The sequence below is a fragment of the Scyliorhinus canicula genome, chromosome 6, assembly GCF_902713615.1.
Source record: "Scyliorhinus canicula chromosome 6, sScyCan1.1, whole genome shotgun sequence".
NCBI lineage: Eukaryota > Metazoa > Chordata > Chondrichthyes > Carcharhiniformes > Scyliorhinidae > Scyliorhinus > Scyliorhinus canicula.
In genome coordinates this window covers 21806450-21878538 of record NC_052151.1, presented here as the reverse complement: position 1 = coordinate 21878538, position 72089 = coordinate 21806450, and the positions used below count along the sequence as shown (strand labels likewise).

General features: G+C 45.5%; 1 protein-coding gene across 6 annotated transcripts; it reads left to right on the top strand.

Annotated features, from left to right (window-relative positions):
* Positions 1-25447: 25447 nt before the first annotated feature.
* Positions 25448-63469, top strand: kcnk5a (potassium channel, subfamily K, member 5a). Of its 6 annotated transcripts, XM_038799037.1 has the most exons (8): positions 26151-26303; positions 28944-28980; positions 33548-33588; positions 33981-34098; positions 56390-56501; positions 56632-56798; positions 57852-58020; positions 59852-63469. In XM_038799037.1, the coding sequence occupies exons 4-8, from the start codon at positions 34036-34038 to the stop codon at positions 60691-60693; spliced, it is 1353 nt and encodes a 450-aa protein (XP_038654965.1). In that variant the 5' UTR covers positions 26151-26303; positions 28944-28980; positions 33548-33588; positions 33981-34035; the 3' UTR covers positions 60694-63469. The 6 variants fall into 6 exon arrangements, with proteins under 6 accessions (XP_038654963.1, XP_038654964.1, XP_038654965.1 ...); XM_038799035.1 differs by lacking the exon at positions 33548-33588 and having other exon boundaries at positions 25448-26303; XM_038799039.1 differs by lacking the exon at positions 28944-28980 and having other exon boundaries at positions 26215-26303.
* The last annotated feature ends 8620 nt before the right edge of the window (positions 63470-72089 follow it).

Genomic DNA, 72089 nt, shown 5'->3' with positions numbered 1-72089 from the left:
AAAACGACCCGGCGGACGACACAGAGGTGACAGACCCAGACATGAGGAGCAGGAAGAAGCTCAGAGGAATGCCAGTTGGCAGGAATTCCTCGGACCTTGGGGGGGAGGGGTGTAATGAACTCCAATTGGCTTTATTGGTTGGCCAATTGGAGTATGAGCTCCCTCAATGATAGCTTATTGAGGGGGCCCATATAATCACCTGTGTAGCCTTTGTGAGCAGTCTTAAGTTGACTGGACTGCTAGCACCACTGTTTGTAGCTGCTCCTGTAATATCGTTATTGTAAATAAATATTGGTGTGGTGACGGAACTCCTGCCTCCCGTGGATTACTACAAATAGAGAGCCTCAGAGACTTCCCTAATGCAGTTGATGACAAATTACGACATGTGACCCTACCTCGGCCCACTTCCCCACCCTATCTCTTTAACCCTAGCTAATCTTTGTCACTCAGGGGCAATTTAGCCTGGCCAATCTACCTAAACTGCACATCGTTGGATGGACTTTGGGAGGAAACTCACGCAGACACAGGGAGAACATTCCAAACTCTACACAGTCATCCGAGGCCGGAATTGAACCCGGGTGCCTTGCACTGCGAGGTAGCAGTGCTAACCACTGAGTCACCGTGCCCTCCATGGCATTGCTCACATTCTGTTCTTTTTCTGTTCTTTTTCCAGGAAGTAAACTTAATATTATTTTGGAATGGAATCAGTGTAAAAGAATGAATCATAATTGATTTGGAAAGAAACAAAGTGAAGCAACAAGGACCAGGAATTTAAATGTCAGTTTGGGCATGACTTTGCAGGTTTGAACAAGGTGAAGATGAGGAGAAGGTGGACACTAAATGGAGAATGGAATAGATGGAAGAAATTAAAGGGGAGGACTGAAGGCAATGTTTGAGAGCGGGTTTGACATGCTGTGTCAGGTGAAAGATGAACCGAAGCTTCCTCCATTAAACGTTGGGAAGGCCTTAGCCATTCTCTACAATCCCTGCCACCAGCTCCTTTTCCCAGTCACTGAACCCATCCTTCTCTTTGACGAACACCGTAGGTTGAACTAGGACCTTCACAGCCACGGTGTCCAATTCACCAGGAGCTGTGCCTGTGACTTCCATTTGTGCCACATTGCTTCCCAGTCTGAAAACGCCTCGATTTTGAAAAACTCATCCTGGCTTTCCAACCCTTCTGTGATTTTGCTCTTTTCCACTTAGGACGGCATGGTAGCACAGTGGTTAGCACAGTTGCTTCACAGCTCCGGGTTCGATTCCTGGCTTGGGTCACTGCACGTTCTACCCATATCTGCGTGGGTTTCCTCCGGGTGATCCGGTTTCCTCCCACAGTCCAAAGATGTGTGGGTAGTTGGATTGGCCATGCTAAATTGCCCTTAGTGCCCAAAAAGGTTTGGTATGGTTACTGGGTTACGGAGATAGGGTGGAGGTGTGGGCGTAAGTAGGGTGCTCTTTCCAAGGGCCAGTATCTTCCCAGGTCTCCTCATTCCTTCAATTCAAACCTATTGGTGGCTGTTCCGTCAGAGGCCAATGGCAATGGGACAAAGCTTGCACGTGTATAGGCCCGAGGCTCTGAAGCTCCCAGCACAATTGTACCTTTAGGACACTCCTGAAAGGCTTGACCAAGCTTTTGATTACTTTCATTAATAGCTCATCCATCGTTTGGCATCAGATTTTGTTGGGATAATGTTGCTACAAAGCATTGGGGGCGTTTTAGTACATTAAATATGCTATATGGTTACAGGTTATTATTGTGGGGTGGGGGGCAGGGGGGTTGGCTAAGACGCACAACAAATCTGTTTCCGTATGAAATACATTTATGCTACACTTTAGAAAGTGTTGCCTGATTTACAGATATGTATCTGCCTTAACAGCAATCATTGTGCTGTGCACTCAGTAGTATAGAACGGATATGCCAGTATATAGACAGCTCAGGGTGGTCTGAACCAAAAGTGACTGAATGCATTGCAATGGTTGATAACATCCTTTGTTATTTTGCACTGAGCATGTGGGTGGTGTAGATGGACAAAGCAGTAACGAAAGTCACAGAACCGCCGCAGAGGTGTTGCATGCAGGTCCTGAGATACTTGCCACTTATTTTTAAAAGAAATGAGCCATCAGACTGAGCAGCCATGACCTGCCCCAGATGTGATGTAAGATTTCAGGCTCTGGCTGAAAACTGGCATGAGATGATGAATGCACTTATAATAATCTTTATTAGTGTCACAAGTCGGCTTACATTAACACTGCAATGAAGTTACTGTGAAAATCCCCTAGTCGCCCCATTCCGGTGCCTGTTCGTGTACACTGAGGGAGAATTCAGAATGTCCGAATCATCAAACAAGCACATCTTTTGGGACTTGTGGGAGGAAACAGGAGCATCCGGAGGGAACCCACGCAGACATGGGAAAAACGTGCAGACTCTGCACAGACAGTGACCCAAGTCGGGAACCAACCTGTAAAGCACCAGTGCTAATCACTGTGCTACCTTGCTGCACTTTATGGTAGGGCTCTGGACTACATATATTTTGACCTGGACCTGGCTTTGGGAAGATATCTGGTCTGCCACAGGTGCAGGAGGTGATTGACTGCACCCGTATTGCTCTCTGCACCCCATGGCACCAGTGAATCCCCTTCGCAAATTGGAAAGGGTCATTTCACTCATCCACTCAGATGTGCTTCATGTACGTGTGTGCCCGTTTTCCAAGGAATGTGCATGATAGCTACATCCTCGGCCAGTCGCAGATCCCTGGAATCTTCGAGGGACATCCCAGGCTGCAGGGTTTGCTTGTGGAGAACAAGGGACGTCCCCTCAGGTCATGGCTGATGACATCAATGTGGAGGCTACAGACCACAGTGGAAGGCCCTTACAATGAGCGCGACCCAATCAGTCATCGAGCAGTCCTTTTTCCTGTTAAAGATACGGTTCCCCTCCCTTGAAAGGTCCGGTGGAACCATTCAATTCAGATCCCAGAGGGTCTCCTGCATTGTTGGTTCTGCTGTGCTCTACACAACCTGGCTCTGCTGCGGGGTGAGGATCTTCCTGAGGACGACTTTGTGGAGCGGCACGTGCCCCCGGACGAGGTTCAGGAGAAAGAGCCCACTGAGGATCCAAAGGATAGAGGCCAGGCAGGGGAGAGGGTGCGTATGGGCAGGAGGGCTAGAGATGCCCCCATCACCACCCACTTCATGGAGGAGGCTGTCTGACAGCGCAACCTCCTCAAGACATTGTGACCCTTCTGCGACCAGAAGATGAAGTTGATGCATCAGGGTGCTGGGACAGGAGAGTCACCGAGTGTCTGCTGCCCAGTCGATGCAGGAAGGTGAGGATGACTCTCAGTGAGGAACGCTCTGCGATGCTCCTCAGCCATTGCTTATGTCTGTCACACTGTCTGCCCGGCTCATGTCTGAATAAGGTTCTGCGCTATATTCCTTTAACCCTTTGCTCCAGAGGTGAATGAGGGATGAGAGTCGAAGATTCACTACATCATGCCTGAATCCTATCGTTGTGAATGAAACATTTGCACTGAGAGGGCCTAACAGCCTGGCGGGCATGGAAGGCCAATCAGAACAACTGTGCCCCGATGGGGAGAAGCGCAATGCCATTGGAAAGAGGGTTAAAGATTCCGAAGTGTTAACGTGGTGATGACCAATAATATTTAATGAAGTTACATTTCCAAATTTAACAAGTGACAATGCCCCTCAACTATCTGTGCCTAGCTTCACCTGTGCCCACGCTGTGCCCACGCTGTGCCCATGCTGTGCCCACGCTGTGCCCACGCTGTGCCCGTACAATTCCTTTGACTTGCGTACCCTCCCTCTAGGTATGTTCCAAGGATGAACGTCAGAGCTGGAGGTAGCCTGCTACCTTCCACGCCCTGTTGCCTGAGATGCTCTTGGCGGTGGTCCTCTGGGGGACTGGGACCTGGAGGACACTGGCCTACATTCGAGTGGCATTGGTGTTGCCGCTTCATCCTGTTCTGCCTGCTGTGCCTGAGTTGTACCGGTCTCTGGAAGAGGGGACCAACTTGACTGGCCACTCCCAGGGTCTCCTGTGTGAAAGGCCGTGTGCTCCAGCACATCCTCCTCCCTCCGGGTGTTTGTGAGCCCCTGGGATATGCAACTGGATGGAGAGGCAGCTGGGGTGAGCTGCAGAAGCCTCAACATCATCTGGGGCAGCCCATCCTGAAGGCCTGCCATTGCCTGCAACATGCAGTTGAAGCTCTCAGCCATGGTCCTCAGGGACTGAGCCATGCTTCGGAGTTCTCCTGTCATAGATTTGGCCTCTTGCTCCAGGCTTTCCATTGCTGATGCTACCCTTGAAGTGGGTGCCCACCTAACAGTGGCCCAGAAACCTGCGGGCTAATGTTGCCCACTGAGGTGTGTCTCTGCGCTGGTGGATGGTGCCATGATATTTCTTTGGTGTCCTCCTCCAAGATGGTGTCGCGGGTGAACGGTGGGACACTGCTGGTAGATGGGCCAAGCTCTTTGGTCGATGTTTCTGCAAGGGACATGCTTTTAGTACAGAACCCACTTGCGTTTGGTCATCTATACGAAGGTGTAGTGACTCCTCACGTTTCTCTTGCAGGCCCCCTTCTCTCCCAGCGCAGGCCGGCTCCTGCTCCTCTCCTGAGAACTCCAGGGCTCTCTCCTCGAAAGGAGTCAGGGTCCCCAGCTGGGGCATCCCACCGCCTGTCTTCCCTCACTCACGGCGGTTATAGGCAATCTTCTCCTGCAGGAACACAATAGGAATGATGTCAGCTGGCCGCCTGGCTGGTCAGATGTCGATGTTACCTGACATGTGTGGGCAGTGCACGTAAGAAAGGAGGGGTTTTGTTGAGGAGTGCCATGGGGCATGAGGAAGCTTGTAGGAGGTCGGGTGCTGGGGCCCTGCGAGGTGGCAGTATGTGGGCTCGAGGTGACATCCCCAGGGGTGATGGTGGCGCAGTGCTGAGAGCACTTACCCTGGCAGAACAGAGTAAGTCAGTCATCTTTTTGTGACACTGCGCCCCAGTCCTCTTGGTCAGGCTGCCGGCAATGACAGTACTGCGGCCATCTCCTATACACCTTGCTGGAGGGTTTCCTGCTAGGCTGAGGGTATATTGTTACCCGCCTCTTCTCCACGACATCCAGCATAAGAGTGAGGGCACCCTCCTTGAATCGAGGAGCAAATTCCCTCGCTGCCATCCTCCTGGCTTGAACGACAGGAGGTGCGGTGGAGATGTTGAAAGGAGGTCTCCCTTTCACTGAAGTACTCAGATCACCCCTGGGGCGGACGAAACGGACATTTTGCGCCCCATTTGGGGGAAAAAATATAATTTCAAAGTGTCTGAAAATTGGGGTCCACATCACGCAACTGGGGCCGATGAGAATCACACCGATTTTTACCACGAAAATGACACCTTGTCATTAATTCGGAAATTTCCGCCCACTGCACCTGAGGTTAAACTGACGGCAAAGGCTTAGCGGCGAATGACATCTGAGAGAATATTAATTAATTATGAAGTACTGTTTGTATATATCAAGACCCAGGAGTCTTTTGGTCATTGGATGTGCCTAACCAAAACCAAAATGGGACTGGAGTCATGAGGTAATGGAGCAGACACAGTACAAGGCTCGGCCAAATCAGGGGACAGCAACTTTGCTGGCATGGACTCAATGGGCTGAATAACCCTACACTGAATGTCTCTGTAACTCCTGAGATAATTGACAGTATCCTGAAAACAATTAACGCAAATCAGAGGCCCAAAGGACAATTGGGGTATGGTAATTGGGCTAAACTAAAAAGAGGAACGGGAACCCCAAAGTAAAAGTAGGGCCTTGCCTGAAGGGAAACCAAGGCAGAGTGAAGGAATATTCGGATTTGCTGGGCTGGGCTGGGCTAGAACATGGCCTGAACCACTGGAAGGATAATACACCCTGGGTGTTTGAAAGGAGGTGGGCGTTGAATTATGTTATCAAAAGGAGAACATGATCAGTCAGAGAGTAGGAATAAAGTTATAATTCATCTCTTTCTAAACGACCTGCTTGTGTCTCCACCCCCTCTTCCTGTTTTTAAAGTCTTGAATCAAAAAGCAGAGCATTGGCTAAGCTGAGTGTGTTTCTCTGAAATTGAGCAAGAAGTGGTAAAGATATAACAGGAAACCAAAATGAGAACACTTGTTTCCTCTTTCTCGTGGGGTAGCAGATGATAGCTTGCTGGTTGCTGATTCCATAAGCTGATAACACCCCTGCATAAACAGTCAAACTTGGCCTTTCTCTTTCTTCCCCTTTTTGCTGATGGTAAACATGTTCCAGTTCATCGCTTTTGCTTTGCCGGTGTGGAAATTAAAGGTTTTACATGCTGAGTATCTTATTCTGCCATGCCTACATCTGTGCCAACCCCACTATTTGGCAACACAGCACTGGTAAGCCAGCATGCTCTGCCAACTTTATGGACATACCATCAATCTTTCAGTGCAATGTTAAAGGGGGACTGGGGGCCATCGATCCACTTCATTGTATTTTGTACTGATTAATGGAGGTCCCAATGGATTCTCATTGAGTCCCTGCTATGGGTGAATCTTCAGAGTTGTATCCTCGTTTGCTGCTGCAAAACAGAAATGCTCACCTTAGACGTTCCCTCCTTGACTTTACTTCATTGCACAATTCCATCTTCTCCTTCTAACATCCCAGCGCACACACACTGCTCCTCCACCTCCGCTCTGCTGTGTGCCCCCACGCTCTCCTTCCACTCCATTGCTTCCTGTGGACTTTGGAATGTCTTTGTGAACCTCTTCATCTTCAACTGATCTATTTTGACTACAGTGTCAGTCACTTCACTCCTTCCCTACTCTAACTCAGCATCCATCCCTCACTCTGTGAAGCACCTCAAGATTTCTTGTTACATAGATACATAGAATTTACAATGCAGAAGGAGGCCATTCGGCCCATCGAGCCTGCACCGGCTCTTGGAAAGAGCACCCTACCCAAGGTCAACACCTCCACCCTATCCCCATAACTCAGTAACCCCACCCAACACTAAGGGCAATTTTGTACACTAAGGGCAATTTATCATGGCCAATCCACCTAACCCGCACATCTTTGGACTGTGGGAGGAAACCGGAGCACCCGGAGGAAACCCACGCAGACACGGGGAGGACGTGCAGACTCCGCACAGACAGTGACCCAAGCCGGAATCGAACCTGGGACCCTGGAGCTGTGAAGCGATTGTGCTATCCACAATGCTACCGTGTTGCAGAAGTAGAATTCAAACGAGGGCTAACCATTCAGGCACAACGTGTTCCCTGGTACCAGACCCCACAACCAGGGGAAACATCCTTCCTGCCTCTACCATGTTGACGCCTGTAAGAATTTTGCACATTTCAATGAGATCACTTCTCGTTCCTCTAAACACTGGAGGATACAGGCCCAGTCTTCTCAATCTAATTATTTCCCTATTGTTTCCAAAAACTCCCCACCAGTGCTAAACTAACCAGCTGGGAAAATCTTATACACGTCCATCAGATCTTTCTTTAATTTTCTTTGCTCCAGGGGCAACAATCCCAAGTTCTCCAGCCTAACCTTGCAGCTAATTTCTCTCAACCCTGGAAACATTTTGATCAGTCTCCTCTGCATCCGCTCAAGAGCGTTCACATCCTTCTCAATGTGCGGTGACCAGAACTGGATGTAGTTTACTGGGTGCAGCATAACTGCAGCTTCATAAAGGTTCAGCGTGACTTCTCTGCTTTTGTATCCAATACTGTTCAATATGTCTTGCCACCTTCAAGTATCTGTGCACATAAGACCATAAGACATAGGACCAGAATTAGGCCACTCGGCCCATCGAGTCTGCTCCCCCATTCAATCGTGGCTGATATTTTCTCATCTCCATTCTCCTGCCTTCTCCCCATAACCCCTGATCCCCTTATTAATCAAGAACCTATCTATCTCTGTCTTAAAGACACTCAGTGCTTTGGCCTCCACAGCCTTCTGTGGCAAAAAGTTCCACAGATTCACCACCTCTGGCTGAAGAAATTCCTCCTCATCTCTGTTTTAAAGGATCATCCCTTTAGTCTGAGATTGTGTCCTCTGGTTCTAGTTTTTGCTACAAGTGGAAACATCCTCTCCACGTCCACTCTATCCAGGCCTCGCAGGATCCTGTAAGTTTCAATAAGATCCCCTCTCATCCTTCTAAACTCCAACAAATGCAGACCCAGAGTCCTCAAACGTTCCTCATACGATAAGTTCTTCATTCCAGGGATCATTCTTGTGAACCTCCTGTGGATCCTTTCCAAGGCCAGCACATCCTTCCTTAGATATGGGGCCCAAAACTGCTCCCAATACTCCAAATGGGGTCTGACCAGAGCCTTATACAGCCTCAGAAGTACATCCCAGGTCTTGTATTCTAGCCCTCTCGACATGAATGCTAACATTGCATTTGCCTTCCTAACTGCCGATCACCAATTCCTGTGTCCCTGCACACTCGTTTGACTGTGCCATTAGGTGTAGGCTATCTCACTCCATCTATTTGCCAAAATGCATCACTTCATTCTTCTCTGTACTAAATCCACCTACCACAGGTTTGTCCATTTTGCTAGCCCATCCATGTCCTTTTAATGAAGCAGTCCATGTCCAAATGCAGCAAGATCTGGACAATATCCAGGCTTGGGCTGACAAGTGGCAAGTTACATTTGCACCACACAAGTACCAGGCAATGACCATCTCTTCCAACAGAGGATCTAACCATGGCCCCTTGTCATTCAATGACAATACCATCGCTGAATTCCGCACAATCAACATCCTGGGGTTACCATTGATCGGAAACTGAACTGGACCAGCCACAATACTACTATGACAACCAGGGCAGATCAAAGGCTAGGAATCCTCCAGCGAGTAACTCACCTCCTGAACAACCCCCACCCCCCACAGCCTGTTCACAGCTACTGCAGTGCATCTTGTAGATGGTACACAAGGTTACCACTATTCGTCGGATAGTTTGAATGCTTGTGGAAGAGGGTGCAATCAAACGGGCTGCTTTGTCCTGGATGGTGTTGAGCTTTTTGAGTGTTGTTGAAGCTGCACTTATCCAGGCACGTGGAGAGTGTTCCATCACATTCTTGACTTGTGCCTTGCAGATAGTGGACAGGCTTTGGGGTGGGTCAGGAGGTGAGTTACTTGCAGTAGAATTCCTCGTCTTTGACCTGCCCTGGTAGCCACAGTATTATTGTGACTAGTCCAGTTCAGTTTCTGATCAATGGTAATCCCCAGGATGTGAATTGTGGGGGATTCAGCGATGGTAATGCCATTGAATGTCAAGAGGAGATGGTTAGATCCTCTCTTCACCCAATCTCAGAATAATACAGTACAAATAAGTCCCTTCAGCCCAACGAGTCTGCACCGACGCATGTAAAATACCTGACCTGTCTACTTAATCCCACTTCCCAGCACTTGGCCCATAGCCTTGAATGTTATAACTTGCCGAGTGCTCATCCAGGTACTTTTTAAAGGACATGAGGCATCCCGCCTCTACCACCCTTCCAGGCAGTACATTGCAGACCGTCACCATCTTCTGGGTAAAACGTTTTTCCTCAAATCCTCCTTAAACCCCCTGCCCCTCACATTGAACTTGTGTCCCTCGTAACTGAACCTTCAACTAAGGGGAACAATGTTCCCTATCCACCCTGTCCATGCTCCTCATAATCTTGTACACTTCGATCAGGTCATCCCTCAGTCTTCTCTGCTCCAGCGAAAACAACCCAAGCCTATCCAACATCTCTTCATAACTTAAATGTTCCATCCCAGGCAACATTCTGGTGAATCGCCTCTGTAGATCCTCCAGTGCAACCACATCCTTCGTATAATGTGGTGACCAGAATTACACACAGTACTCCAGCTGTGGCCTCAATAAAGCTCTACACAACTCCAACATGACCTCCCTGCATTTGTAATCTATGCCTCGATTGATAAAGGCAAGTGCCTTTTTCACTGCTCTATTAATCTGCCCTTCTGCCTTCAGAGATCTATCGACAAACCAAGGTCCCTTTGTTCCTCGGAGCTTCCTAGTGTCATGCGTTCATTGAATACTTCCTTGTCACATTACTCCTTCCAAAGTGTATCATCTTACACTTTTCAGGGTTAAATACCATCTGCCACTTTTCTGCCCATTTGACCATCCCGTCTATATCTTCCTGGAACCCAAAATACTCAGCCTCACTGTTAACCACCCGGCCAATCTTTATGTCATCTGCAAACTTGCTGATCCTACCCCCGACATAGTCATCTTATAATAATAATAATCTTAACACATTAACACTGCAATGAAGCTACTGTGAAAAGCTCCTTGTTGCCACATTACGGCGCCTGTTCAGGTACACGGAAGGGGAATTCAGAATATCCAAATTACCTAATAGCATGTCTTTCGGGACTTGTGGGAGGAAACCGGAGCACCCGGAGGAAACCCATACAGACACGGGGCGAACGTGCAGACTCTGCACAGACAGTGACCCAAGCCGGGAATCGAACCTGGGACCATGGCGCTGTAAAGCCATAGTGAACCCACTATGTTACCATGCTTTGTTGTTTATACAAATGACAATCAATAGGGGACCAGCACAGGTCCCTATGGTACACCACTGGACACTGGCTTCCAGTCACTAAAGCAGCCACCTGTCATCACACTCTGTCTCCGACAGATAAGCCAATTTTGTATCCACCTTATCAAGTTACCATGTGCATTTGACTTCTCTATAAGTCTCCAATCTGGGACCTCGTCGAAGGCTATGCTAAAATCCATGTCAACTACATTAACTCCACTACGCTCATCTACACACCTGGTCACACGCTCAAAAAAATCAATCAAATTTATTAGGCATGACCTCCCTCTGAAAAAGCCATGCCGAATATTCCTGTTCAAACCTTGCCTCGCCAAGTGAGATAGATTCTCGCCTTCAAAATTTTCCCCATTAGTTTCCCCACCACAGAAATTCACTTGTCTCTAGTTCCCTGGCTTTTCTCTCCAGCCTTTCTTAAATAGTGGGACCTGCCATGTGAGAGTACCTTTAAGAAATGGATGTTTAAGCAATGTACTTTTAAGAAAATAGTGATGTCAGAGAGTGGGTGGAGCTGAGCTGGCTTTTGGGAGTTTTAGTTTCAGTTTGAAGAAAGCTTGGGTGTGGCTGTGAGCTGCATTGTTGGTGACCTCTGCCATGAAAGACTATCTCTTAATCCTTTGGTGAAATCAGAATTGTAAAAAGGTCTCAGTATTGAATATAAATCTAATGTGCTTCTGTTTGAAGGGTTTGTTACGTCTTTTGGATGTGTAAAGGAACAGTTTGCAGGATTGGGTAGTGTTGTATTATTTTCGGGGTTATCTTTGAAGTAAGGGGTGTTAAGAGATCCAATGTTAAAAGGTTAATTTGAGTTCATGGAATAAACATTGTTCTGTTTTAAAAATAACGTGTCCATAATTGTAATACTACACTGGGGAACAAGCCATGTGCTTCAAAAGCAACAATCCATTAAAGGGGGGGGGGGGGGGGGTGTTTGAACTGCACGATATATTTTGAGGTTCTGAAAACACCTTTCCCATAACAATTGGGGGCTCCTCCGGGATAAAAGCCTATCTATTGGATTGGCTTTTGTGAACTTAAAGACAGTGAAGGATTGTTGCTTTTCGGATGTGGTATTTTAGTTTATGTGTGTTTTGGACAATGGCTCTTTCGATGGCTCAGATGTTTTTGGGGGTGGAGACTGTCACACGCAGTACCTTACGGACAGAGACTAAAAGCAGACTGTTAGATTTGGCAAAAACATTGCAGTTAACATTACCTGACAGAAAGCGAAAAGATGAGGTAATTACGGCGGTGGCTAAGCATTTAAAGTTGCCTGAGATACAGTTTGACTCATTGGAAATGGCAAAAATTCAGTTGCAAATTAAACAAATGGAACATGAGAAAATATTAAAGCGGCTTGAATATGAAAGAGAGAGCGCGGAAAAAGAAAGAGAGAGAGAGGAAAAAGAAAAGGAGAGAGAAGAAAGGAGAAAAGAAAGAATAGCCCTAGCAGAACAAAAAGAAAGAGAAAGGGAGATACAGATCAGGGAAAAAGATAAAGAGAGAGAGTCGGAACTTCAGAAAATGGCCATGACACATGACAGTCAGTTAAAATTGGCTGGCGTAAAGGGAAATGTACAGTTGGATGATAGTGATGAGGATGGTGAGAAAGAGCATCAAAGTCGAAGGCATGGTGGGGATCTATTTAAATATGTCCAAGCATTTCCAAGGTTTGACGAGAAGGAAGTGGAAGCCTTTTTCATTTCATCTGAGAAGGTAGCTAAACAAATGAAATGGACACAGGACATGTGGGTGTTACTAATTCAAACAAAGCTGGTAGGTAGAGCTTGTGAAGTGTTTGCATCACTACCGGAAGAGGCATCTGGAACATATGAGGAGGTGAAGAAATCCATCTTAAGTGCATATGAGCTAGTGCCTGAAGCTTACAGACAAAGGTTTAGAAATTTAAGGAAAGAATTTGGTCAAACATACATGGAGTTTGAAAGGCTCAAACAGAGTAATTTTGATAGGTGGTTAAGGGCTTTGAAAATAGACCAAATGTATGAAGCTCTCAGAGAAATTATACTTTTGGAGGAGTTTAAAAATTCAATTCCTGATGTAGTGAGAACTCATGTAGGAGAACAGAGGGTTAAAACTGTGAGATTAGCAGCAGAAATGGCAGATGATTATGAATTAGTTCATAAGTCAAAGATTGGTTTCTGACATCAGTTTCAGCCGGTGAGGGATAGAAACTGGGGACATGAGAAATACTCAAGTGGTAAAGGTAAAGGTGATCTGATGGGAGACAATAAAGAGAGTGTACCTCAGATTAAAAAAGAAATCCAGGAGGGTGGAAAAGAAATGAAAAGGTTCAAATGTTTTCACTGTAATAAACTAGGCCACGTAAAGTCACAGTTTTGGTGGTTGAAGAAAAACACTGGAAAGGCCAATGTGGTAAAACAGGATAAGACAGTGGGATTTGTTAGAGTGGTAAAGGAAAGACCAAGGGAAGCGAAGGCAATGCAAACGATTGTACAGCCTGTTAAAGAAAATAATTGTTAAGAAGGTGCCAGATGTCTTTAAAGAATTTACTTGTGTGGGTAAAGTTTACTCATGTGTATCAGGAGGAACAGGTAAAGAAGTCACAATTTTAAGACATACAGGGGTTAGTCAATCTTTAATGGTAAGAGATGAGGAATTATGTAGTTTGGGAAGAATGTTGCCAGAAAAGATGGTGATGGTGAATTCAGGGTGAGAGGAGTCGCGTTTCATTATATAAGGTAAGGTTGGAAAGTCCAGTGAAGGGTAGTGAAGTGGTAGTAGGAGTTATCGATAAATTATCTTGTCCAGGAATACAGTTTATCTTGGGTAATGATATAGCTGGATCGCAGGTGGGAGTGATGCCTATTGTGGTTAATAAGCCAGTGGAAAATCAGACAACTGAAGTGTTGAAGGACGAATATCCTGGGATTTTTCTGGATTGTGTAGTAACAAGGTCACAAAGTCACAGATTAAGCCAAGAGGAATCAAAGAGTGAAGATGAAGTGCAATTATCAGAAACAATTTTTGATCAGATGGTTGAAAAAGAATAAGAACAGGTGGAGGATGAGGCGGATATTTTTAGTTCAGAAATTTGGCGGAGTTACAACAGAAAGATGGAGAAATAAAACGGATTTAACAGAAAGCGCATACGGAAGAGGAATCTGAGTGTATACCAGAGCGTTATTACCGTAAAAGTGATGTCTTGATGTGAAAATGGAGACCTGTACATATGCAGGCGGATGAAAAGTGGGCAAAAGTTCATCAAGTAGTATTGCCGGTAGGGTATAGAAAGGAGATGTTGCAAGTTGAAGTACATGAGGTACCAGTGGGAGGTCATTTGGGAATAAGGAAAATTCAAGCTAAAATCCAGAAACATTTTTATTGGCCTGGACTACATAAAGATGTAGTTAAATTTTGTCAATCATGTCACACATGTCAAGTGATAGGGAAACCTCAAGCAGTGATAAAACCAGCGCCCTTAATACCCATTCCAGCATTTGAGGAACCTTTTACGAGGGTCCTAATTGATTGTGTAGGACCGCTTCCTAAAACCAAAAGTGGGAATCAATATCTTTTGACTATAATGGATGTGTCTACTAGGTTTCCAGAGGCCATTCCAGTACGTAATATTACAGCTAAAAAGATTGTAGAGGAGTTACTTAAATTCTTTACTAGATATGGAGTACCCACAGAAATATAATCGGATCAAGGATCAAATTTTACCTCAAAGTTATTCAAAGAAGTTATGGATAGCTTAGGAATAAAACAATTTAAATCAACTGCGTACCATCCAGAATCGCAGGGAGCGTTAGACAGGTGGCATCAGACATTACAGACAATGTTGAGGGCTTATTGTCAAGATTATCCAGAGGATTGGGGTAAAGGAATTCCATTCGTACTGTTTGCAATTAGGGATGCACCTAATGAGTCTACCAAATTTAGTCCTTTTGACTAATTTTTGGTCACGAGGTAAGAGGACCACTTAAAATTGGTCAAAGAAAAATTGGTGGGTGAGAAATCGGAAATTACACTATTGGATTACGTGTCAAATTTTAGGGAACGATTAACTAGATCAGGTGAATTGGCTAGACAACATTTGAAAGTTGCACAAAATGTGATGAAACGGGTAGCGGACAAGAAATCCACTGTTCATAGTTTTGCAAGTGGAGATTTTTAGTGTTGTTACCAGTGGTAGGGAAGCCTTTAAAAGCAAGGTTTTGCGGACCGTATCAGATTGAAAGGAAATTAAGTGAGGTAAATTATGTGGTTAAAAACATCAGATAGAAGGAAGACTCACCGAGTGTGTCATGGGAATATGCTTAAAAGGTACTTTGAAAGGGAAGGAGAGAAAAATGAGGTTTTAATAATTCTAACTCAAAGTGACAAACCAAATCCAGATGACTGTGAATTTGACATACCTCAAATTAAATTGGAAAATGAGGATGTTCTTAAAAATTGGGATGAATTGTTAAGTTACCTTCCAGAGGAAAAACGAACTGACCTGAAAGAGTTATTGATATCACATGGGCAAGTTTGTAGAGATAAATTGGGAAGTACTAAAATGGCTATGCATGATGTAGATGTGGGTAATGCTGTTCCGATCAAACAACATCCATATAGACTTAACCCTTTAAAATTGGCACAGGTTAACAAAGAGATTGAGAGTATGCTTAAAAATGGCATAATTGAAGTGGGTTGAAGCCAATGGAGCTCACCCATAGTGATGGTACCTAAACCAGATGGTACCCAACGGTTGTGTGTGGACTATTGAAAGGTGAATGCAGTTACAAGGACGGACTCTTACCCTATCCCACGTTTGAAGGATTGCATTGAGAAAGTTGGACAATCTGCTTTTATTTCCAACTTCCGGACATGGAGAGAACATTTAAAACATCGTATGGCGTTCTTCGATTGACTTCAGGATGCGGGTTTGGTGATGAACCTAGCCGAAAGTGAATTTGGAGAAGCCAGAATCACTTTCCTTGAGGAGTTTCCGATACCCTCAAGACAAAGGGAAATAATGCGATCTCTTAGCATGAATGAATTTGATCGAACCTTTGTGCAAAAGATTTGTAGCATGGTTGCTCCACTGATGGAATTGCTGAAGAAACGTAAAAAGTTTCAATGGACAGGGGACTTTCAACAGGCATTTGACCGCCTGAAAGCTGTGATAACCAATGCTCCTGTATTGGAGAATTGCAAGGGGGCTCTGTGGTCAGATTAAACTAAAGTATCTGATTCTGAAGAGAAATGCCGAGGAGTAGAGGAATAGATGGATCGTGCAGAGACTTTCTTGTTCATAGAGACTGCCAATCGAGAAGGTTTTCGGTTGGAGGAAGAAGAACGGGAAAAATTGACTATATTATTTTGCCTGTTTGCGAGTGTTGTTTTTTTAAACGAAAACGTATATTTACTGTGTGCATTTCTTAGTGGATGGTGCAAAAATGAAAAATGAAACCATCTTCAAGTTGATGGTTTATTTTTTTTCTTGGGGGGAAGTGTCATGTGAGAGTACCTTTAAGAAATGGATGTTTAAGCAATGTACCTTTAAGAAAATAGTGATGTCAGAAAGTGGGTGGAGCTGAGCTCACTTCGGCTTTTTGGGAATTTTAGTTTCAGTTTGAAGAAAGTTTGGCTGTGGCTGTGATCTGCATTGCTGGTGATCTCTGCCATGAAGGACTATGTCTTAATCCTTTGGTGAAATCGGAATTGTAAAAAGGTCTCAGTATTGAATATAAGTCTAATATACTTCTGTTTGATGTATTTGTTAAGTCTTTTGGATGTATAAAGGAACAATTTGCAGGATTGGGTAGTGTATTATTTTCGGGGTTATCTTTGAAGTAAGGGGTGTTAAGAGATCCAATGTTTATTTAAAAGGTTAATTTGAGTTCATGGAATAAACATTGTTTTGTTTTAAAAACCACGTGTCCATAATTGTAATACTATACCTGGGGAACAAGCCATGTGCTTCAAAAGCAACAATCCACTAAAGGTGGGTGTTGGTTGAACTCCATTATACATTTTGGGGTTCTGAAAACACTTCTCCCATAACAGACCACAGTAGTTGATCTCCAGTAGCACTTCCCCCAAGGTCGGAGAGGAATTACAAATTTGTGTCAGAGCCCCTGCACTCTCCTCCCTCGCTTCCCACAGCATTCTAGGGCACAATTCATCTGGACTTGGATATTTGTCCACTTTCAAGTCTGTCAATACCTCCAATACCTTGTCACACCCTATGAAAATTTGCTCAAGAACCTTAAATCTATCTCCCCGAGTTCTATATCTACCTCCTCACTCTCTTGGGTGAAGACAGATATGAAATATTCGTTCAACATCCTACCTATGCCCTCTGGCTCCATCCACAGATACCCCCCTTGGTCCTTAATGAGTCCTACTCTTCCTATGATTATACCCTTCATTGATATACTTGTAGAATATCTTGGGATTTTCGCTACTTTTATCAGCCAGAGCTTTCTCATATCCCCTCTTTGCTCTCCTAATTACTTTCTCAAACTCCATCCTGCACTTTCTGTACTCCACTAATGTCTTGTTGATTTGATCCCGTTGTACTTGCTAAAAGCCTCTCTTTTCCTTCTCATCGTATCCTGAACGTCTCTGGTCATCCATGGTCCTCTGGGATTGTTACTCCTTCCTATTATCCGAGAGGAAACATGGTGGGCCGGTACTCTCCCCACTTTCTTTTTAACACCCTCACTGCGCTCCTGTAAATTTCCCCACAAATAACTCTTTCCAATCTGCCTTAGCCAAATCCTGCCTTACTTTACTAAAATCTGTTCTCCCCAAATCCAAACCTTTTTTTTGCAACTTGTCCATTTCTTTGTCCATAACAAATTTACACTGTACTATATTGTGGTGCTATCACCAAAATGCTCCCCCACCAACACATCAACCACAGAATTAGGTACAGCACTACACTGTCCTTGTTGGACCCTCTACATATTGAGCTAAAGGGGCTCCTGTATATATTTTAAGAAATCCACTCTATCTAAGCCCTTAACACAGTGCTATCCCAATTAATGTTGGAAAAGTTGAAATCACCTAATATAATTATCCTATTATTATGTTTACACGCCTCTGCCAATTGCGTACATATTTGCTCCTCAATTTCTCGCTATCTAGGGTCTGTAATAAATAGCGAGCAATGTGCCTGTCCCTTTTTTATTCCTGAGCTCTACCCACAAAGCTTTATTTGATGTCCCCTTCGAGATATTGTCTCTCCTTACCCCAATAACTGACTCTTTAACTAATAATGCAATGCTTCCTCCTCTTTTGCCCTCTCCCCTGTCTCTCCTGAAAATTATGTATCCTGGGATGTTCAACTGCCAATCCAGCCCCTTCCTCAACTACATCTCCTTGATGGCTACTATATCACAATTCCACATGTCAATCCTCACCCTTAATTCATCCGTCTTACCCGTAATACTCTTGGCATTAAAGTAGCGGCCATCCAGCCTTGTCTTACTCCCTTGAAACTTACTATCGCTGAATTCCCTCTGACTTGATTTTGCTTTTCTGTGTTATGCTGTGTCCCTAATCTGCTAATAGTCTGCATCCCTCCTTCTCCAAATTAGTTTAAACTTCTCCCAGCAGCACTTGTAAACCCACCTACAAGACCCTCTCTTGTAGGAGATGGTCATTGCCTGGCATTTGTGTGGCAGGAATGTAACTTGCCACTTTTCAGCCCAAGTTTGGATATTGCCCAGGTCTTGCTGCATTTGTACTTGGACTGCTTCAGTACCGAGGAGTCGGGAATGATGTTGAACATTGTGCAGTCATCCGCGAACATCCCCACTTCTGACCTTATAATGGAAGGGAGGCCACCCTTGATTATTTGGAAGTCATGGTTTATGCCATCGTTTTACTATGGGACAGATAGTATAGTGGTCTTGTAATGGACTTGTAATTCAGACACCCAGGATAATGCTCTGGGTTCCAGGGTTCAAATCCTAACAGGCAGATGGTGAAATTTGAATCTCAAATTCTTGAAACCATTGCAAATTGTTGTACAAACCCTTCTGGTTTCATGAATGCTCTTTAGGGAAGGAAATCTGCCATCCTTACCTGGTCTGGCCTAGATGTAATTCCAGAACCAATGCCCTCTGAAATTGGTTCACGGATGATTTGGGATGGGTGATAAATGCTGGCCTATTCAGCGACACCCACAGCCAATGAACAGAAAAAAAAGTCAGCCCCAGGTCTACAGCAGTCTCATGAGGCAACTGCTCTACTTGGAACTTGGCCATGACAGGACACTCCCAGGAGGACAGTGAAAATGCTTTAGGGTGTTCTCAAAGGATCCCTGAAGAGGTATCATACCCTGCCCAAACATGTGAGTCCATGGCAGACCACCCAAAATGGAGAGCATTCATTCGTCAAAACAATGAGCACATCAAGAAACTTCTTGGGAACATGCAGAGGTCAAGTCAACATAGAACATAGAACAGTACAGCACAGAACAGGCCCTTCGGCCCTCGATGTTGTGCCGAGCAATGATCACCCTACTCAAACCCACATATCCACCCTATACCCGTAACCCAACAACCCCCCCTTAACCTTACTTTTTAGGACACTACGGGCAATTTATCATGGCCAATCCACCTAACCCGCACATCTTTGGACTGTGGGAGGAAACCGGAGCACCCGGAGGAAACCCACGCACACACGGGGAGGACGTGCAGACTCCGCACAGACAGTGACCCAGCCGGGAATCGAACCTGGGACCCTAGAGCTGTGAAGCATTTATGCTAACCACCATGCTACCGTGCTGCCCCGGGGGCTGAATTTTACAATTTTTTGCACCACCAGGATCTCCCAGTCCCACCAAGGGATCTTCCAGTCCCACCTCTGTCACGGGTTCCCTGAAGGCACGGCTTGTGAGCAACGCAAGTGGCCATTGACTTCAGCGGGGCAGGCCAATGTCGAGCCACCTCAAAAAGCAGCCGCAGCAAGCAGAGGACAACTATAAAAGCAGTAAGGGGAGAGAAGGTAGTATATGAGTGCAAGCTAGCTAGCAATATAAAGGAAGATAGGAAGAGCTTTTTTTCAACATATAAAAAGTAAGAGAAAAGCAAAAAAAGACATTGGACCACTGGAAAATGTGGCTGGAGAATTAATAATAGGAAATAGAGAAATGGCAGAGGAACTGAATAGTTACTTTACATCAGTCTTCACGGTGGAAGACACCAGTGGGATGCCAGAGCTCCAGGAGAAACAGGGGGCAGAGGTGAGTGCAGTGGCCATTACTAAGGAGAAGGTTCTGGGGAAACTGAAAGGTCTGATAAATCAGCCGGACCGGACGGGCCATACCCCAGGGTTCTAAAAGAGCCAGCTGAGGAGATTGTGGAGACATTGGTGGTGATCTTTCAGGAATCACTGGAGGCAGGAAGGGTCCCAGAGGACTGGAAAGTGGCTAATGTAACACCGCTGTTTAAGAAGGGAGGGAGGCAGAAGACAGGATATTATAGGCCGGTTGCCTGACTTCAGTAATTGGTAAGATTTTAGAGTCTGTTATTAAAGATGAGATTGCAGAGTGCTTGGAAGTGCATGGTAAAATAGGACTGAGTCAGCACGGCTTCTTCAAGGGGAGGTCATGTCTGACAAAGCTGTTAGAGTTCTTTGAGAAAATAACAAGGAAATTAGACAAAGGAGAACCAGTGGACGTGATTTATTTAGTTTTCCAGAAGGCCTTTAACAAGGTGCCGCATAGGGGACTGTTAACTAAATTAAGAGCCCATGGTATTAATGGTAAGATCCTGGCATGAATAGAGGATTGGCTGACTGGCAGAAGGCAGAGAGTGGGGATAAAGGGTTCTTTTTCAGGATGGCAGCCGGTGACTAGTGGTGTGCCTCAAGGGTCGGTGCTGGGACCACAATTTTTCACAATATACATTAATGATCTGGAAGAAGGAACTCAAGGCACTGTTGTTAAGTTTGGAGATGATACAAAGATCTGTAGAGGGACAGGTAGTATTGAGGAAGCAGACGGGCTGCAGAAGGACTTGGACAGGCTAGGAGAGTGGGCAATGAAGTGGCAGATGGAATACAATGTGGAAATGTGTGAGGTTATGTACTTTGGAAGAAGAAATGGAGGCATAGACTATTTTCTAAATGGGGAGATGCTTAGGAAATCAGAAGAACAAAGGGACTTGGAAGCCCTTGTTCACGATTCTCTTCATGTTTAAGTGAAGGTTCAGTTGGCAGTGAAGAAGGCAAATGCAATGTTAGCATTCATGTTGAGAGGGCTAGAATACAAGAGCAGTGATGTACTTCTAAGGCTAGATAATGCTCCGGTCAGACCCATTTGGTGTATTGTGAGCAGCTTAGCTAGGGATACGGCAAGTTCTGGAGCAAAAGTCTTCAGTACTATGGTCAGGCTATTGTCAAAAGGCCCATAGCCTTTTGCAATATTCAGTACCTTCAGCCAATTCTCGATATCACGTGGAGTGAATCATATTGGCTGAAAACTGACATTGGTGATGTTGGGGACCTCCGAAGGAGACCAAGATGGATCATGCACTCGGCACTTCTGGCTGAAGATTGTTGCGAATGCCTCAGACCTGCCTTCTGAACATATGTGCTGGACTCCTCCATCATCCAGGATGGGGATATTTGTGGAGCCTCCACCTCCAGTGAGTTGTTTAATTGTCCACCATTAACGGCTGGATGTGGCAGGACTACCGAGCTTAGATCTGATGCGTTTGTTGTGGAATCGCTTAGCTCTGTCTATTACTTGCTGCTTATGCTGTTTGGCACACAAGTAGTCCTATGTTGTAGCTTCACCAGGTTGACACCTCATCTTTTGGTATGCTTGATGTTGCTCCTGGCATGCTCTCCTGCACTCTTCATTGAACCATAAGAACATAATAACTAGGAGCACGAGTAGGAGTAGGCCATCTGGCCCCTCGTGCCTGCTCTGCCAGTCAATTAGAACATGGCTGATCGTTTTGTAGACTCAACTCCACTGACCTGCCTGCTCATCATAACCCTTAATTCCTGTACTGTTCAAAAATCTATCTACTTTTGCCTTAAAAACATCCAACAAAGTAGTCTTAGCTGATTCACTGGGCAGGGAATTCCACAGCTTCACAACTCTTTGGGTGGAGAAGTTTCTCCTCAACTCCAAGTCCCCAAGTTCTAGTTTCACCCGCCAGTGGAAAATACCTTCCTGCTTCTATCTTATCTATTCCTTTCATAAGGTTGTATGTTTCTATGAGATTCCGACCTTATTCTTCTAAATTCCAGTGAGTATAGCCCCAGTCTGCTTAGTCTCTCCTCATAAACCTATCCTCCCAACTCTGGGATTAACCTAGTGTATCTCATGTGCACCCCCTCCAGTGCCAGTACATCCTTTCTCAAGTAAGAAGACAAAAACTGTGCAGAGTTTGTGCACACCTGTACTCCAAGTGACACAATTACATATTTTGTCTTTGTATTATGGAAATATCCAGCTTTTCTCACTTGTTGGCACTAAACCCTTGCTAGCTAAGATTCTACACATTTTGAATGCTGCCTGACCAAGTTTCTTGACCAAGTGGCCAAACTTCAGGTGTGCCCCAGACAGCGAGCATCCATTGTGTATTCAACCACAGGAAGAAATGGTCTCACCCCTCACTATCTTTGGAACCTCCAGCCTTGCTACCTTCTGAGATCTCTGTGCTCCTCCAATTCAGGCTTCTTGTCCATCTCTTACTTTCTTTATTCCACCATGAGGGGTTCTGACTTCAATCATCGAGGCTCCAAGTTCTGGAATGCCCTCCCTTAACCTCTTTTCATCTCCCCCTAAATCTCTCTGTCCTATTTAAAACCTACCTCTCTGACCAAACTTTTCTCCACTTTCTCATGCTTTGGGTCAGTGCATTTGTTTTTGTCTGATTAATCTCCTGAACAGCACCTTGGGATGTTTAACTACTTTGAGATTGATATAATAATAATAATCATTACTACTGTCACAAGTAGGCTTACATAGCACCGCAATGAAGTTACTGTGGCGACAGAGGGAGAATTCAGAATGTCCAACTCACCTAACAAGCATGCCTTTCGGGACTTGTAGGAGGAAACCAGAGCACCCCGAGGAAACCCACGCAGACACGGGGAGAACGTGCTAACTCCGCAGTGACCCAAGCCGGGAATCGAACTTGGGACCCTTGCGCTGTGAAGCAACAGTACTAACCACTGCGCTGCCGTATATAAATGCAAGATGTTGTTGCTGAATACCTTCTGACCCCTTGCCCAAGTGGTTATAATTTCCAGGCGAGCATAAGCAACTGACTGTTCACTGTCTGTTCAACCAGGGGAGGGTATCAGAGCTGAGTTCAATTCTGTCTCCGTGTGAGAGCCTTATCCTTTTCTAGGGGAGGCATGGTCATTAGACCATGTGAATGGGAAAGGTTAGGTACTTTACCAGTGTTTTGAACGTGCAGTACAATGTTGAGTTAAGAGGCTATGACTGTAGCTTGGCCCAACCACCACTCCATCCATTTGGATCTGAGGACTTGACTTTCTCACATCTATTGTTCCTAAGTCGACCTTTATTAAAGGTAAGCTAATTAATGCCATTAGAAAGGGCCAGAACAGCCTCAATTTATTACTTTATCACATGAAAACAAATTGACTGAACTTTGCAGTCTACCGTGCTCTTATTATCTGCTCAGAAACAGTTAGAAAACAGGAACTTGGGCAGCACGGTGGCGCAGTGGTTAGCATTGCTGCCTCGCGGCACTGAGGTCCCAGGTTCGATCCCGGCTCTGGGTCACTGTCCGCGTGGAGTTTGCACATTCTTTCCGTGTTTGCGTGGGTTTCGCCCCCACAAACCAAAGATATGCAGGGTAGGAGGATTGGCCATGCTAAGTTGCCCCTTAATTAGAAAAAATAAATTGGATACACTAAATTTAACAAAAAATAAAACTGGAACTTAACCTCCATTGTCCAAGGGCAGCACGGTAGCATTGTGAATAGCACAATCGCTTCACAGCTCCAGCGTCCCAGGTTCAATTCCGGCTTGGGTCACTGTCTGTGCGGAGTCTGCACATCCTCCCCATGTGTGCGTGGGTTTCCTTCGGGTGCTCCGGTTTCCTCCCACAGTCCAAAGATGTGCAGGTTAGGTGGATTGGCCATGCTAAATTTCCCTTAGTGTCCAAAATTACCCTTAGTGTTGGGTGGGGTTGCTGGGTTATGGGGATAGGGTGGAGGTGTTGGCCTTGGGTGGGGTGCTCTTTCCAGGAGCCGGTGCAGACTCGATGGGCCGATTAGCCTCCTTCTGCACTGTAAATTCTATGTCCACACTCCAGTTAACTACTGTATATTGTTTTGCAGGGTGAGCCCTCGCATGCCGAGTTGCCTCATTGCACTGCCTGCCATCACCAAGTTCCTCCCTCTGGGGATAACCAGTTGCACCAGGATGGCCCATCGTATATTAAAACAGGAAATTAAAGCAGGAGGAAACAATTTGGCCCTTCAAGCCTGCTCCGCCATTCAATATGATCGTGGCTGATCCTCATTAACAATGCCATATTCCTGCTTTCTCCGCATACCCATTGATACCAATAAAATATGTTTTTAAAAATCTATCTCTTTCTTGAATACACTCAGTGACTTGGCCTCCACAGCCAACATACGTACAGAGGAACATCTTATCTCATTGTGGCACAAACTAATCTCACAGCCGAAGAAAGATCACATTCACGTTATGTACTGTATTCCGCTTATTATTGGCCCAAGTTGTTTGCCACTTTCTATCTCAAGGAGACTCAAAGGGCAGCACAGTAGCACAGTGGTTAGCACAGTAGCTTCACAGCGCCAAGGTCCCAGGTTCGATTCCTGGCTTGGGTCACTGTCTGTGCGGAGTCTGCATGTTCTCCCTGTGCCTGCGTGGGTTTCCTCCGGGTGCTCCGGTTTCCTCCCACAGTCCAAAGATGTGCAGGTTAGGTGGATTGGCCATGTTAAATTGTTCTTAGTGTCCATAAAGGTCAGATGGCGTTTCTGGGTTACGGGGCTAGGGTAGAGGCATGGGCTTAAGTAGGGTGCTCTTTCCAAGAGCTGGTGCAGACTCGATGGGCAGAATGGCCTCCTTCCGCACTGTAAATTTTACGCTCCATTTCTATGATCTAATTGGATTGGACTGCAAGCGAGCGAGGGTTGTTGGAGAAGCTTCCTTGACGGCAAACAAATCGAGCTCTTCCAAAGTGTGCCAGTGACTGCTTTCCAGGCGTGACCATCCCCCTTTTGAGTGACCAGGGGGCTGTGTTCCGTGGGGGGGGGGGGGGAATGCTGAGTCCCATTGCACTTGTATCGGGCTCAGGCTTACAATGGCCCAATTGTGGGACAGAGAGAGCGAGAGAAAGAACAAGGAGTTGCTTGATTGAATTCATAATAATAATAATCTTTATTATTGTCACATTAGCACTGCAAGGAAGTTACTGTGGAAAAGCTCCTAGTCGTCACACTCCACTTTTTAACACCGAAAGAAAGATTTGTGGGTGGGGGGATTGCATGAATGAAGCATTTCAATCTTCAAACGTGTGTACATCAGGAATGTTCCCAAATCGTCCCGACGCTGGCTTGGGCTCTTTGGGATCAGGTGCCAGCTTTCAAAGCTCACTGGCAACAAATTGCAAAAGGAGTTCTAACTTCGACTTGCAAACAAGAACGGGCATTTCGGGAGCGAAAATGAACGCTTCTCCACCCCCTCTCATTTTAAATGTTTTTATTTTAAATTTCCACCCTCTTATTATCTTCCAGCCCTGACCTCGTTCAGAAGCTGTGCATTTTACCCACTTCGGATGTTATCTGTGTACTCATGTAGATTGCATTTATACGTTTAGGATTTTTTAAAAAAACCTTGTTGCGCCGGGCAGAGGGCGGGAAGTAACTCCACCTCCCGGACGATGATAAATTCCTCAGAGCCACAGCTCCAGATATGAAGTGTTGCACTGGTGCTGTAGACTTTTAAACTGGGTCCGCACCGAGCCACCGACACGTGTCCTAAACACCAGCAAGGAGGGGGAAAAAAAACCCCCAAAATCCGGCTTCCCACAACAGACAACTTTGTCTCTATTTATTTATTATTATTTTATTTTTAGAAAAAGCATTCAAAAAAGTTTCCAGAAACTATTTACTTTTTTTTCTGAGGAGAAGAAACCCCCCCCCCCCCCCCCACCAATTTTATCCCCCTCCCCTCTTTACGGTGACTGTTTCTGAGAGTGTTTATTTTTTATATTAGGGCAGGGGGGATTTTTTTCTTCTACCCCCCCAAAAAAAAGTTTAATTTTTGGGAGGAGGTGGAGAAAGGGTGAAGAAAACTTGAGGAAAGTTTTTTTTTGTGCCGCTGGGGAAGACAGCGCGCAAGCGCCGGGCAAAGAGCGCCACAAATTCAAACGCGGATCTCGCCAACAAAAGTGCTGTTTTATCTATTTATTTATATGCATATCGGAAGGGAGGACGGGGGTTTGCTCCTTTGCTTTTCTCCTCTCGCGGGGTTTTGCCGGCCGTCCACTTTTTTTTCCTCTAAATTAAGGGAAAAGTATGGTAGACAGGGGCCCCTTGCTGACTTCAGCCATCATCTTCTACTTGTCAATCGGCGCTGCCATCTTCCAAGTGCTGGAAGAACCGAATTGGACCGAGGCGGCGAAACATTACAAGCTGCAGAAGTCGGAGATCCTCAAGGAACACCCCTGCCTCACCCAAGCGGCTCTAGAAAGGATCTTGGAGGTAAGGACTGCACCCTGGCTTCATTCCTTTCCCACCACTCACACTCACACGATGCAAATGCCATTGCTTTTACTAATCCTGCCTAGAAATTAGTGTTTCTTTTTTGTGCAACTTCGGTCCTCCCTCACTTCACCCCGACACCGGCCTCTCTCCCTTCTTTCACAGGAGTTCAAGTCCCCCAAAAGGTAAGTCAAAAGTTCCCCCAAATTAAAAGTTTTAAAAGCTCCCGCGAATAATATGTGGTTTCAAAGTCTCTCTCTCCCCCACCCCCCCTCCTCCTCCTCCTCAAATCGCCTTTTATGATTTTAAAGTCGTTCTTCCCCATCCTCTTTACGATTTTGATCACATTTGATCAAATTTATAATGCTATAATCTTAATAAATGCTGAGAGCAGACCCCCTTCTCATTCCACAGACGATGTCAAACCTGCTGAGATTGCCCAGCATTTTCTGCTTTTGTTTAATGATTTTAAAGTCCCCCCGCCCGGGTTATCATTCATGTATGACTTTAAAATATCCCAAATTTAAGTTTCGCGTGTGACTTTAAAAAAAAACTCCCTAAATTACCGAGCGAGTCACTTTCGAGAGCGTTTCTGGTGAAGGGTCTTGAGTTAAGTCGTAATGGAAATGAAAATATATATAGATATATTTTTGACGGATCATCCAATTTTTGTTTTACATGTCGAGATCTCGCGTCCCAAGTTATGCGCTGGAACGGTTTTATTTGGAGCATTCCCAAACTTCGGCATAACAGAAGCTGTGTAATATTTTTTTAATATATTTTTTTTCTTCTAAACGTGCCGGCAATGGGTTTACTCACACTACATTCACCACACGACTAAACACCAAAATATCTGGTCAAAGATGTCTCTGAGGGGGAGAGGGTGGTCAACACTTGACTGACCCTCTGCGGGGGTGGGCGGGATAAATTCCTTGCCTTGGCTTCCCATTTATCAGTGTCACAAGCGGCCTGACGCTGGCAATGAAGTTACTATTTTCAGCAGAGGACCTTCTGGTGGTCCCGGCTCTTCCCGTGTCCCTCAGCCCGACAGGCACCACTTAAACGATTTTTCACTGGAGAAGCAGAAAGGAAAACGCGCCAGACGACCCCCACAGTGAAGTTCGTCCGCCACCGCCCCTCACGCTGGGACCTCAGTGTTGTCGGGGGTTTATCCAGAGGGACTGCCGCCTGTGTGGGTCTCAGTCCATTTCCTCACAAACCCCTCGATCCACTGACTTGCCAACGCAGTTCCCCAACTCGGAGAAAGTTTCTGCAGCTTTTGCACTGGGGCTGAAGAATCAATATTTACCCTCCTCGACCCAGAGGAAGCAGTTTGTTTAAACTGTTCGGTTTGAATTGACTTGGACAAGAGACCCCCCCCCCCCCCTCCCCCAAATAAATAAATAAATAAAACACCTCCGGCTCATGAGAAACGTTTTCTGGGGGATTTATGATCAAAATAAGTTTTAAAAAAGTACCGCGCCGTCTGATACCGAGACAAAATAAACATTGGGCTTGAGAAGGAATTAGTGAGCACTGTTTGTTCACCGATAAGATGCACTCTCTCTTTACACTGCGGGGTAGAATACACTTGTGTACATATAGAATAAATAACTCGGTAACGGTTAGGCGGAAGCATGAAAATGAAAATCGCTTATTGTCACAAGTAGGCTTCAAATGAAGTTACTGTGAAAAGCCCTGAGTTGCCACATTCCGGCGCCTGTTCAGGGAGGCTGGTACAGGAATTGAACCGTGCGGCTGGCCTGCCTTGCTCTGCTTTAAAAGCCAGCGATTTAGCCCTGTGCTAAACCAGCCCCTAAGGATTATGAAGAGAGGAGGGTGGGGGTGAAAATACAACAGGCATATGTGTTTGGCACAGCAGTGGAGGCCCATGACTGGGGAGGGGGTTGATGGCTGGGTGCTCGAAGATGGTCAACCTCCGGATTGCACTTTTTTTTTGCTTTGACCCCCCACCCCTCTCACTGTTCAAACTCCACCCGTGGATACATCGAGGTATTGCCAGACCAAGAAATCCTTCTCTATAATTGTGTCAAATACATTGGGGAGGGGCTGACTGACCCAATGCTGCCACAACTCTCTCTCTCTCTCTCTCAAACCCCCCCCGCGCCCCCACCCCCCAACAATGCAAATCCCTTGGCTGAAAGGACCAGGTTAAAGTCCAACAGGTTTGTTTTGAATCACTAGCTTTCCGAGCGCAGCTCCTTCCTCACCAGGAACTGTGCTCCGAAAGCTAGTGATTCAAAACAAACCTGTTGGACTTTAACCTGGTGTTTGTGCTCGCCCCAGTCCAACGCCGGTATCTCCACATCATGAAAGAAAAGTGGGGCAGCAGTATAATTTCTCCCCTTTGCATGTTTCTGACTCAATGTTCTGATCCCTCCCTGACTTTATACAAGTTGTAATGACGCTGTGAGCATAAATGTGTTTTTTTTTTAAGATGCTACTTTACTTGAGCAGTTGGGACTGCATCAATTTTGTCTTCGCTTCTATCCTTCCTCTTCCTCCCCACCCCCTCCCCATGCCTTTACTTGAACCTGTTTGACTTGCAACTCTCCCCACGTATTGGGGAAGCGGTTGGGTGTTTTCACAGTGAAGTGCACATGTTCTGTGTTTTTTCAGAGACGCCACTGGTAGCTCTCGGCAGAAGTGAAACTTGGTGAGTGAGAAAGAGATTGCGATTCTTGGTGGGCTGAGGCGGGGTTTTTTTTTTGCAGATGTGGTGAGAGAGAGAGAGAGCAGAGCTTCATCTGCAGGGATTATTTTTTTGTCACCTGACTCGTCGCTGACACATTGGGCAAAGCTGTTAGGGGCTGAGAAGGTCTGAGGGGACATTGCTTCGACTCAAAAAGCCTTGCTTCCAGGAAAAGAGAACCCATTCTGACACCTGTTACAATAATAATCTTTATTAGTGACACAAGTAGGCTTACATTACATGGGGCTGGTATAGCACAGGGCTAAATTGCTGGCTTTGAAAGCAGACCAAGGCAGGCCAGCAGCACGGTTCAATTCCCGTACCAGCTTCCCCGGCCAGGCGCCGGAATGTGGTGACTAGGGGCTTTTCACAGTAACTTCATTTGAAGCCTACTTGTGACAATAAGTGATTTTCATTTTCATTTAATTTCATTAACACTGCAATGAAGTTACTGTGAAAATCCCCTGGTCACCATATCCCGGCGCCTGTTCGGGTACACAGAGGGAGAATTCAGAATGTCCAATTTGCCTAACCGCATGTCTTTCGGGACTTGTGGGAGGAAATCGGAGTATCCGGAGGAAACCTACGGGGAGAACACACAGACTCCGTACAGACAGTGTTACCCGAGTCCCCGGTGCTGTGAGGCGGCAATGCTAACCACTGTGCTACCATGCCGCCCCAACGATCCCAGTTGATGATATAACTGGACGGGAAGATCCCAGAATGGAAGCCTAGTTCAAAATACAGTGGGCAAGATCCTCCGTCCCGCCAGTTAGCTATGGGGTTTCCCATTGTGGGCACCCCTACGCCGTCAGGAAATCTATGGGCGTGAGTGCAGTCCCGGCGAAGTGGAGGATCCTGCCGATGGAGAATCCAGCCCACTAACATTTTCTGTTTTTTATAAAACATGGAAGAACAAAATCACAGGACTGATTATTTGTTTTCGCAGAAAAAATTTATTAAGCATGAAAAAATTGGATTATGATGCAATATTCTCTTACTTTCCACCACCACCCCCCCTCCCCCCCATCCACCTTAACAATTACACCGATTTTAACATTAACATGGGTTACAAACTACATCTCAAACATAAGGTCTCATTAATACACAAAGTCTCTTTTAAGCGCACAAGATGACTGTGGGCAAATACACTCTCCACTCTGAACCCCAAGTGGATGTTTGTGGATTTCTCCTCAGAATCCCCCGAGATGATTGTCACGTGAGCGTTTCCAAACTCCACTCCCCAAAACACGTTTTAAAATCTCCTCTCATAATTATGTTTCCCTTTCCGAAATCCAGACCAAGTTTTCCAAATTTTAAACAAAGCTTCCATCAACTTTAAATTGAGAATCCAGTCGAGGATTTTACACCAACCCCATGAGGATTTCTTTGTCTTGATTGCAGTGCTAACTGCTCACCTTGCTTTTTAGTCTTTATTCCCAGGCGGTATCAAACTGGCAGCTGATGTTTGTTTTACCTTTGAAGGTTGCTGTCCCACTTTAAATCTGATTACTACTTCTCTTTAACTCAGAACATGTGGAGTTTGCACATTCTCTCCGTGTCTGCATGGGTATCACCCCCACGACCCAAAGATGTGCAGGGTAGGTAGATTGGGCACGCTAAATTGCCCCTCAATTGGGAAAAATAAATTGGGTTCTTCAAAGTTATAAAAAACAACTCAGAACACTTTGCTTACTCTTCCTTGAATTCTTCTGAACAATACATTGGTCTCTGTCCACTTAACTCCATTAATCTAAAACATTCCCTGGATATCTGGACTGTAACCAGCACTTTAAGAAGCCCGCCTCTTTTCAGCTCCGGCCTTTTCTATAGTCTTTCTTCGAGCAGAGTTGAGAGAGGTTCACTTCCTGAAGTCCTGTCTCCAACTACAATCAAATTAGCAAAACGAAAACTTAAAATATTCTCTCTACCTTACAAGGCACCAGTTGCTAAGCAATGCCTTTTATTTATTTTTTACGCTGTAGCAATCTCTCTGCACAATAGAAACACAGTTGGAGCTTAACCAACCCCCACACATACACATTCCCGTACCGGTCTCTCTGAAAAGTGCCAGAATGTGGTGACCAGGGGCTTTTCACAGTAACTTAATTGAAGCCTACTTGTGATAATAAGCTATGATTAAACACCTTTGCCCAGCATGAATCTAACTTCCAGGCATAGAAAAATGAGATTAAACTCACTTAAAACTATACCTAATTTCTACTGTTTACCAATACATATATAAATCCCTTATATCTACTTTTGTTTTCCTGAACTCTCAATGTACAAATATTAGATAGTGAAAACATTCAGCAGAAACATATTTACTCAGAGTTTTTGAAATTCGCGAAGGAATAGATAGCGGCATTTTGCTAGATAAATTCCTGAGGGAGAAATGAGTAGAATGTTCTGCAGAAGAGTGGAAAGAGCGTTAAAAAGGATCAGTTGGGTCGAACGTCCTGAGTTTGTGCTGTATATTATATGTAGTTGGATGCAATGCCTCCACACTGTAAGACACCGAGTGAGGAGAGAGACAAAAATGCAAAAGTCTTTAAAACTGGGCACAACTTCACAACTTGCTGAAAAACTATACTGTTGAACCATAAGACCAGAAGATGTAGGAGCAGCAGTAGGTCACACGGCCAATCGAGTCTGCTCCGTCATTCAATGAGATCATGACTGATCTGAATTGATAACTCTCAACTCCCGTTTCCCACTTTATACACAGTGCCATACAGGTGGAAAGTCAAAGCCAAGGCTGAATTAATTCAGAACAGCTTTTTTCTTAGGATTCTTTTCTTTTTCCACTGTCTTGTTTTTGTTCTTTGGTTCAATAGTTTTTGAATTGTAGAGCCTTTTCTTTTAAGAGGTGATATGCTTGTGATCAGTTATTGCATACACCTCTCTTTGCAACTGGTCAGTATCAGGAGATGACAATGGCCCTTTAAGAGAAGCTATCTACGTTCAGGTATCCTTGAACTTGCCTTCCGTGTAAGGCTGTAAATGTCTTTTAAGGCTTTGCCAAAGATCAATATTGTAGATGGTTTTCCCTTTAACATACCACTTACCTTGGGGGCCAGGAGATAAATTAACCTTTGAATTGGGTACTTATAAAGTCAGTTTTGTTACCTTCAGCTTATTGAAGGCTCGCCAGGAAGTGAGTTTTCAAGATGTTCAAACCTCTGACCTGAGCACAACTTTCGGTGCTGGTGACCTTATAGATAGACGACATTAGATTTTTTTTCTTTATTCTTTCATGGGATTTGGGCAACTCTGGCAAGGCTAGAATTTGTTGCCTATCCCTAATTGCCCTTGAACTGATTGGCTTCTTCAGGCAATTAAGAGCCAACCAAGTTGCTGTGGGTCTGGAGTCATATGTAGGCCAGATCCGGCAAGGACGGCAGATTTCCTTCCTGAAAGGGGATGAGTGAATCAGATGGGTTTTCACAACAGTTGAAGATTGTTTCATGGTTACTATCACTGACACTCGCTTTATATTTCAGATTGTTATCAACTGAATTCAAATTCCATCCGCTGCCGTAGTAGGATTTGAACCCAGATTACTTATCCAGTCACTAGTGCTAGTCCAGTGGCACGAGTTGAGCCATTCTGATCTTCCAAGTATGAGTTGCAAGGTTTTTAACAGCCATGACTTAATTGGGTAGCGCGCTTGTGTCTTCGTCAGAAGGTCATGGGAAGTCCCACTCCAGAGACTTGAGCACCTGATCAAGGCTGACACATCAGTGCAGTACAGGGGGACTGCTGCAGTGTCGGAGTGTTGTCCTTTGGGTGACACATTAAACCGTGGCTTCCCAGGTGGGAGTAAATGATCCTATGGCTCTGCTTTGAAGAAGAGCAGTGTCCTGGCAAATATTCATCCCTCAACAAACAACGCTGGTGATTTACCTCGTTGTTGCTGGGAGTTCCCTGTGTGCAAATTGACTGCCTTATTTCTGAGGTTACTACAGTGTCTACACTTCTTCAAAACCACCTTTTTGGGCATGCAGCCCATGGCGACTTCCTGAGGTCATAAAAATTGCTTTGTTAATGCAAATCCTGCAGAAGTTGTTGGAGCAAATTAATTGTAAATCTCGGCTGTAATTTGTTGGTCTGCGTTGCGTTAGCTGATCACATCCAGGGTGTTGACAATCATAGAACTAGTTTCAGTGCCACTGAGCCAGGGGCCAAATCCAACAGGATTCTAGTTCCTGCTATAAAATGCACACAAGGACATTGGGCTGGATGTTTTCAGGTTCGCTTGTGAGGCGCACGCGGTTAAATAGTGTGTCCGTGCTCAAGCGCAAAGAATGGCCACGTGTCCAAGGATTAAGCTATTTTTCTATGGGACATGCAGTGCAGAGTGAATCCGCGCCCCCAGGAAAAGTGTCGGGTTGGTGTTTTGGAGAGAAACGGGGATGGGAGATGATTTCCGAAGGGGGAGAGGTGGTGGTGGTGGTGGGGATGTTACGCAACATACTTGTGTAGTTCATTTTGAACAACAAAATTCAAACATGTGTCTTTTCTCTTATAGCTCCACAAGTTTCCCCCAGTTGCCGGGTAATCTTTGTATAGGTGAGTGACGCTGAAACCCTACCCTCACTCACAGAGGGAGGAGTGGGAGAGCGTCGGTCACTCTTGCCAGTGGCAACCAAGTTGGTTTTCATTCCCTCTCGTGATCTCACGCTCTCTCTCCCTCCCTCTGCTGATGAAACCGCTTTTAAAGGCAGCTAGCTCTTTGCTTGGGTGAAACCCCAGGAGGTGTTGGTGACCAAGTGATACGGGGGGGGGGGGGGGGGGGGGGGAGAGAGTTACAATTCCGGCCACCTTTGCTCACCCAAGGTGTTTTGTTTTATGCATGGGAGTGATGGTGCTTGTTTCTGCATGGACTGTTGTCTTGTGAGTTTTTGTCGGGCATTTCTCGCTGGATTTGTTTTGTGCACTCTAAAATGTATTTTCTCGTGCAGCTATGGTCGGCGACATAATTGCATCGCGGCTGAACTGGTTAACGTCGCGCCGTACATGAGCGCTGTGGAAAGGTCCGCCAAGCAGTTCGCGGTGGTGGTGACCCCCCCTCCCCCTTCAGTAAGCTGAGATGACTGAACTCTATTTTTCTCTCTTTTGACTTGACTGTTGGGGGGGTTTAATTCTGTCTGTTGCAACAAACTGGTTCAACGGCTGCAGTTAAAGGGGATAGCAGTTTGGGCAGGATTTTAACGCACACGTTAACCAGCGCGCATTCCGCACAGAGGAAAGAAAACCCCTTCGTTCCGATTCTGAACCAGTTTGGGTTCCGTTGTGGCTACGGTGATGGCTCTTCACCCACATGGTATTGCCAGTGGTAATAATTGTTTAATATACTGATTGTTGCATTCCAACCTGTGCTTCACACGTTGCCCTTTGACGTTCACGTGGAAGCCGTGTTGCTGTTTGATTAATTTTGTAGCTCCCATCAGCTGATTGTGAACTGCAAGGCTTGCATGGAACTTCTCACGGTCTCCTTCCAAAGTACATGAACACTTGGTACTATTTTTAAATTCAGAGAGGCAATGACGAGGAACTCTTTCCTGCTGCCAACCTGTAATAGTTGCCCTCTTGCTGGAGTACAGTTCTGGGTGCTGGTAGCTCTCTTGTACCATTCTGGCTGTGCAAGCTTTGTGAGGGAATATTGACTGCAGAAGCTGCCACAGCCAAACTTGGTCCTGTCCTAAACTTACACATCCAGTAGGACTCGCCAAAGGTGATCCAAGCATCAGATCTTTGGCCGTTTTATTAAACTGCGGACAATGATTTATTTTGCTCTTGTGGTATTTCTCCAACACCCCCCCCCCCCCACCACACACACATCGACCTCATCCTTTTTTGTTCAAAGATACCCTCTCCTCAGTTAAACGCTGCTCAAGTAACCCTTCTTCCTTCGAGGCCGATTAGATGCTGACCTTTCACTTCTGGTGCTAGGGTTTGAACCCAATCCATATTGATGGCAGGAGCAATTCTCCTTTTGTCTGCTCTCTGAATTGGAAAAGTCAGAGGGGCGGGGTCGATGATATCAAGATGCTGCACCCTAAGTTGGGGTTGAGGCATGTTGGGCTAGAGTAGAGGGAGCATTTATTCTTTATTTAATACATTTTACTCGATCTGGGAACGTGAGGAATGGTGGCTTGAAGTTCTACTTTTGACAAGGGCGCAAGATGGGTGGTAGCGAATTGGCCACCCATTACACAGCCCACCCATCTCTTCCTACAATTCAATTCAGTAGAATGAAAGCTCAGGCTGAATGAAATGAGGCCAAACTGAAAAGTTGCTCTCTTTCCCAGAGACGCATCCCCTCACTTCAAGAAAAGAAAAATTACCCAGGAAAGGCTTGGCCTTTTTTTTTCCTGCACCTTTTCCTCTCCCACCGGGCTACAGAAGAGCACTTTCTGCCACAGAAGAACATTTTCTGCTTGATGTAGCCTGTAAAACCAGTAGCACCCCAGACCTGGGGGCCACTGGCCACTGTTCTTAATCCCTAACTTTATTCTTTTCTCTTTTGTACGTTAAGTGGCATAACAGGGTCCAGCCGGAGGCAACTGCAACGAGCGCTGATGTCTCTCGATTTTGACCCTGGTGATTCTGGGAGCACAAGAAGGACGTGGGAGAAATTGTACTGGAGTACCATCGGGCAAGTGACAGATTTTCCCCAAGATTTAGTTAGCAGTGCAAAGCTAGGCTTGAAATGTGTCATGCCACGTGGCCAAGGAAGAGGGCATTTGCAAACACTGTGATCACAAGACAGGGGCCTTAAACCCTCATCACCCTGGTAGGCTAAATTGCCTCCTTGTCTCCACCTATGTTTTCTTTTACCTCTGTTAACTAACTTGAATTGACGAGATGGGATCAAGGCCATCTCTTGCTCTGCCATAACTACATAGTGTGTGTATATGAAAAAGAAATTAAGATGCATTTGTCATACTTGAGGCATCTTCCATGCGAGTTACTGATGTCATCTTATATATAAAAGGCATTGTTTCCAAACAAAAAGACAAAACCAGCGGTTTCCTGACTGGTTTCTACTGATTGATAAGTCTGATATTTACAAGTAACTGCCAAACTGTTCAGCCTAATAAGTTGCTCTCCAATTGGAGCTCAGTCTCTGTATATTCAGGGCAATTAAGCATGGTGGCCTTGAAAGCACACACCAAAATTCATAGGGTTCTACACTCAAGTTGTTTCAAATTTACATGGTATAATGCTCCAGTCCTTCTAAATCTGTCCCTTGGCTACGCCCATACTCAGTGCCAAGGAAGATCTACTTTTTAATCAATTTTAGATGCATTAATAATGCAGAATTAAATTTGAAGGCAGCACCAGACTTCAGCACAGGGCAAACTAAAGGTAGCGCCACTCTTGCTGCCTCAATGTTCAAGACCTATCTCCAAAGTGGCAGCAACCCTGACCTCAATAAGGACATTACTTTGGCAGCCATCATTTGCCATTTTGGAAATTTCACGAAATGCAGAGGTTTAAAAAGATCTTGGTAGAGAATTTAGTGACTGTAAATGCTTCCCAATGTAAACATGTACTAAATTGCACTTACAAGGTCCTGCATGGAATTTGCGAAGCAGGGTTCTGTGCCTTTTTGAAGTCCCCCCCAAGCAAGATTGGTGAGACACATTTTTTTGCTCTTGTTCGACAATGGCCTAACATTAGGCCTTAAAAGGACCACTGAGGCCATCAAGCAAAGACTGTGTTTAGTCTGAACTTTACATTGATGTGGACTCCGAGGGAGCAGGAATTACCTTTGGCTTCATGGAAAAACTGTGGGATAATACCAACCCACCTTTGGTCCCCTTCCCAACTGGACTTATCTGTGGCTGGCTCCGCATCCAAATTGGTCAAAATTAGGGTAACAATTGGGAAATGCCAATTGGCATGTTGCTTGGTGCCTACAGTGTGTCGCTACTATTAAGATGAGGGCCAAGGAGCACTTACTCTTGGGTTTCTGGTCTTGGCTTTGGGGATTGTTCCCTGTGTGCATTTGGTATCTGAAAACCAATCCACATCAGCCTAGCTGCTAAGAATTTCGCATCATAATACACACGGATTATTAGACACTGGGAACAAATGGATTGAAGATTCACGGGATTGTTACAGGGCAGAAGGAGGCCATTTGGCCCATCGTGTTGCACCGAAGAGCAGAGTACCCTGCCACACTTGAGCCCCATCCCTGCCTAGTCTGTGGAGGAAATTATTCCTTTCTGCACGTTATTTGCTGGCCAGTAATTCAGACTTGATGACCATGTCCCCTGGAACCTTTTTGGCCCCAGAAGCATTTTGCCTTTCTATCTCTCATTCTGCTGACTCTTGGAGAGTTTTCTCAATTGCATGTTCTAACCCTTTCACCTCCCCCATCCTACCCCTATTTGCAACAAACTATACCCTCTTCCTAGCTCTAGGCCCTCCTTGTACACCTTGTGAGGAGGTCAAGCTGGGATCTTTTCTATATTCAAAGTTGTATCACCCCGGGCACCACGGTGGCACAGTGGTTAGCACTGCTGCATCACGGCGCCAAGGTCCCAGGTTCGATCCCGGCTCTGGGTTACTGTCCATGTGGAGTTTGCACAGTCTCCCCGTGTTTGCGTGGGTTTCGCCCCCACAACCCAAAACGATGTGCATAATAAGTGGATTGGCCATGCTAAAATTGCCCCTTAATTGGAAAAAATTGGGTACTCTAAAATAAAAAAAGTAAAAAAAAAAGTTGTTGTATCACCCCACGGTTAAAATAAAAATTGTGTGAAAATATTGTTTACTTTCAGTCAGTTTCCTTATGGTTTCTGAGCTATCCCACAAGATTCTGATAATGCCCTGTTCCAAACAAATTTGTCCATTTACCCATTGCTGCGCAAATATATTTCAGTTAGTTATTGTGCATGTTGCTTTGCTTTGGTTCTTCTTTGCCAAGGCCAGTGGGTATGACTGATTAACTCTGGGCTTTATCGACCAAGAAACTTTCTGACTTTCTTCTCCTCCAACATGGGATGCCTGCACGCAGTGTGGGGATGCTGTGGAAACCTGCATTCTCTTCACTTCGACAGCCACCGCCATTTCCTCTCTGGAACGTCTGTTCATTGAAATATTCACCACTTGAGGCAGACAGTACCCTCTTCTTTCTCAGGAACAATATATTCTTATTCACTTTTTATTCCCCTTTCACAACTCTTCCAGCACTGACAAAATATACTGAGAGGAGCCAAATCTGGTTGGACTAGATATGCCTCTTCCTGTTCCTTTTTCAAGCCTTGCACTGCAACATGAGTAAACTGTGATTCAAACATTCCACCCAGTTGCAGTTTTACCTCCTGCCGTGTGCCTTTCCACAGAAATGAAAGAATAAAGCCCTGTGAAAACAGGCCTCCCCACCACATATTGAAATGCCCCAACTTTGCAGTTGAGTGTGCCTAACCCTAGAGGGAAGCAATAGAATTAAATCCTGAACTATTGTGCTGGAGGACAGAGGGTTTTCAGCCTTCGAGAGGGAGGGCTTCCATCTCCCAACTCTGTCCTTCAGATCTTCTTCATCGGGTGTGGAGTTTGTTGGCAGAAGCCTGCATTCCCTCGTTCTAAAATGTCAGGATATTTGTAAGTGAAGGAAAAATGTCATTCCACCAGGGAATTTTCTTGGCACATTGCTTATGCTCTTGACTGAATGCAGGCTAATGTTCAATCTTCGTCTCCGCCACAGATCTGTAAGAGACAGTTACTGACTGCCATACTATCTTGGGGTCATGTTCTCCACACCACACCCCCCACCCCCAATCACCACCACTTGGCTTTTAGTGAAAAGTAAATGTGTTTGAATAGTGAACGAGGCCAATAAAGAATCAGGAAACCACTGTTTTTACCACTGCATGGAGTCTCACTCCCATTTTAGAACAAATGGAATTTAGCAGCAAGTCATGAGACACTGTTGGCGGATTAGGCAGGAAGTTAGAGACAAAAATTGCGTTCGCTACTTTTAATCAGACCCCAGTAAGTTATATGAAGGCTAGGTAAAATTTTAATCCCTGTGCAGTTCACGTTTCAAGATCAACCGTAATGTGTAACCAGCACTGATCGATGAGCAATAAATAACACCAGTAGTTCCTTTCATAATGCAGCTGGTTTTCATGCAGCATTGTGATTGGGATCATGGGGCTGGATACTCCGGTCCTCCAGTCACTTTCCCGGTGGCGTGCCGTTCGCTGGCTGCAGGATTCTATACTCCCGCTGCTAGTTGATAGGATTTCCCATTTAAGCCACCCCATCCGCTTGGAAACCTACAGGCGGGGGTGTGCTGCCAGCGGGAAAAGTGAATCCGAAGGATTCCAGCCATGTGATGTAAGGTTACTGCCCATTGGGATGCAATGGAGGTTTCATGCACAAAATGTGATAAGACGTATATAAATCAGACGTATTTCAATCAAAGCCATACATCCTGTTTTTCAGACTTGGTGGTATTACATGCTGTTTTCACATTATAAAGTCTTAAATATATCAGTTTCTTTTTTATATAAACAACAGTGTTAAACAAAATACCGAGCTCCGCGCCGCAAGACAAACAGTTGAGTATTTTTTGTAAGGGAGTTCCTGTCATAACCCTGGGTAATTGGTGAAAACCCCAGAGAAATTGCTTCATAAACAGCAAACTGTAATTATACAGAGTCTTTAACCTAGTGAAACATCCCATGGCACTTAATAGCTGTTTAGAGGAGGAGATTAGATAGAACATCCATGGGGATTTCTGGTGCACTTGTCCAAGGATAGGTTCGATGAAATTCAATTAGCAATTACAAACGAAGATTGCTGTGCAATATTTGATCTTAATGTTATAGGTCCTGCTCCATTTCAGCTCGGGAATCCCAAAGTCAGCAATTAATTCTGGCACTTATTATTTTATTGCAACAAGTTGCATAATTCTGATTTACGATATCGGACGTTTAATGGGCTATTTTAATATTGTAAAGATTCCTCCCCAAATCTTGTAAAGATTCCTCCCCAATGCGCTGTGATGTAAGTGATCCAGGTGGATAAGCGGGAAAGCTGAAATTTAATTCCTCTAAGTAATTGTTAACATAGAACGCATTACAGTGGGGAGTGTTTGGGGCGGAGACCATTGTATCTTTTGAGGGGCAAAGTTGATGCACAGTTAGAGCAGAGGATGAGGCATGCTGTATGGGACAAGGAAGGGCGGGGGTTGTGGTGGTGGCAGTGAAATTAGATCCGAGTTGCTCCAGCAAAGTGCCAGGACTAACATGGTGGATCCAGTAAACGTGGGAGAGTCATTATAGGACACGAGGAATCCATTCGACACATCCAGTTCTACGGTTATCAATGAGGTTATTGTGACCGACTCTCGGTGACTATAGTACGTTTCAATTCTGAGGTGGCAAGGGTTCAAGAACATGATGATAAATGATAACTAAATAACCATTGGAAGTGGATTTTCAATGTGCTTGAGAACTGAGCTCAAATTCTTAGCTTCAATGTGGCCGCGACAGCTTCAGAAACAATCGTGAGTCATCGTGCTCACCCACCTCCAATATTGCATTGAATGCGTTTTCAGATGTTACTTTAAAACTCTTCAAACAAAAAACGTAAACTTGTGACTATGCTGAATGCACCAAAAATAGCTTTGGGATTTGTTTGTTGTTGCTGTGGATGCCTCTCGTGACTGCTGGGACCTCGGAATCCTCCTTTAGTGTTTTGTCTGACTTGTGCACAGAAACTTAACTTTTAAATCGCCAAGAAGCATAAAAAAAAGTTTAAAATCTAAGGAAGAAACCTCATTTAAAGATGGGCTGTACTGCCTTGAAGATTACTGAAATTTAAAAATGACTTATGTATTTACTTATTTATATACATTTTTGCATTTTTTTTCCACTCTTCTGAAATGCACTGGTGGACAGAACGCCCTGAGATCTGCTCCGGTGACTGTTCTCCACATAGTGCCTGGAGAACGAGTGCCATGAAATGTATTCCACAGTGGGGCTGCATATTGGTGGCATCCTGCCCCCATTTGCTCAAGCCAGTGGGTACATTTATCACCAAGCATGTGTCAATAGTGTGCTGTGCCATGCATTCACCCACCCAGTTGGCAGCAGGTTAGGGCTGCGGGTTACACTGGCGTGAATTTCCACAGGATCTTCCTGTGGAACCTGCCATGGTGGATCTGGAAATCTGCTGGAGGCCGGCGTGGATGCAGATGAAGACCCGACCGGAATCTTACACTCATGCCCGATTCTCCGCAGAACCAGTGGGAACTCACACCGGTCGAGAACAAGTCTGGGCAACATGGGGCGGGAGTCTCCGCTCCTGGGATTAAGTGCCCGCGCCGTCGTGAACGCTGTCGCTTTTCACGACAGCGTGAACAGGGCCCGGCACGACCTATTCTGGCCCAGCGTGGCGCTGTAGTGGTTCACGCCACGCCAACCCGCGCATGCGCAGTTGGGCAGCTCATTCCTGCGGATGCGCAGTTGGGCCGTACCATCCTCCACATGCGCGGGGAACTTCTTACGCGCACCGGCCTCTCACCAACATGGCACCGGGGTTCTGGGGCCGGCTGCTGAAGGAGGTAGGCCCGGGGCAGAGGCCGGCCCGCCGATCGGTGGGCCCTGATCGCAGGCCAGACCGCTCCCAACAGGCCGCCCCCCAGCGTTCCCGCGCAGTTACTGTCGGCAGCGACCGGGGGTGAACGGCGCCGGCGGGACTGTCATTTTTTTCGCTGGTTGCCCGGCCCATTCGGGCCAGAGAATCGCCGCTCGCCGTTTGTGGCGATTCTCCGAGCGGCCTGGCGTGATTCTCGCGGCGCTGGTTTCGGTGGGGGGGGGGGAGAATTGCGTGCGGGTGTCAGGGCGGCGTGGTGCGGCGCCCCGGCGATTCTCCCACCCGTCGTGGGGGAGGGGGAGAATAGCACCCATGGTATGCAGAAGCCGGGACTTTACCTGAACAATGCCTGGGACTGCGTCCGGAGTTTGGGAAGGAGGCTGCCAGCAGCCTTGGACCCCGGCAGTGGAGGGGGAGCATCTGTAAGGTGGATCTTTCAGATTCCATGTCATTGAGGGGGCCCATTATCCAGCGTCAAGAGGAGGTCCATATTGTTATTTAAGAGGTCCATCCTCTTCAACAGTGGGTCAGTGATGTTGAGCGCCTTTTCGGAACAGCACTCAGGGTGGCAGGACACACACCACCATTGAGAAAAGAGTCAAGGGAGAATTTGATGGCAGTCTGAACATGGATTGGATAGGTGCCTTTTTGGCTGTAGTCAGTATGCGACTTGGATGAGACCATGTAGATTGGGAGGGGTGGTGACCCCTGGCCTGTGTCTATAAAAGCAAATTACTGCGGATGCTAGAATCTCAAACAAACCAGAAAACACTGGACAAATCTCAGCAGGTCTGACAGCATCTGTGGGGAGAGAAGGGAGCTAACGTTTTGAGTCTAGATGACTCTGCTCGGTGCGAGATAAAGCCTCTTTTTGAGACTGGCAACAACAGGTGCAATCCAATATGTGTTGGCTTTTTGTAAATGAGTCACTTTTTAATGTGTTGGCAACATTCCGTAGTTTTCTGGCCTTAATTGCTGATGCAATCATTGCTGATTCGACCCGTTTAGGTGCAGTTATTGAACTGCAGCTGCACATGATAAATATTAACTTGATCCTGAGTGAGGAGCCAGTATTCTCAAAAGGCTTTTACATCGACCATTGTTTAGTTCAGGTCATGTGAGTAGCAACCAGTTGCTGACTCCGTCTGTGTTAAAATCCCCAAAGACCTTTCCAGGTACGTTTCTGCTATTAATTACTTACTGACAGATCTCGTGTGGCAATGCTCCTGATGAGCAAGAGGATACGCTAAAAATCTAGCATCAGAAGTGTGACTGGAATTAAGCGTTACACTTAAACAAGAAGTTAAGATGGGGGAGAGTGGGCCTCGGTTAGGTGCTGTTTCAGAGGGTCGCTGCAGATTCACAGGGCTGAATAGCCTGGGTGGAGTGGAATCTATTATGGGGTCAATTGTAGACAATTTTCATTCCATACATTCATTCCAATTGGACAGTTCAATCACACGGCTTTTCTGGTCTCGCCCTGTTGGGGAAAGGTACAGAAACATATGCCCTGCTCAGTCAGCTAGAGAAATTGCATTCTGTCCTACGGTATTGTGGCAGTGAGGCGACTCAGTCAGACTGTTGTGGTGGGCTATACCTGTGAGAAAATGTTCCAATGCTTTCCATTCAGTGGGGAAGGCAGTGGCCTGGTGGTATTGCTACTGGACTGGTAATCCAGAGAAACACAGACTTGGGTTCAAATCCCATCATGGCAGATGGTGAAATTTGAATTCAATTAAAAGTCTAAATACCACTGTCGTGAAAACCCATCCGGTTCGCTAATATCCTTTAGGGAAATAAATCTGCCATCCTTGCCTATCTGGCCTACATGCGACTCCAGAACCACTGCGATATGGTTGACTGTGAAATGGCCGAGCAAGCCACTCTGGGGCAATTTAGGGATGGGTGACATATTCCACGAATTAATAAAAATTATGCTTTGTCAGTAATGGTGTTTGAGATGTGGTTTTGCTGAGGAATGTTCCATACGATATTGATTTGAAAAGAAGCTCAGTAAATCGTGGTGAATTCTGGTTACTTATTAAGGTAATGGAAACAAAGAAAATAAAATGTCATTTGCGAGGCAGGACATGTCGGCAAATACACCTGTAAAGAAAATATTTTCAGCAGTACTGGTAGAGGCCATATCTTCAGCTCCTGGAGTTCTCTGCTTCCCGATTTAGCCCTCCTCCTCCTCCTAAGTTGCTTCCTGAAAGCTATGTATTTGATCAAACATTTGGTCACTTTTTCCAATATTTCGTTAAGTGGCATTGTTTTAAATTAGCATTTCCCCCCCCAATATTTATCCTCTTCCCTTGCAAAGCCAAAAAAAAACCCTTGCATTTATAAAGCATATTTCGCAACCATAGGATGCCCTGAAATACTTTTGACACACTTGAGGGAAATATGGCAACCAATTTGCCAGCGACAAACCGGGAATTTGGTAATGATCACATAAGGGGTTCTAGTAATGATAGCTGAGGGGTAAACATTGACCAGGACACCAAGGGCGTCTTCCCTTTATCTGCACCTGAGAGGGCAGATGTGGCCTCAGCTTGTCATCATATGCAAAAGAGGGCACCTCTAACAGTGCAGCCTCCCTCAGTACTGCACTGAAATGTGTCTGTGGGTATACACAGTTCGTGTGAAGATAGAGTTTCACTGCGTCCAATGTACTCCATGGTGAAATACCAGGTTCGCCCCTGTGCTTACAAATGAAGAGCATGCATGAAGTACAGGACCCTGAAACATTATAGCCTTAATATCTTACAGAGGGGAGAAAACTGGCAGAGAGAAAGATTTACAAAAAAAGAAGAAACCCACTAATTGCAACAAAAAGACTGGGTGTGGCCTCCCGGAAGTAGCTTACTCTCTAATTAGACTCTGGAGCTGACTCTTTAGTGCGAAAGCTTCAACATGGTTTTGCTTCGCTTTGATTTTCTACCTCACTGAGTTACTGCAGAGACATTTTAATTCCGACTCCACCTCGTGCACTGCTTCTAGCTCTAAGCTCCGAAACCTAGGGGGACCTTACAACTATTGGAAGCAGAGTCGAGAAGAGCCACAAGATTGGCACTTGGTTGCGAGGCCTGAGTTCCGTGTGAGAGTTGGGGGAATGGCCTCACCACTCTGACAGAATGACCCCGGGGCTTTGAGGTTTGCGCCAACTTGGCTTCCATTTTGAAAATGAGCGAAATGCTTAAAATTTGAAAATGCTTCGACAAGGTAAATACGAAAAAATAGTTCCTTCTGCTGGGGAATCGTAAACTAGAGAAACGCACGTCTTGGTGTTAAAGCAAAAACGAAACCATTTGGGAGTGAAATAAGGAAGCAGTTTCTGAGAAAGGCGGTTTGGAATCTGGAATTCCCTTTACCCCTCCCTGCCCCAGCTTCAACCCCTTATCACACACCAACATACATATCAACACTCTGGGTATAGTTGGAGTTTGCCAGATTTTTGTTGTCTACGGCTATCAAGGAAGTTTAATAATGCAGTGGTAGCACCCCCTGTGCCAGCAGAAGCTCCAGGTTCAAGTTCAGCATCAAGACTTGATGGCCACAGAAGTTGAGTTCATAATGTGGCCAATTGTGTTGATTATCAGCCTGTAAATCCTTCCAATATGTCTGATGGCAGGCGGTGAAGAACAGGAGAATTTCCTGGTCAGTTAGACTGCGGAAGACATGATAAACCACTGCAATATTTGTTGAACATAATTATGGACAAATTCAGTGGACCTTCATGGTCGACAAAGCCTTATACATATATAGAACATACTGTGCAGAAGGAGGCCATTCAGCCCATCAAGTCTGCACCAACCCACTGAAGCTCTCACTTCCATCCTCCCCATAACCCAATAACCCCTCCTAACCTTTTTGGATGCTAAGGGCAATTTAGCCTGGCCAGTCCACCTAACCTGCACGTCTTTGGACTGTGGGAGGAAGCCGGAGCACCCGGAGGAAACCCACACAGGCACAGGGAGAACATGCAGACTCCGCACAGACAGTGACCCAAGCCGGGAATCGAACCTGGGACCCTGGTGCAGTGAAGCCACAGCGCTAGCCACGTGTGCTACCGTGCTGCCCACCTTCTTGGGGTATGGTACCTGAAGGAGGAAGGCTATTGAGAGATATGGAGCTCAGAAAAGTAAATTGACTTTAAGTACATATCAGCCGAGGTTTATGGGGCTCCATCTGAGGGTTGGCGTTAAAGTTTAAAAAATTGTGATAGTAGGACAAATGGACACGCATTCGAACCACTCAGGGAAATCTGGAATTAAGAATTGCCCCTGCCTCAGAGCGCCAGGGACCCGGGTTCGATTCCGACCTCGGGTGACTGTCTGTCTGCGTGGAGTTTGCATTATCTCTGAGTGGGTTTTCTCCGGGTGCTCTGGTTTCCTCCCACAGTCCAAACATGTGCAGGTTAGTTGGATTGGCCATGATCAAAGCATGGGGTTATGGTGAAGGGGCAGGGCAGTGTGCCTAGGTAGAGTACTCTTTTGGATGGTCAGCATAGAATTGATGGGCTGAATGGCCCCTTCTGCATTGTAGTGATTCCATGGAATAGATATTGCAATGGTGGGAATGATTTAAAATGGGCCATCCAATTATCTATACAGTAAGTTCCTCAGTTGTGGGAGGCATATTTTAGGGACCGCAATTTGTTTTTCTATTGCGTATTGTTGATGCCAGACACACCCGGGGTTTTGTTGGGGGTAGGGGGAGGAAATAGAGAAACAATTACATTGTTTGCAAGGGTACAGACACGGTAACTTTTTTCCTTCATAATCTAAAGTTAGATTATAACCAAGGTCACAGATTTGTAATTTTTCACAGAAAATGAGGGAATAGTTGAATACAAATCTTCAGAACACTAGGAAATGAGCTGAGGCTCAGAGTATAAGTGTGGGGAGGTTGTGATTGAGCTGTATAAAATGAAATGAAATGAAAATCGCTTATTGTCATGAGTAGGCTTCAATGAAGTTACTGTGAAAAGCCTCTAATCGCCACATTCCGGCGCCTGTCCGGGGAGGCTAGTACGGGAATCGAACCGTGCTGCTGGCCTGCTTGGTCTGCTTTAAAAGCCAGCGTTGGGCCACAGCTAGAGTACTGTGTGCAACTCTGGACGCCACACTTTCGGAAGGATGTGATTGGACTAGAAAGGGTGTGGAGGAGATTCACCCGGATGTTGCCTGGGATGCAGCCTTTCAGCTATTAAGAGTGACTGGTTCGGTTGGGGTTATTTTCTTTAGAGCAGAGAAGACTGAGCAGTGCTCTCATCAAGGTGTACACAAGGGATGTAGATAGGAAGAAACCTTTCCCCTCGTCAAGGAGTCAAAAACCGGGAGGCATAGATTTAAGGTAAAGGGGCTGGAGATTTAGAGGGGATTTGAGGAAAAGCTTTTTCACTCAGAGGGTGGTGGGCGTCTGGAACTCGCTGCCTGATAGGGTGGTAGAGACGAGAACCCTCCAATATTTAAGAAGCATTTAGATGAGCACTTGAAACATCGTAGCATACAAGGCTGCGGACCAAGTGCTGGAAAATGGGGTTAGAGTAGGTAGGTGCTTGATGGCCGACACTGTCATGATGGGCCGAAGGACCTCTTTCTGTACTGTAAAACGCTGTGGGATTCTCGGTCAGTGGAACCTCTGCCCCGCCAGCAGCACACCCACGCCCGCGCGTTTTCCGACGGCGTGGGTGGCCCACAATGGGTGGCCGTGCACTGCGCTGGAAAAGGGGACTGGCGGGACGGAGAATCCCGCCATAACACTCTGTGACTAACAAACGTCTGTGAGGAGAAATTCTTCCTCCATCACTGTCTTAAATGGGTAACCATTTTATTCTTCACCATACTTCTTTTGAAAATGCCCCCTCATTCTAGGATCTAGAGGGGGAACATCCTCTCAGCATTTGACTCCTCAGGATCTTGTAGGTTTCCATAAGATCCCCTCTCGTTCTTCTGAACTCCAAAGCAAATAGGGCCGACCTAACCTACTCAACCTTTCCTCATCAAACAAGCCCTTCACCTCAGGAATCAGCCTAGTGAACCTTCCCTGAACTGTTTCCAATGCCAAGTACAAATACAACTCTATGTGTACCATTATGCTGTTACTCTTATGTAACATGACATTTAAGTGCAATGAGGTAGCCTCCTTAAGGGTGTCATGTTGTTTTGCACTTCTGCACTGTAAATTCTATGAAACCTGATCAGACGTGAATGTCTGCATTATTATTGAGTTGAAAAATCATTGGAAGAACAAAGGCAACTCTAATTGATTTATCAGAACTTTCCAAATGTGTCCTCTGCTATCAAAATGATGACTACCTCAAGGTTTCAAGGCACACAGGCAGGGTTTATTGTGTCTGGAATAGAGTATGATAGAGACATTTTTATCACAAACATACTCATTAGGAATTAAAAAAAAAAAAAAATCCCAAAGCAAAATTCCTGAGATGTTTCTCTGCTGGTCAGAGGGAGGAATGTACCAGACAGAGAATCTTGCACTCTGATCTCTCTATGGCCAGGTCACTCTCTGGGAGTTAGGAGGTCTGAAAGTTGCATTGCAGAGACAGATTAAAAAGCATGTGTGAGGCCTACAGAATGCACATCTGTCAGGGGAGGCCGGTTTCCCAGTAAAAGTACAAACTTTTTGAGGCCAGTACGCACTGTGGAAAGTGTGTGCGTATACATGCATGACTCTGTATCGATTTTTACAAGTACAATTAACAATGTACAATTCTCCGCCTGTTAATAATTTGGATGTCTGTGTTTAACGTTGGCGCTTTACTGCATCAAAATGGTATTTTCTTTGCTGCCAATGTAGATAAGTGATTGTGACGCTGAGTCATGAGGCTGAAGTGCAATTTCGCTTCTGGAGATTTCCTTTATGCCTCGAGTTGTTTTTGGCAGCCAAGGTTTATCCATGCAAAGACTGCATGGCCCCTGTGTTCCCAACCAGCATCATTTCTTACAAAGGAGTCTAGTGCCAGTTACGTTTGCCCTAGTGCAATTTGTTTCCTCTGTTAGCCAGTCTAAGGTTGCTGAGCCAGAATGGGAGAAAAGTTCCACTGCCTTCACAATCATATTTAGGCTGAAATAGGTTGAGGAAGTTGTACTTGCTTCTTGCTCTGTTTTTGTTTTGAAATACTTTCACTGGTCCCTGTGCCTTCGATTCTATGATTCTGTTCCCGTGGCAGCTAGCAAATCTGCCCTTTTCTACCCACTTCGAGCACAGCCCTTGGCAAACAATGTTGTTACTTAGTACATCCATACCGGTATACTTCAGGATAAGCTGTTTTAAAGTAGGTACACTCTAGCTGCGGTGTGATCTGCTGTATTCATGCTCACCACCACATCCCAGCAATCCAACATTATACAAGTCATTATCTGTAAATTGAACCACTAACTGTGAGTATGTTCATATGGATTATGGAAAGGTCACACTGCCACCATTTACACTTTACTGAAATCCCAAGAATAAGAACATGAGGAAAAGGGGCAGGAGTAGGCCATTCGGCCTTTGACCCTGCTCCGCTATTCAGTGCGATCATGGCTGATCTCCCGACTCAATACTTGCTATATTTTCTTCTATTTGTTTCAACTTGAGCTCAGTGGCAAAAAAGGCTGTTGAATAAAAAGGCCATGGGTTTCATGCCTTGAACGCGTAAAATGTATAAGTGTTCGTTCATTCTTCCTAGATTATGGGGGTGGTAGTTGCGTAGTGCTAGTGTCTCTGGGCTGATAATCCAGGGACCTCGGGTAATGCTCTGGGGACCTGGGTTTGAATCCCACCGCAGCAGATGTAGAAATTAGAATTCCATAAAAATCTTGAACTAAAAGTCCAAATGTTGACCATAAAACCATTGTTTTTTTTGGCGTTAAAAATCCATCTGTTTCATGAATGTCCTTCAGGGAAGGAAATCTGCCAACCTTACCTGGTCTGACCTACATATGACTCCAGACCCACAGCAATGTGGTTGTCTCCTAAGTGCCCTCTGAAATGGTCGACCAAACCACCTCTTTCAAGGATAATTAGGGATGGGCAATAAATGCTGGTCACATCCCATGAACGAATAAAAATAAGATGTACTGCCTTTCAAAATCTGCATTCTGAAGCATTCCAAAACCAATTAAGTGTTTTTGAAATGTGGACACCTGTACTGTAGGAAAAGACGGCAACCAACGTACACATAGCAAGGCCCAGATCAACATTGTGATAAATAACCATATAGCCTGTTTTTTTAGTAATCATAGTGAAATAATAGATGGTGGTCGGGGCAGCAAAGAGACACCCCCCCCCCCCCCCCCCCCACTCTTGCTAATATTGCCATGGGATTTTTCATGTTCGCCTGAGGCAGGGATTTGGTTTTCTGCCTCACCAGAGTTCCTATTTGTCTGCTGTTGTGCTCTCTCTTCCCCACAGGGACACAGTCCAAGTCCCAAGACTTTGGCTAAACATTAACCAAAAGCCAAGGTCTAGCGACCTCCAGGTGCATGCAGGAGAACAGCTAGAGTTTAATGAGCTAAATGCCACACCGATTATTGGTGCAGAACATTGGCAAGCTTCATTCGACTCACTATCGCACTGGGGCTTTAGTTTTACAAGTTGTTTGGAATCAGGTGGGGAGAATGTAGATGCCTGGTGATGCTAGGAAACGCTTCCTCCAGTCCAGGCCTGGTACTGAGCTAAGCTGATTCTTCTTGCACGCTTGGAGCACTCCAAACCTGTCGAGTGTCAGGTGTGGCTCAGCTAGTAATACTCTCGCCTCTGAGCGACAAGGCCTCGGGTTCAAGTCCTGCGTGGGCACAAACTCCAAGGCTGACAATCGATTGATGCACTGAGAGTGCTGTACTTACCGATATGTTAAACCGAGGCCCTGTCCGCTCTCTCAGAAGAATGTAAAATATGCCATGGCAAGAGTAGAGGCATTCTCCCTGGTGCCCTGAGCAAATGTATCCCTCGGTTAACATTGCAAACTAACTGGTCATTCTCACATTGCTGTTTGAGGGAGCTTGCTGTGTGCACACTTGACTCTCTATATTCCAACAGCAAACTTCAAAAAGCGCTTGGTAGATGCATCCAGTGACTGTCTCCTTTATGTAAAGGGGATGAATTGTGTGGAGTTGACCTGTATTAAATCTGTTTCCTTATAATCCCACATGTTTATTTTTTTTTAAAACGGGGAATGTGTTTCTAAATGCTCCATCTAGATTTGAAAGCCAGTGCCCTTTAGTTGCAGCGTGAGATGTGTTTCTTTTCTTAAGCATTTCTTTTTTTTTAAAAGGTTGCAGTTTCGATATGAGTTAGTTCTCTTCTGCAACTTCCTCTCAACTGCAGACATTTCTTGTGATGTTATTTACCATGGCTCACGCTGACCACTGTTTGGCTGCTGCATTGTGGATAAGCATATTCGCAGGCTAAAAGGAAAGGAGGAACCTTTTTGGACATTATTACATTTGTAAACTAACTTGATTAAAAGCAATGCAAGTGTTGCGTTTGTCAATCGCAAAATCACAGAACTGTAAAAAGTTTTTTTTTAAGCCGTAGTTACTAAATGCCATAAAATACTGTGTACCTCCCAGTCACAAGGTCGGTTTAGTTGGACCTTTTGGCCTATTTTGAGCTGGTCCTTCAAAAATGACAACCGTGCTATTTTCCCATTATGGCATTCGGGCAGAAGTCCATTGTCCTGCAAGCATCACTCTTTTTAATACAACCCCATTGCACCCTCTCTAACAGCATACTTCTGACACATGCTCTTCACAACCCTCAGCCTCTTGACTTGCTCTTCTATTGTATTTAAAAATGTCGCCTTTAACCAATTTGCTTGGCTCTGTGCATCTTATGGCTTAAAGAAACATGTGGAAGAGAGTGTTTTCTTTAGCTTTACAGTGAAGAGCTTGTGCCCTTTATGGTGCCCTCTGTGACTTGTCTTTAAGTCGAGATTCTCAAATCCTGTCTCAAATGGAAAAATCGTATAATCTAAATTTTGTGTTGGCTTCTCAAAAGACTAAAATTCCATGGAGCGTCTATAAAATCCTGACCAAAGTTCCCTTTAAAATGCAGCTGTTCTGCACAGCCTCTCTATTAATTTTTTTTCCGTGGCCCTGCATTATTTGTCTAAGATCAGGCCTGCGCAGTAACTTTTTTTTAAAGGTGTCTTTAAGACCACACATCCAAGCAGTTTTGTGGTAACACTGATGCTGACGTCCATAAATTTTTTGTCTCGATACTCAACATTGCTCTCTTTCTTTTACCATTTCTGATTTTTTTTTTTAACTTTGGGCTTGTATTTTAATAATGTTCAATTAAAAATACATTTTTCGTAAAATAACCCTTGTCGACATGTTAGTGTGCATCTGTGGAAAGAGACCTGGGGCCTGTACTGACCATCGTCTACAAACACATTCAAATTCTTTATATAAAGGCAAGGGATCATAAGAGCAGAATTAGGCCATTCGGCCCATCTAGTCTGCACCGCCGTTCAATCATGGCTGATATGTTTCTCATCCCCATTCTCCAACCTTCTCCCCATAACCCTGATTCCCTTATTAATCTTCTGATTCCCTTATTAATCAAGAATCTATCTATCTATCTTCCCCTTAAAGACACTCTTGGCCTCCACAGCATTCTGCGGCAAAGAGTTCACCACCCTCTGGCTGAGGAAATTCCTCCTCATCTCTGTTTTAAAGGATCATCCCTTCAGTCTGAGGCTGTGATCTCGGGTTCTCATGTCTCCTACCAGTGGACACATCAATCATTTTTTTTTACAGTCCAAAATGCACAGGTCTTCTCAAAGTTGCTTTAAACTGTAAAACTTCTGAATGTTCTGCCAATCAGCCCAGGGTGTAAATGTGGTATTTATTTAGCAGGCTTGTGTGTACCTTGCATAATATCAAGGAGATTACAGCGCCATGCCTGGCAGCTAAGATAGCCAGAGCATATGGAAGGGTTATTGGGGTGGGTCTGCTGCTGCTGTTATCAGTTCGCTCACAACCTGGTTTCTCGGTATCCTCCGTAAAGATGTAGCGAAACACAATTAAGAGAAAAACCATCTTGTTTCAAGAAGGCCTTTGGCTTGACTCTTGGTTATGTTTTCTGTGTGGGGGTTAACATGCTGAAGGGGCAAGGTTGCGGAGGTAGTGTGGGGTGGGGTTAGGGAGTGGGGGGGCGTTAAAATAGCCAACTCTCAAGTGGCTTGGTCATCTGGAGCGACCCTGATGCACTGAACACTCGACTATTGTTCACCAATCCCGAGAACCGGAGGAATATTTGTGATGTTTTCAAACTGATGGATTGGAGAGCAGCAGGCAGATCTGGGGGAAAAACCACTTCCTTAAAACCTTGTGGGCAAATTTTGATGTGGTTGTGTTGCCCAGCGATCAAATGCTCATGTTCGTTTTATTTCTGCAGTAATTTGGAAGCAAAGGAATTGAGTGAGTTTTTCTTGGTCCAGGCACCCAAGTGTGATCTGTGGAGTTGGGATTTTGGGGGGTTGGGGGGGGGGGGGGGGGGGGGGGGGGGGGGGGGTGCCGTTGCAGTAGGTAGCAGAGCAGTGATTTTGAATATGTTGTTCTTTAATATATACAAAAATAAATTGTTTTGTGGTTTCTGGAAACTGCAATAACAGGAGTTCAGTCAAAACTCCGATGGCGCCACCCGACTACCCCTCAACCATAAATATTCGCACAAAGTGCCAAGTCTCTGCTTTGTTTTGCTGAGGTTGTAACGATCACCTGCTGAATTAGCAGCAAATCCCCAGCCCAAATTAATGTTTGAAAGTTTCTCATTCTCCTTCAGAATGCCGCATTGTGCAGATTGAAGAAACAGCTGCCTGTTTTCTGAGCTGCACTCGCTCGAACTGTGCACCAGCCTGTAATTAAAACTCTCTCTTGCAGACTCACCAGGTCTGTGGGTCCGTCTTGCTCTTTAGAAAATGCTGTCGCCATCTGACAGTGATGATTTCTATTATTAACCCTTGGCCACCCATTCCAATGCAAAAAATAAATAAACTTGCCTTGCGTCCTGCCCACTCTGCGTTGGTCCCTGCAGCTTGTGCCTATGTTGTGTGCTTTATGTATGTGCGCCTCTGTGTATATGTGCTCTCTATCTTGCTCTGTCTTTCTCTCATTCTCTCGTATTGGAGCACTTTAGATTTTAGCTGTGAAGCATCTTGAGGTGAATGGTGCTACATGCAAGTGCTTGCTCTGAAGACGTCGCAGTGGCATTTTATTCAAAGGGGCTGGTTTAGCACAGTGGGCTAAACAGCTGTCTTGTAATGCAGAACAAGACCAGCAGCGCAGGTTCAATTACCATACCAGCCTCTCCGAACAGGCGCTGGAATGGGGCTTTTCACAGTAACTTCATTGAAGCCTACTTGTGACAGTAAGCGATTATTATTATTAAATGTTATTGAGTCGATTATTGAACACCTCTGAGTCACTTGGAGTGTTAGGCCATCCAGAAGCACTCAGCTACAGGCATTTCCAATGCCTTTTGCAGAAGAAAATATTGGTCAGCAAATCAAACCACTGGCAGTCAATATAGAGGTTTTTGGGAGACTTATGCTGTGCCAATTCTCTCCCCCACATTGTCACTTGGCTTCACCCTTCTATCTACTGTTAGCTGTGGGGTCTGTTGAGATTCAGTGCTGCTGTCGCTTGACACTTTAACAAGCTTTGCCCATTTCCATGTGAATTCTGTGTTTGAGCCATTTCTATTCTTGGTTGAATAAAATATGAGTGGTAGTTAAGGGGGTATTTTTGGATTTCCTGTGCGTCCCTTTACCAGATAGATGCATTCTTAACACGGCTGTCACTCGTTCGAGTTTCTTCTCTCTCTCTCTCTCTCTCTCTCTCTCTCTCTCGTGCTCTCTCTCTCTCTTCCTCTCTCTCTCGTGCTCGCTCTCTCTCTCTCTTCCTCTCTTTCTCGTGCTCGCGCTCTCTCTCTCTTTTCCTTGGGCTCTCTTTTTCTCTTTCTGTCTTGAAGGCGCAATCTATCGGCCTCGTCACAACCGACATCCTCAACGAGACCAGTAAATCTGGGCAGCACGGTAGCATTGTGGTTAGCGCAATTGCTTCACAGCTCTAGGTCCCAGGTTCGATTCCGGCTTGGGTCATTGTCTGTGAGGAGTCTGCACATCCTCCCCGTGTGTGCGTGGGTTTCCTCCGGGTGCTCCGGTTTCCTCCCACAGTCCAAAGATGTGCAGGTTACGTGGATTGGCCATGATAAATTGCCCTTAGTGTCCAAAATTGCCCTTAGTGTTGGGTGGGGTTACTGGGATAGGGTGGAGGTGTTGACCTTGGGTAGGGTGCTCTTTCCAAGAGCCGGTGCAGACTCGATGGGCCGAATGGCCTCCTTCTGCACTGTAAATTCTGTGAAATGTCTATGAAATCCTGTGAGAGGCCTCGAGATTTTCTAGTTTCGTCATGCCTTTCGAGATCGAACGAGATCTCGCAATCCTGATCCTGCCCGTTGAGGCTGGGATTCAGATTTGCATATTCAAGTGAGCAGCTAGTCTCGCGTGAATATATCTGTGCCGGATTGACCCAGCGGCCGGGACCTAACGGCCTCGGCTCGGAGACCCTGAGCGGACGCCGTTTAGCACTGCTTTCCACAAGTGTGGACCAGTTGTACCGGCACTTTGGTGGGAGTGGAGTCTTCTAGGTGATCGAGGGGAGGCTCAAGGACCCGCTAATTGGTAAGTTGGGGCACTGTGGAGGTCTTAATGCCGTGGTGGGGTATAAATGGCACCTCGATCTCCTCTTGCACTGACTGGCGAGCAGAGCTTGTTAGTGTAGGAAATGTGACTTCGCTCACTGGGCTAAATCGCTGGCTTTTAAAGCAGGCCAGCAGCACGGTTCGATTCCCGTACCAGCCTCCCCGGACAGGCGACGGAATGTGGCGACTAGGGGCTTTTCACAGTAACTTCATTTGAAGCCTACTCGTGACAATAAGCGATTTTCATTACATTTCAAGTATGGCCTCGGCGGGGCGTTACTCGCTGAGGCTCAGAAATGAAGCAGAGTCTTGTTTAATAGCGGGGTCCTTCTTGGTCATGCCAGCGCTGGGAAACACCAGGCTAAACGCTAGACACGGGACTCTGTTTAATTTCCATGAAATCACAGTCTCCGTTATCGTGCTACGATTCTATAGTTGGTCAACAACCCTCTGGCACATGGTCATTGCTCATTGATTAAGGTGGGGTGGTGATCGGTTAACTGTCTGGAAGTCCTTCAGCCCCAACCAGGCCCTGCTACCTACATGTATGGCTTATTCCTGTTCCTTCATATGCACTGTCTGCTCCCGTTGCTGTGAAAGGATCACCTATTTATGTTCCCTATGTTGCTCTGGGCACTTCAAAGAAGGTCGCTGGGCACTTGGGTCAATTGTCGCACAATTAGTGCACACGGCTGATCTCAGTCCAACTCCATGGGTTGAACTCCGGACCCCCTCAAGTTTTCTGTGTTTCCCAGTTCCACACCATGGAGCGTATTTATCCCCCTCAAGTGCTCAGCTTTCAAATTCTCACAATTATATGTTTCACATGCATGCCTAATGAGACCCCTCCGGAGAAGGAGGAACCATGAGTGTATCCTCATGTTGTCATCATTCGTTGCATTGTTACGGTGGGGCCACCTTTTGAGGAGGAGGTTAAAAACGTAGTTGTTTTCTGTTTTGATTCCTTCTGAATCTGTGAGGGGCTCTAATTTTAAGCTGACTTAAGAAAATGTCCCCGCTTTTGTGTTTGCAGACTGTCGAACAAGCTGCTGGGCAAGGCGTCACGATCACCGGTAATAAGACCTTCAACAATTGGAACTGGCCCAATGCCGTTATTTTTGCTGCAACGGTCATCACCACAATCGGTAAGTTACCTCACCGGCAGCAGATCTGAATGTCTCAAGGCAGTCCCACTGCAGGAGCCGATCATTCATCGTGTACTCTTTTTCTTTTTTCTCTCTCTCTCTCCTCTGCTCCCCTCACCTATGGCGACAGGGTATGGAAACATTGCACCCAAGACTTCACAGGGACGCCTCTTCTGCATCTTTTACGGGCTGTTTGGCACACCGCTCTGCCTCTCCTGGATCAGTGCATTGGGGAAGTTCTTTGGAGGACGAGCCAAGAAGCTGGGTGAAGCCTTGACCAGGAAAGGCATGAGTCCGGTAAGGGCTATTAGCTATTATTTCCTCTTCATTACGGGCGTTCGAAACTCCAAGTAACTTTCAGCAGGAGTAACGGGGATATCCTTGTACGATTGGTAAAAGGTTTATTCCTGAAAGGATCCCCGCAAGTTTAAAAAAATAAATATCAAGCTGAGCCAGACAAAGCAGAAAATTAATACCCCGAAAACAATCCATGAGGGCTCCTCCCTCCTGACCCCTATCCATTGGCCTCATTCATCAGTCTATTTGTTTGACAGAATGTGACTGGAATGAAATACTTGCACCGATGTAATGCTTGCAATGGCTTGAGGACGTCACCTACTTTACAGCCAATTCATTATTTTTTTTTTGAGTGTAGTGTGTTGTAATATGAAGAACACAGCTGCCAATTATTTTCCAGAGCCAGATCCCGCAAACAGCGCTAAAACCAGATAATCAGTTTTACTGACGATAAGCAGTTGACGGATAGATATTGGCCAGGGTCCCGGGAGGAACTCCCGTGCCCTCCTTCAAGTGACACCGTGCGGTCTTTTGCATCCACTTGAGAACATCGACAGGGCCCTCGGTCTGACATCTTCTCCTGAAAGATGGCAGAGTGCTCCCAGCAGAGTAGTCCCCCCTCGGAACTGCACAGTGGGCTCCAGCTAGATTATATGCACGAGTCTCTGGGGTTGGTCTTGAATCGGCAGCTGCATGACTCAAAGGCAAGCCTGTCATCAACTGATCCAAAAGCTGAAAAAGCTAGTCCATCCATCATGGTTAGATGGCATCTGTAGAGAGAAATGACAGGTTAAGATTTTAGTTTCATGTGCTCAGGCAGTACAGCTAGTATATTTAGGGCTTTTGAAATGTATACAATTGTCACAGAATTATATGTAAAAATGTGGCAAAATTGGCTTTCTTGGTACAAAACCATCAAATGAAATTGGAGATTAAAAGGTGGAAAAGTACTTATAAGAAATGTAACCATGTCAAAGTAATTTCTGTTATGGGGGTAATTGTGCATTCCTCTGACCTTGCTCTAATGCTCTATTTGGTCCTTTCATTTAATAGCGGAAGGCTCAGATAACCTGCACGGCTATTTTCATTGTTTGGGGTGTCCTGGTGCATCTGGTAATTCCACCCTTTGTCTTCATGGTGACTGAAGGATGGTCGTACATTGAAGGCTTGTACTATTCTTTCATCACCATCTCCACCATTGGATTTGGAGACTTTGTGGCAGGTAAGGGTCAAATTCTGATTAAATTGCCTCTTATTGGGTTATGCGTATAGAGTCAGATTTCAAATCAAGTCATTTTGGAGATTGAAATGTTGGTGAGACTTGAGTACGAAGACTTTGTTTGGTTTGAAAATGTCTGTTCCACACGGCACTTTGCAACAGTGCCCTCTGTCACAAGTCGCCGTGCAAGAGCCCAGTAGGACTCTACTGCCCCCTAACCACTGTTGTAGCACCACCAACATAATGCACAAGCTTGAAATGAAATGAAATGAAAATCGCTTATTGTCACGAGTAGGCTTCAATGAAGTTACTGTGAAAAGCCCCTAGTCGCCACATTCCGGCACCTGTCCGGGGAGGCTGGTACGGGAATCGAACCGTGCTGCTGGCCTGCTTGGTCTGCTTTAAAAGCCAACGATTTAGCCGAGTGAGCTAAACCAGCTTACATCAATCTGCAACGTCACTGCTTAACCTGGAACTCCTCCAGCAGGCACACAACTTCAGAGTGGTAACCACTTTCCTTCCACTGTGAAGCAGAATGAGTGCCTGAAAACATTTTTGGCTTTTAGCAGAAAGATCCAACAAACAGCCAAGGCACGAATGGATGAAACATTCACCACAATCATTCTCTGGTCCCAGCAAGGCAAAGACCCTGTCACATCTTGCTCTTTAAAAGTTGTGGGGTACTTTAGTTTTTGTAAAACGGAGAAGCAGAATGCTGGGATGCACAGTTGCTGTTGATAATTTTTGTTCACTTGGCCCTGAGCCGAGGATAGACATGTTTTACACTGCACAGAGGGGTGAAACACTGGAGATTCTTGGTTCCATTCTCAAATAAGGGATGCATGACAGGATGTGCAATGTGATGATCTCTTTGTGCTCCCACTGCCCCCCCCCTCATGGTTTTATTACACACTTGCAGTTTTATCCATGTAACAAGGGGAGGGGAGCTGAGGTTTACTGTGTGATGGCCAGAATGAGGTAATCCTGAGGTGGAGAGTCCAAGAAAACGAGACGAGAGGGACTGAATCCCCTGAATTTGAAATTGCCCACCAAGAGTTATCACTGCTTTACAAAGACAGCTACCTAACCTGGCCTGTTGAGCAGGTTTGGTGGAGTAAGGGAGTCCTGACTGCCAAAGCTGCTTCTCTTTAACAATTGACCCTGGCCAATTCAGCTGTTGGAGCAAGTATCCAACGGCATTGCTGCAATTCAAATTTCCCATCCAAGGCAGACTCCAGGTAAAGAACAGTGAGTGTCCTCTCTGAAAATGGGTCTCAGGGAAATGGGGTGGTGATCCGGTGAGAAGGTCAGTGCTGTTGGTCAGAGATACGCCCTTCAGCTTGTCCAGTTTAGTTTCAATCTGGCCGGCTGGACCTCAGCTTGTGACCTTTCTGAGATGTGTGCAATTGCATGAAATAGTGGGTTGACTTTTTTTTTCAAAAATCTCACTTCCTCATTTCCTCTTTCACTAGTTCCCGATTTCTGAGTCTTCTCCCTACAGAGTAGGAGGGGGGGAATTAGGCGGGTGGGTGGGGGAGAACTATTACCAGGCTGCTCTTATCAGCCTCCTCATCTCCCACCAGCCAGCATTAGTAGAACCTTTTAATCAGGATGTTCAACTTTAATGTCAAGAGGCATGTGGCCGAACCAGAGCTGGTAGCAAAAAAAAAGAAGAATAAAGCAATTTGATACTTGCATGAATACAATAAATTCACGACAATTGATATCTTAGATTTGGATGAATTTTCATTACTTTGTGTCCAATTGAGATGATTTTAGTTTGATTTTCAGTTCAATAGCTGCAACAATATTTAACTGTACACTTCTTTTATAGGTGTTGACCCAAACGCAAACTACCATATCCTTTACAGATACTTTGTAGAGCTGTGGATCTACTTGGGTCTGGCATGGCTTTCCCTCTTCTTCAACTGGAAAGTTAGCATGTTCGTCCAGGCACACAAAGCCATCAAGAAGCGACGGAAACGAATGAGGGAATCTGTGGTAAACGTGTCGAACAGCCAGCCTCTTGATTCGAAAATGCCAGAGTCTAAAATGTCAGACTCCACTGAGGTAAACATATTTCGCTTCCTTTCCAAAAAGCAAGAAAGCTACAATGATCTCATCAAGCAGATTGGCTCAAAAACTTTGAAGAATAACAGCAGCAAACTCCTGGGTGTTCAAGGATCTGCCAAGCCCACGACTAAGGATGAGGGGAACGGTAAACCTGCAGCGGTTCAGTTGAGAAAAATAGACTTGAGAAGATTCCGTTATGAGCCACCCAATCTACCTGCTGTTGAGGACACTGAGATGACAGCACCGTTAAATGAAGGAAAAGACCCGAACACCCGGGCGGATTGCACCACACAAGAGAATCAACTGGATAAAAGCGCCCGGGAGGATTGTTTGGTGTGGGACACGCGTGCCCGCCCGCCTCTGTTCTTTGAGAATGCCAACATCAGATTCATAGATGAACAAAACCTGCTCAGCGACGACGAGAAGATGGAACTGTCGCTGGATGAGAACATGGTGGACGAGGGGGAGTCTGATGTCCTGGTGCTGACACCAGGCACCGTCCACTCAGGCTATCAGACATGCCGTCCGCCTGACTATGAGCAGCTGATGAACGGGTACAACAAAGTGCACAACAAAGTGCACAACGTTGAAGTGGTCATATAACCAAAGGCACCTGGGGGACTCCCTTCTCCAAACTTCCTGGTCCCGGTTTGTTCATTCAGCAGCAGGACTTGAGCAAAAGGTGAACAGGTGGCGGGCGGCACCCTGTTAGTTTGGAGGAGCTGCTTGTGACAGACACTTGGTTACACAATCAAAACACTTCCCGAGACACGAGCACAATCCCTTTTTCTTTGAAATAAAAATAAGAGGCCTCAGCTGAAAAAGAAGCACTCCTCTTCTAAACAGGAGAGTCGGAGAGTAAACCTTCCAGCATAAATGTTGACTGGGATGGAAACTGTGACGGAAACTAAAACGTTTCCAAGTCTAAAGATATTCAAAGAACTCTTTTATATACTGTTGAGTTTTTTTTTTCTTTTGAATGACCGGTTTAAGAAGCAAGCCTCTTTTGAGCAATTATTTTTGAGCCAGGAACTGTAGGCGTTAAAGAAGGCAGTTGCTTTTAGTTCCAAGACTGTACTGGCACAGAGAAGCTTCTCTTCGGACCTAGATTCAACGATGTACGAGTGGAAAATTCAGAAAGCTTGATTTTATTTTATTTGATTTGCTACTGGAGAGATTGGGGATGGGGGACCTAGGTCAAGATTCCCAGGCTGCTGCACTTTACCAAACCCCTGTCCTTGTCACACCACGTTACAGCCACACGGCCTTGATTTTGACCTGCACCTTATGAGTGATTCTTGTGTATATTTTTGTAAATATTTGTTTGTGACTTTTCAACAATACTCCCAGAGACAAAAGTTTATCTGGCCTTGGTTATCTGCTACAAAATCCCAAAGAAAAGCAGCTGGCAACTGATGGCCACTGAATAAACCAAACAATGTTTTCCACACGCTTTGCGATCTGAAGTGACGAAATTGCAGATGAAAGCCTGGTGATGAGCACTGGAAGTAGCCTATGATGAACTCACTAGGACGCAACTCCTTCTTTCTCTTTTCTACCTCTTTTCTACTCCCCCCCCCCCTTCTGTGCCCTCCACATGTTTTTAACTTGTAAATAGTGGTGCGAATGAGCCATTGCACCTTCCTGTTCTCCATCCTGTTGCACGTTGAACTGTTTGAACATACACGACAAACTTTACCAGTGGAAACTGGAATACCATTTTTTGGCACTTAATTGTTTACATTTATTAAAACCTGGTACTCATTTCAATGACTGGTGGGTGGCTACCTGGTTTTGGAGGAAGGGGAATGAGCGATGAATTCGGGCTAAGTACATTGCTCGCTCCCAAGCATCGAATCACTACAGGCATTGTTATCACTGATATTCATTTGTGACTGCGGTTGTTCTCTCAAAGAATATATTGGTCGCAGAATGGAGCCACTGCTGGAACTCGGTTTAATTGTGCTTTTCCACTGTGAACTAAGATAGCATGAGGAAAAAGGCTATTGTGACATCTGTGCCCCACTAATCACAGGCTGCTCTTTCTGTTTTTGGATTGGTGAGAATATTTACCAAAATGGCACTGTCCTCAAGGTAATGAAACCGTAAAATCTGAGGCCGGGTTCCCAATGAGACCCCTTGCGCCGACTGAGGCAAGGGTAATGCGCAAGAGATCATTGCAGCTTCTCCTGTTTTGCCTAACGTCGATGACCATTAAAAGCTCCTATTCTTAATAAATTGTTGTTTCCTTTGAGAATATAATGCACCATTGTTGAGGAATAATATGGTCAGGCATTGATGTGTTTTTAAAACTTTATTATGAATTGAAGGAGCTGGATGATATTAAGGATTATAGAAGTTTTTACGGTCTAAGGTTTTTTTTGTTGTCTTCACTGTCAATTTTTAACGAGTGGAAATCGATTTTAGGTGTTCCATAGAACACACAGCCCACTTGATGTCCTGTTATTTTAAATTACAGATGAGGCCACTGAGGAATATTTGTGTCTCTCCTGCACAGTTAACGGTTTAACAACAATCTCTAGACGTAGGGTACACCCGTCTCTTTTTTATCTTGAAGGTTGGGTGAGAATGTTCCTGTGTTGTGCAGAGGAACAAGGACAACAAGCAGCTCGCCTAACCCTGGCCAAAACTCTCCTTTCCTTCATGGATACGCACACCCCCAACCCTCCCGCGTCCCCGCTTGAAACATGTATTCAGTAGAGTCTTTCGGCAACTGTGTTAAAAGAATCCAGAACATGACTACATGTGGAATACTGGAGGCCTGGTGGCAGGAAGTCTGTTAACAGAGCAGGGGCTAGGTCACCTCACAATAAAACTAAACGGACGGAGTAAACTATTGAGAGCAGAAACTGAACGCAGGCCACGTGTATTATTACCAGAAGTTCATAGCCAAGCATTGACCATGTGATAATGAGCTTGGAAATGCCGGTCACTTTATTTAAAGCAGCATTTGGGAGAAAAATATTACAGAAGCAGTGAGAGGCACGGTGAATAGCCGATGAGCTGTTAAAGAGTTAAGATTAGTTTATTCTCTTTTCCCCGAAATGCCCAATAAGGAAAATCTGCATTATACATAATTTTCTCCAGGGCGGTTAGGGTCATTTGACTTTTCAAGACTGGCTGAAATACTAAGGGTTAAAACCTTTTAAAGGTAAAGGAAGAGTTAAATGCTGTTCCTATCGCTGTGTCACTCCATGTATTGAGAAACTATTGAACTCCAGAAGCCTGTTTGTTGTATTTATTCCTGGAAATGTCTTGTATTAAGTGCCGTCCTTCATGGTTCTCTGTATATTGTGGACCTAATTTATTTCTATGTTCATTTCAGAATGTAAATAAATTTTTTTATATATATACAATATCAAATGTCTTAGCAGCCTTTTTAAAAAAAAAACAGAAACTACCTCCATTCCCAGGTCTTCAATATTGTAGTATGTAAATAGTCCTTTTGCAGTACAGAACTTGAATATTGCTGAAATAATGACACGTTTTGTAGAAGCTTTTCATCTTGCATTCATCAGGACAATCGCAAGAGTATCATTGCCCGGGGGAAAAAAACTACTTATGTGAACAGAGTGCTAATTAGCTGGCAAGTAGACTCTGATTGGTTGTCATGGAGTGTGCACCCTCGCGTTGGCATTTTTGCGATTGATGAACAAAGAACAAAGAAAAGTGCAGCACAGGAACAGGCCCTTCGGCCCTCCAAGCCTGTGCTGACCATGCTGCCCGTCTAAACTAAAATCTTCTACACTTCCTGGGTCCCTATCCCTCTATTCCCATCCTATTCATGTATTTGTCAAGATGCCCCTTAAATGTCACTATCGCCCCTGGTTCCACCACTTCCTCCGGCAGCGAGTTCCAGGCACCCACTACCCTCTGTGTAAAAAAAAAAAGAAAAACGTGCCTCGTACATCTCCTTGCCCTTAAACCTATGCCCCCTACTAATTGACCCCTCTTCCCTGGGAAAAAGTCTCTGACTATCCACCCTGTCTATGCCTCTCATAATTTTGTAGACCTCTATCATGTCACCCCTGTACACCCCTAGATCTCTCTGACTTGCAATATTCTTGAGGGTTCTACCATTCACTGTATATTCCCTACCTGCATTAGATCTTCCAAAATGCATTACCTTACATTTGTCCACATTAAACTCCATCTGCCATCTCTCGGCCCAAGTCTCCAAACTATGTAAATCCTGCTGCATCATCTGACAGTCCTCATCGCTATCCGCAATTCCACCAACCTTTCTGTCGTCTGCAAACTTAATAATCAGACCAGTTACATTTTCCTCCAAATCATTTATAGATACGAACAGCAAAGGTCCCAGCATTGATCCCTGTGGAACACCATTAGTCACAGCCCTCCAATTAGAAAAGCACCCTTCCATTGGATTGGATTGGATTTGTTTATTGTCACGTGTACCGAGGTACAGTGAAAAGTATTTTTCTGCAGCAGCTCCAACAGATCATTCAGTACATGGAAGAAAAGGGAATTAAACAAAATTCAAGAAAATACATGATAATACATAATAGGGCATCACAAGATATACAATGTAACTACATAAGCATTGGCATTGGTTGAAGCATACAGGGTGTAGTGTTAACGAGGTCAGTCAATAAGAGGGTCATTTAGGAGTCCGGTGACAGTGGGGAAGAAGCTGTTTTTGAGTCTGTTCGTGCGTGTTCTCAGACTTCTGAATCTCCTGCCCGATGGAAGAAGTTGGAAAAGTGAGTAAGCTGGGTAGGAGGGATCCTTGATTATGCTGCCCGCTTTCCCCTGGCAGCGGGAGTTGTAGATGGAGTCCATGGATGGGAGGCAGGTTTGTGTGATAGACTAGGCGGTATTCACGACTCTCTGAAGTTCCTTGCGGTCCTGGGCCAAGCAGTTGCCATACCAAGCTGTGATGCAGCCCGATAGGATGCTTTCTATAGTGCATCTGTAAAAGTTGGTAAGGGTTAATGTGGACATGCCGAATTTCCTTAGTTTCCTGAGGAAGTATAGGCGCTGTTGTGCTTTCTTGGTGATAGCGTCGACGTGAATGGACCAGGACAGATTTTTGGTGATGTGCACCCCTAGGAATTTGAAACTGCTAACCATCTCCACCTCGGCCCCGTTGATGCTGACAGGGGTGTGTACAGTACTTTGCTTCCTGAAATCGATGACCAGCTCTTTAGTTTTGCTGGCATTGAGGGAGAGATTGTTGTCGTTACACCGCTCCACTAGGTTCTCTATCTCCCTCCTGTATTCGGACTCGTTGTTATGCGAGATCTGGCCCACTATGGTCGTATCGTCAGCAAACTTGTAGATGGAGTTTTGCCACGCAGTCGTGTGTGTACAGGGAGTAGAGTAGGGGGCTAAGTACGCAGCCTTGCGGGGCACCGGTATTGAGGACTATTGTGGAGGAGGTGTTGGTGTTCATTCTTACTGACTGTGGTCTGTTGGTCAGAAAGTCAAGGATCCAGTTGCAGAGTGGAGAGCCAAGTCCAGGGCGCTAGCGAGGTCCAGGGCGCTGTTTACGTTTCCAGGGTCACGTCTGGCAGGGTCCCGGGCGCTGGTTGAGGTAGGGGGGTTGCTGTGGGGGCGAGTTTGCAATCCGGATGGGTCGGGTCGGGAGCTCCGGGGACTAGGCCGGGCGATCCGGGGGCTGGCATCGGTAGTTAGGCCGGGTTTGGAGCTCCGAGGCCCAGGTCGGCTCCAAATCGAGGTCGGGGCTTCACTTCCGGTTTGGGCCCGATCTTCTTCCAGATCACGGAGGTCAGGTCGGGTCGGGTCAAAAGGTCCCCAAGGGCCTCGGAGGATCTTCAAGCCTACAAAAGAAGAGAAAAGAGAGAGGTTAGTAATAATGTTAGCTTTAGAATTAATTTTTAAAAGGTTAGAACGAGTATAAGTTAAGTTAAAAGTGAATCTGTTGGGGAGAGCTTGCAGAGAGTTGCCTCACTCCGGCGCCATCTTGCTTCCAGTCTTGCTACTCTCTGCCTTCTATGACCTAGCCAGTTCTGTATCCATCTTGCCAGCTCACCCCTGATTCTGTGTGACTTCATCTTTTGTACCAGTCTACCATGAGGGACCTTGTCAAAGGCCTTACTGAAGTCCATATAGACAACATCCACTGCCCTACCTGCATCAATCATCTTTGTGACCTCTTTGAAAAACTCTATCAAGTTAAAAAACCATGCTGCCTCTCGTTAATACATCCATTTGCTTCCAAATAGGAGTAGATCCTGTCTCGAAGAATTCTCTCCAGTAATTTCCCTACCACTGACATAAGGCTCATCGGCCTATAGTTCCCTGGATTATCCTTGCTACCCTTCTTAAACAAAGGAACAACATTGGCTATTCTCCAGTCCTCCGGGACATCACCTGAAGACTGAGGATCCAAAAATTTCCGTCAAGGCCTCAGCAATTTCCTCTCTTGTCTCCTTCAGTATTCTGGGGTAGATCCCATCCAGCCCTGGGGACTTATCCACCTTAATATTTTTCAAGACGCCCAATACCTCGTCTTTTTGGATCTCAATGTGACCCAGGCTATCTACACACCCTTCTCCAGACTCAACATCCACCAATTCCTTCTCTTTGGTGAATACTGATGCAAAGTATTCATTTAGTACCTCGCCTATTTCCTCTGGCTCCACACATAGATTCCCTTGCCTAACCTTCAGTGGGCCAACCCTTTCCCTGGCTACCCTCTTGCTTTTTATGGACGTGTAGAAAGTCTTGGGATTTTCCTTAACCCTATTTGCCAATGACTTTTCGTGACCCCTTCTAGCCCTCCTGACGCCTTGCTACGTTCTTTGTATTCCACACAAGCTTCGTCTGTTCCCAGCCTTCTAACCCTGACAAATGCCTCCTTTTGCTTTTTGACGAGGCCAACAATATCTCTCGTTATCCAAGGTTCCTGAAATTTGCCGTATTTATCGTTCTTCCGCACAGGAACATGCCCGTCCCTAATTCCTTTCAACTGACATTTGAAAGCCTCCCATGTGTCAGATGTTGATTTACCCTCAAACATCCGCCCCCCAATCTAGATTCTTCGGTTCCCGCCGAATGTTGTTATAATTAACCTTCCCCCAATTTAGCACATTCACCATAGGACCACTCTTATCCTTGTCCAGCAGCACTTTAAAGCTTACAGAATTGTAGTCACTGTTCCTGAAATGCTTCCCTACTGAACCTTCTACCACCTGGCCGGGCTCATTCCACAATACCAGGTCCAGTACAGCCCCTTCCCTAGCTGGACTATATACATATTGTTTTAAGAAGCCCTCCTGGATGCTCCTTACAAACTCTGCCCCGTCTAAGCCGCTAGCACTAAGCGAGTCCCAGTCAATATTGGGGAAGTTGAAGTCTCTCATCACAACAACCCTATTTTTACTTGTTTCCAAAATCTGTCTACCTATCTGCTCCTCTATCTCCCGCTGGCTGTTGGGAGGCCTGTAGTAAACCCCCAACACTGTGACTGCACCCTTCTTATTCCTGATCTCTACCCATATAGTCTCGCTGCCCTCTGAGGTGTCCTCCCATCGTACAGCTGTGATATTCTCCCTAACCAGTAGCGCAACTCCGCCACCCCTTTTACATCCCCCTCTATCCTGCCTGAAACATCTAAATCCTGGAATGTTTAGCTGCCAATCCTGTCCTTCCCTCAACCAGGTCTCTGTAATGGCAACAACATCATAGCTCCAAGTACTAATTGAAGCTCTAAATTCACCTGCCTTATCCGTAATACTTCTTGCGTTAAAACATATGCACTTCAGGCCACCAGTCCCGCTGTTTTCAGCAACATCTCCCTGTCTGCTCTTCATCAGAGCTATACTGGCCCTATTCCCTAGTTCTCCCTCAATGTTTTCACCTTCTGACCTATTGCTCCGATACCCACCCCTCTGCCATACTAGTCAAATTCCCCCCGTGTGACACGAGTAAACCTCGCAGCCAGGATATTTATGCCTCTCCAGTTTAGAACATAGGACATTACAGCGCAGTACAGGCCCTTCGGCCCTCGATGTTGCACCATCTTGTGAAACCCCTCTAAAGTCCCTCTACACTATTCCCTTATCATCCATATGCCTATCCAATGACCATTTGAATGCATTTAGTGTTGGCGAATCCACTACTGTTGCAGACAGGGCATTCTTACTGCTCGGAGTAAAGAACCTACCTCTGACATCTGTCCTATATCTATCTCCCCTCAATTTAAAGCTATGTCCCCTCGTGCTGGACATCACCATATGAGGAAAAAGGCTCTCAATGTCCACCCTATCTAATCCTCTGATCATCTTGTATGCCTCAATTAAGTCACCTCATAACCTTGTTCTCTCTAACGAAAACAGCCTCAAGTCCTTCAGCCTTTCCTCATAAGATCTTCCCTCCATACCAGGCAACATCCTTGCAAATCTCCTCTGTACCCTTTCCAATGCTTCCACATCCTTCCTATAATGTGGCGACCAGAACTGCACACAATACTCCAAATGCGGCCGCACCAGAGTTTTATACAACTGCAACATGACCTCATGGCTCCGAAACTCAATTCCTCTACCAATAAAAGCTAACACACCGTACGCCTTCTTAACAACCCTCTCAACCTGGGTGGCAACTTTCAGGGATCTATGGACATGGGCACCGAGATCTCTCTGCTCGTCCACACTACCAAGAATCTTACCATTAACCCAGTACTCTGTCTTCCTGTTATTCTTTCCAAAATAAATCACCTCGCACTTTTCTGCATTAAACTCCTTTTGCCACCTGTCAGCCCAGCTCTGCAGCTTATCTGTGTCCCTCTGTAACTTGTAACATCCTTCTGCACTGTCCACAACTCCACTGTCTTTAGTGTCATCTGCAAATTTACTCACACATCCTTCTACGCCCTCGTCCAGGTCATTTATAAAAATGACAAACTGCAGCGGCCCCAAAACAGATCCTTGTGGTACACCACTTGTAACTGGACACCAGTCAGAACATTTCCCATCAACCACCACCCTTTGTCTTCTATCAACTAGCCAATTTCTGATCCAAACTGCTAAATCACCCTGAATTCCATGCCTCTGTATTTTCTGCAATAGCCTACCGTGGGGAACCTTGTCAAACGCTTTACTGAAATCCATATACACCACATCAACTGCTTTACCCTCATCCACCTGTTTGGTCACCTTCTCGAAGAACTCAATGAGGTTTGTGAGGCATGACCTACTTATGTTGACTATCTCTAATCAAATTATTCCTTTCCAGATGATTATACATCCTATCTCTTATAAACCCTTCGAAGACTTTGCCCACAACTGAAGTAAGGCTCCCTAGTCTATAGTTACTGGGGTTATCTCTACTCCCCTTCTTGAACAAGGGGACAACATTTGCTATCCTCCAGTCTTCTGGCACTATTCCTGGAGACAAAGATGACTTAAAGATTAAAGCCAAAGACTCAGCAATCTCCTCCCTAGCTTCCCAGAGAATCCTTGGGTAAATCCCATCCGGCCCAGGGGACTTATCTATTTTCACACTTTCCAGAATCACTAACACCTCCTCCTTATGAACCTCAAGCCCTTCTAGTCTAGTAGCCTGTATCTCAGTATTCTCTGCGACAACTTTGTCTTTTTCCTGTGTGAATACAGACGAAAAATACTCATTTAGCACCTCTCCTATCTCCTCGGACTCCACACACAACTTCCCACTACTGTCCTTGACTGGCCCTACTCTTACCTTAGTCATTCTTTTATTCCTGACATATCTATAGAAAGCTTTAGGGTTATCCTTGATCCTACCTGCCAAAGACTTCACATGTCCTCGCCTGGCTCTTCTTAGCTCTCTCTTTAGAGCCTTTCTAGCTAACTTGTAACTCTCAAGCGCCCTAACTGAACCATCACGTCTCATCTTTACATAAGCCTTTAGATGCAACCCGTCCTTCTTATACAGGTCACACCTGTCCCGGAAGAGCTCACAGTGGTCCAGATAATGGAAACCCTCCATCCTACACCATCTGTTTAGCCACGTGTTTAGCTGCTCTATCTTCCTATTTCTAGCCTCACTGGCACGTGGTACAGGGAGTAATCCCGAGATTACAACCCAAGAGGCCCTGTCTTTTAACTTTCTGCATGGCTCCCTGAACTCCTGCTGCAGGACCTCATGCCCCTTCCTGCCTATGTTGTTAGTACCAATATGCCTGTCTGCCAGCTACCCGATCGGAGACATCCTGAACCCTGGCACCAGGGAGGCAACATACCATCCTGGAGTCTCTTTCACATCCACAGAAGCGCCTATCTGTGCCCCTGACTATAGAGTCCCCTATGACTATTGCTCTTCTGCACTTTGACCCTCCCTGCTGAACATCAGAGCCATGGGCACAGGATGAAATGCTTCGACATAATGTCTCTTTTTCACCAATAATGTTTTACCTGCTTCAGTTTTCCCTTCCTTCCGTGATGGATCCTACAAGCTGGTTCAGACCTTTGCACCATAGCATTCACTCCTTCATTTATCCAATACAAATGCAAAATATTGCGGATGCTGGAAATCTGAAGTAAAACAAAAAATGCATTCCGATGTAAGGTGGGAGCCCTAAAATGCTAATGCTATTTCTCTCCATAGATACTGCCTCACGTGTACTTTTTTTTTAACCTTTTACCTCTTGCGTTGGAGCTAGGTTAATCAAAGCATGATGTTAGAAAGCAATTCGTCACATGATGAGATCAAGCAATATGGGGATCGGGTAGGAAAGTAGAATTGAGGGGTGGAATATCAGCCATCATACTGAATAACAGAACATGCTTGAAGGATCTAGTGACCTATTCCTGCTATACCGAGAACACAAGAATTAGGAGCAAGACCATATGACCCAGCGAGCGTGTTCCGCAATTTATAGATGCAACTTTTACAGATGCACCATAGAAAGCATCCTATCGTGCTGTATCACAGCCTGGTATGGCAACTGCTCGGCCCAGGACCGCAAGGAACTTCAGAGAGTCGTGAATACCGCCCAGTCCATCACACAAACCTGCCTCCCATCCATGGACTCCATCTACACCTCCCGCTGCCTGGGGAAAGCGGGCAGCATAATCAAGGATCCCTCCTGCCCTGCTTACTCACTTTTCCAACTTCTTCCATCGGGCAGGAGATACAGAAGTCTGACAACATGCACGAACAAACTCAAAAACAACTTCTTCTCCACTGTCACCAGACTCCTAAATGACCCTCTTATTGACTGACCTCATTAACACTACACTCTGTATGCTTCAACCGATGCCAATGCTTATGCAGCTACACTGTATATCTTGTGTTGCCCTATTATGTATTTTCTTGTATATTCTTGAATTTTGTTTAATTCCCTTTTCTTACCATGTACTGAATGATCTGTTGGAGCTGCTTGCAGAAAAATACTTTTCACTGTACCTCGGTACACATGACAATAAACAAATCCAATCCAATTTAATACCAACATGATGTTGTTGGGCTGATGTTGGGCTTCAACTCCACCTTCCTGCCCACTTCCCAGGATCCCTGAGAGACCAAAGATCCCTCAGTCTCAGCTTTTAATGTGTTCTCCAATGGGAGAATACATAGCCCTCTGGGGTAGAGGATTCCAAAGATTCACAACCTTTTGAGCAAAGTAATTTATCCTCATTTCATTCCTAAATGATCGGCCCCTCATCCTGTGTCTGTACCTCCCCATGTTTCAGATGCCACAGCCCATTGGAAACATCCTCTATGTCTACCCTATCAAGCCCTTTCTGAATCATGTACATTCCAATGAAGCTGCCATGCAGTCTCCTAAACTTCAGAGAATGTGGACCCAATTTACTCAGTCCGGGGGACCTGTAACCCTTCCGTAAATGTGGAGACCAAAACTGCACCCTGTTCCAGATGTGCCTCACCAAAGCTCTGTACAACTGTGGCAAGGCTTTATTTTTGTTCTCCAAATCCCTCGCCATAAACTGCAACATGCTGCTTGACTTCCTAACCGATTGCTGCAACTCCGAGCTTACTTTACCATGCTC

Coding starts and splice junctions, on each gene's coding strand:
- kcnk5a (XM_038799035.1), top strand. CDS start 26,015: ATGCATATCGGAAGGGAGGACGGGGGTTTGCTCCTTTGCTTTTCTCCT. Junction 28,981..33,980: donor CTCGGCAGAAGTGAAACTTG/GTGAGTGAGAAA, acceptor TTTCTCGTGCAG/CTATGGTCGGCGACATAATT. Junction 56,799..57,851: donor CCAGGAAAGGCATGAGTCCG/GTAAGGGCTATT, acceptor TTCATTTAATAG/CGGAAGGCTCAGATAACCTG.